The following is a 72,089-nucleotide window of genomic DNA, read 5'->3' as shown; positions in this document are numbered from 1 at the left end:
ACATTTAAAAAAATCACTTGTAAGCTATGCAAAAGCAGCTATCTTTTAGAATTTAGCATTCTAAACTGGCCTAGTTAACAGGATGAGCAACTGTGATACTGAATAGAGATATGTTCACTGATTTCTGTAATTATCTTGGGAAAGTTTCTATCAAGATTCTCATTACATCATCATCATTGCATAGAATAGAGTATTTTGAGGGGATGGCACCTTTTTGTTGATGATCTTTTAAATTAGTGAACCCAGTAGATTAGAATTGTTGACCAATCAGAACTAAACATTTCCCCCACAAGCACACCTTTGGTAAAAACAACAACTAAATCACATTCAGTGCTCTTGATGAAGGAAAACCTTTGACCAGTTTGTCTGTAAAGCTATGCCACTCACTGGGGGTCATTTATCAACATTATTTATTATTGTACACAAATTTGAGTGAGTTGTGTGACAGATTACATCATTAAGCAGTTTTCAGTGATGTAATTTCTGTTACATAACTTATGTGTCTTCTAATAATTAAGGGCATATTTATTATAGTGTGTAAGCCAACATCACTAGCAAAATTGCCCATAGCAAGCAACCAGATCTTTGCTTTTGTTTTCTAACTTGTATGTGACAGTTCAAATCTAACTGCTAATTGGTTGCTATAGCTTACACACTATTCAGCCTTTGGCCTCATGTTTTTATATGGAACTCCTCTGTGACTTCTAATATGCTTATATTTTACAATAGTGCATTATTCACTATATATATATATATATATATAGTGAATAATGCACTATATATATATATCAAAAAAACATTCAAACATTCTGTCAGAGCAAATATGTTGATTGGATAAAGGCAGGTTTGGACTGGGGGGTGCCCATAGCCCACCCATATGGCCCGCGCCCATAGCCTCCCCCCCCGGAGAGGCCCCCCTAACCGCCTCGCAGGGCACCCCACCCGACGTCCTTCCCTGAGCGCATAAGTTTAACGCGTCGGGGCAGGGGGAGTGCTGCAAGGGTCGGGTCTGGGCCGCCGAGGCCCACTAGAGCTGAGGCCCATCAGGATTTTTCCCGGTGTCCCGGTAGCCCAGTCCGACCCTGGATAAAGGTCATCCTACTGTGTTTACAAAGAATTTGCATTACGATATGGGCTGGATATATGGCGTGTTTTCATAAAGGTGTAAATGTTTTCAAGCCAACTATTGTTTTTAGCCCAAATTTTAAATTAAGGTGTCATATATTATTTTTCATGGGCTGAACATAGAAACTATAGTCTCCATTTAATATTGTAATTACTAACAGGAGGATGTGACTAACCCCATAAATATTTGAGTAATATTTCTGTGTTGAGATGTTTTGCCATAATTCTGTATCCCCAGATAGTAATCAATATTTTACTTACTGGCCAGCAATTAATCAGGAAATACATTTAAAAAGAAGAACATTTTTTCTCTCCACCATTAAGTGAAAAAATGGCAAAATGTAATGACTTTTTTTATTCAGTTTCCATCTAGATATTTTCATGCATAATAATAAGAAAAGGAAAATTTCAACAGCAACAATATCTATCATAAGCGTTCAGATGCAATGAAAGAGAATAACAAAACACTGCAAAAGTATGCAAGTTCTAAAAGTGAATATATTTACTCTGTTAAGAAAGCAAATGTTATTTTTGGTAATCTCCTTATGGAACGTAGAGTTCCCTTGTGCATTAGTGAATATTAGTTACACTCTTATCTTCTAATGGGTGCATTATACAGGAAACTGCCATGTCTCCCTCGGCATGCCAGCAGTATTTTTCCTTAATAAGGCGCATAACACACCTATTGTTCTTTGTGTAAATATTTCTCTGCTGTTCAGGATACTGAAAATAAATCTATGCACTAATGAAACTCAAGCTGCTTCCTTTTGTTGTTTTCTGTCACAGATTAATGTGTTAAAATGGGTGGGTGACAATTCCAGGGACAAGCCGAGAAAGAGACACATTTACTAGATGTACAGCTACACCACATCTGGTAAAGGGACACAAATAATCTTCATTTAGAGTAACTTCAGAAATACCAAAGATAAAATGTAGGATGACTGCTTCATTTGGAACAGCAGGGTAACTGGGAAGAGACTGAACTGGATTTTTTATAATAGGTAGAGTACAACACCAAGTATCCAGACACCATCCTGCCCTATATCTCATTCCAAAGACATATCTCTTTGTGGAGAGAGTCTTCTCCTGTCTGTCAGGAAACACAAAATTGCCAAGGGTTTCACTATGCTGTAGCATTAAGGTTTGGTTGCCTCCAGATCCACTTTGGAACTCTGCAGTAAGTGCTTCAAATGAGGATATGCAGTATTTAAAGTGTTTCAGTACCTGGTGGGCCCCATTCTGTGAGTTTGTGTGGGCTGCATCTTCTTGACTATATTTTTCCATTTCACAAACACTTTTGCAGGGCAGAAACTTGACTACTGACTTATTGGAAAGGTGTCATCCCTGTGATAGCACCACTGAAAAAAATAAAGTTAAACCATTAAACACAAGTGCAGATAAGTCTACATGCCAAGCTTCTATCTACAGTATCTATCTATCTACCTATCTATCTCTATCTATCTATCTATCTATCTATCTTTCCATTATCTATCTATCTATCTATCATCTATCTATCTATCTCTATCTATCTATCTATCTATCTATCTCTATCTATCTCTATCTATCTCTATCTATCTATCATCTATCTATCTATCTATATTTCAAAAATGGTCAGCACACACGTTGAAAGTGCAAAAGTATATTGTATAAAGCAATCACATCATGATCTTACAGTACACTTTAAAGACTGCGATGTTTAGAGCCCAGCCTGGCTCCATTTTCAAAATATTAGCAATCACTAGAGAGGAAAATGACATCACTATTTATCATATAAGCTTAATACAGGGTTCAATCCTTGTTAATAATAGAAACATATATAAATATACCACATCGCAGGTGTTCATTAGCACTGTTATATACATAGACTCTCAAGTAAAAATCATAGAAATAAATATAGATTGTAGTCCTTATTAAGCCCACTAGGATGTAGGGAATTTTGTCTCTTAATCCACCATACCTCCCTTTGCTTGAGTCTCAACTCCCGATCCCCTCACCTTTTCAATGGGGGCACCGCTTCCAATACGGTATATCTCAACTGTTCGGGGGTATGTCCCTGTTCCTTATAGTGTTTGGATAATGGTAATATAGTATTCCCTACATTAATCATGGACTTACAGTATGCTCTGAGATTCGAGATTTAACTCTCTGTATAGTCTCTCCCACATACAGTATATCCTCTTGCAGGGGCAAATTATGGCATACACCACATATTGGGACAAACACGGAAAGAGTCACCTGAGTTCAAATGTTTTGCCCGTAGTCGGATGTTGAAATACTTTTCCCCGCAACACATATTTACATTGTTTGCAATCCAAACGGGAGTACACACCATACTGTGAATAGCCAAATAGATTTTTTTTGTACCCTCACACCTCCCTTTAGGGATAGATGAGGTAACTAATTTTGAGCCTATAGTTTTACCTTCCCTGTACGAGACAAGTGGAGGCAAAGAAAATTCTTTCACTTGTGGATATGCATCCCGCAAAATATGCCAATATTTACATAAAATTGTGGTAATTTGTTTGCTATGTGTACCATATTTTGGAAGTAATTTTGGAAGATTTCTTCTTTCTCTCACATGTCTGGGAAATCCGAATAGAGATTCAGAACTCTGGGAAATCAGAATAGAGATTCAGAACTCGAGCTGGATATCCCCTCTTCACAAATTTCTGTCTCATCTGTTCTACCTGTGTTCTCTTTACTTCTGATTCACTAATTAGTGTTTGTACCCTCTTTAATTGACTCATTGGTATAGAGTCTCTTGTATGAACCGGATGATAACTAGAATAATGCAATATCTGATTGTGGTCATTCGGTTTAAAATAGATCTTAGTTTGTAATCCATCCTGTCTATATACTTCCACATCTAAAAAGTGTATATTGTTGTAATCCCTCATACAGGAAAACTTGATAGCACAATGATAATCATTTAGCTGTATGTGGAACCGAGATAGGGAATCAAAGTCACCCCGCCAAAGTACAAAAATATCGTAAATGTACCTCCACCAGGCCACACATTGGTTCCGGTAGAGGTCATTACGATAGACATGGTAATGTTCAAAGCATGCCAAAAAAATATTTGCATATGACGGGGCGACATTGGATCCCATTGTTGTTCCATGTAGCGGCAAGTAAAATACATCCTGAAATGCGAAATAATTCATTCTGAGAATGATAACCAGTAATTCAAGAAAAAAAGTTAATCTGCATCTTACTGTATAGCCCACTAATCCTTAATATCCATGCACAAGCTATTATGCCATCATCATTAGGTATCGAGGTATATAGACTTGATACATCAAATGTAGCTAGGAGAATATCATCCTTATTAATTATCTTTAGGTTATCCTACATTTCCAAAAAGTGACCACTATCTCTCACGTATGAGGGAATTTCTCTAACCAATGGTCCCAAGACCATCAATGCCCGATACTATTGAATGACCAGGAGGTCGGACAGGGTCCTTGTGGATCTTGGGCAGTGTATATATCGTGGGAGTGCGTGGGAACGGGACTGTCAAATACAGTTTTAGCTCAAGTGAAATGTGCTCATTTTGCATCATTCTCACCAATACTTCATAAATCCTGTTTTGTATCAAAGGGAGTGGATCTCTATCTAACACCTGATATACCTCTCTGTCAGATAACTGAGTCAACAACTCCTGTACATAATATGATGTGTCCATAATCAGGATCACACCCCCTTTATCAGAGGGTTTGATTGTGATCCTGGAGTCATCAGATAACATATGCAAGGCTATCTTCTCATCTTTACTCACATTCGGTATCTCACGTGGACCATCCGGGTCCCGTTGAGCCAACATAGCAATATCATGTTGTATATATGTCTCTACAACTGGGTAAGTCCAAATGACTGTGGAGTCATTATTTGCATATCCTGAATTCCCAGGTCTGTGTTGCCAACCTGTGAAAAATGTACCTTCAACCGTAAAGTGCGAAACAGTTTATACCAGTGCTGCCAACGCGGCACTGTGTGGCCCCCCACCTGTCTGGCTGCTTTGATGGCTTACCTTTGTGTAAGCTTTAAATGGCATCAGTATTGAGATTAACTGGCCCCCTGCATGGTTCTCACCTCAGATTTAGGCTGTATTTCCTCTGTATTGTTTAAGCATGTATTGTTCACACCTTTTAATCCCTGCATTGTTCACACCGCAGGCTCAGGCTGTAATCACCCACATTGTTCACTTCTTCACACCTCAGACAGTAGGAACAGTGCCAGCATTGTGTCACTGTATGTACTGTGTATGGCACACACAGGCAGCATAGGGGCAGACAGAGTAGGGCACACACAGGCAGCTAAGGGCAGGTAGAGTATGGCACATACAGGCAGCATAGGCTAGGCAGAGTATGGCACACACAGGCAGCATAGGGCAGGCAGAGCATGGCACACACAGACAGCTAAGGGCAGGTAGAGTATGGCACATACAGGCAGCATAGGGCAGGCAGAGCATGGCACACACAGCATAGGGTAGAGTATGGCACACACAGGCAGCATAGGACAGGCAGAGTACTGCCTGTGTGTGCCATACACTGACTACCCTATGCTGCCTGTATGCGCCATACTCTACCCGCTCTTAGCTGCCTGTGTGTGCCATGCTCTGTCTGCCCTATGCTGCCTGGGTGTGCCATAATCTACCTGCCATATGTTGCCTGTATGTGCCATACTCTGCCTGCCCTACCCTGCCTATGTGTGCCATACTCTGCCTGCCCTATGCTGCCTGTGTGTGCCATACTCGTCTGCCCTATGCTCCCTGTAGGAGGTGAACCTGGCAGAGGTTTCTTCTGGGAGTTTGTTAGTAGTTGGAAATAGCCATTAAATGGTCCCTAAGGTGTGTAATTATGTGCTGGGGGTTGCTGTGCTTGCCACAGAGGAGGAGTGGGCATATGGATTTGAGGGCGTGTCTTAGTATGACATAATATCATTCTTTTATATATGAATGATGGTTGATATCCCCGCAGTGAGCACCAAGCATTTGTTTTTTTCCTATGCTACCACCATTAATGTGGGCATGGTCTTGTGATAACATGGGTGTGGTTTAAAGCGGGTGCAATTTAAAAAGGGGAGTGGTCAACACTGGCTTCCATCAGCAGCCCTCCACTATATATGCTAGAGAAATTCCGGCCCTCAGCAACACAGAAGTTTATGCATCAGTCAATTGGACTGAAGATATATTGAACACTACTTGTTTACCTTTCAACTGTTTTTTGTTCCTCTGGGGTAAAACATGTTTTCCTGCTTCCTTTGTGTTTCCTGCCCCCTCTATGCCTTTTCTGTATTAAGAAAGCAAAAGTGTTTTCTAGTCCCTGTGCCGATAATGATTGTGTATTATCTCTCCTTTCCATACTACAGGACCTACTGATAGACGTGGGTTAGATCTATAATTTCCATTTGGGTGATTCCATTGGTAAACCCGCCCTTTTTCATAATCAGCAGTATCACAATCAAACTTCTGTCTTTTCTGTTTTTCATTCTCCAATCTATATTTCTCTAACTTAACTATCATGTTTGTGCTCAGCGAGCTCTTGTATAGAAACACTGGTAGATAACTAAGAGTCTCAACAGTCTCCAATTTGGACTCAACTGAGCCCAAGTCATTTTTGATAAATTCAGTTGTAAGCGTCATAATGTCAGAAAATATATATATAAAAGAAATGGCAGTGTTATGTTTATAAGTATTACATTGGTTTAAAAAGCCCTTTACCATTGTATGATGGGGTCAACTGACTAATCTGTCTATACTTAATGTAATCTGACAAGGACATATCGTTACAAAGACTGGAAGCTATTATCCAGTTGTTTATAAAAGAAGACAATACATCCTCTGGGCCCAGAATATTCTTACGCCACACAAAAAACAACCTTAACTTTTTCATTATGACTTACATTTTCCGTATGCAAAAAATTTATAGTAGGTCTTCTTTTTTAATTTTTGTGGTCTTTGAAATATTTACATTTTCGTTCTGCAGCTCTCAGGATTGCAATTCAACTGATTGCTTGGGCTAAAACTGCTCTCCTTACATTAAGTGACCCCTAAAGTCTCTGACCATGGGCCACCACAAATAGTAGCCTAAAAACTGATGGTCTGTCTTTCAAAATGGATTATTACTTGTAGTCTTCTAGAATTAAAAGGTCTGTCTTCCTCCAGTTAAATAACTAGCCTTCTAACCTTAAAGTTCTGTCTCCAATCAGAGAAAATTGCATTTTTCTACAGAACAGACTGTCATCACTCATTCAAAGTACTACATTAGTCATGATCCATTATATTGATTATGTGTTGTGAAATCTCAGGGTGAATTTTCTCTTGTAATTATCAGAAAACTGCATAAGGCTAGTGACACACTTTTACCAAAATGCATTTTTTTTCTGGCCATAAAAAATGTCTTGACAATGCTTTTTTCATTCATACGAAAATATCACAATTGTGTTCCGAAAGTCACAAAATTGTTGGCAGAAAAGTTCGTAATGCCACGAAAACAGTTCTGGCTTTGAAGCCTTCCATTGCTGGCTTTGGAAGCCTTCCATTGCTGGCTTTGGAAGCCTTCCATAGGACTCAATGGCACTCTACAGATCAAACCTGGCGAAAATATAGTCCCGATGAAAGTGTAACCAAAGCGTTAACAAATTCCGAAATGTTCATATTCTTTGTGCAAAATACGATTCTTTTGTGGAAATTTACTGAAAATCATGAAAAACTAAAAATTTTTTCCAAAATTTTCGCATACATTCCAAAATGTTATATAATAAAAAATATGCATTTATCTCAAAATTGTTTAGTAATTGGGCCCATAGTGTGCCAACCTGCAGACATTGCACTGGAACTTCAGAGCATTCATGGGGCAAGAGGACTGATGTGAATAAGGAACAATCTCTGTATGTGTTTTGGAGCCATATAATTAAGATAATTAAAAATCTGCGGAAAGAGTTAGGGTGAAGACACACAGAGCTACTAGTAACAACTACTTGTCATGGCTACAAAAATAGACAATGCTGGCCATTTACTGATAATTGTCTCTACATGCGTTTTAGCAGAGGCAATTCTCAGTATTGTCTATGGCAGGGTATTTTCTGGTGTTTAGTAACTGTGAAAAGTAGCTGCTACTAAGTAGCTCTGTGTGTCTTCACCGTTATAGATCACTATAGGTATATAGTTATATAGGTTTTTTGGAAGGGGTGAACATGGAGTTTTTTCAAACTCAATCAGTGGGTGCAAAGAGTAAAATATCTCTGCTGATGTGATTGTGCAAGTCCCCAGGAGACAGCCAAGGCAATTCCTCACAAAAAACACACAAACACAGGACATAATTAACATTATCAGCTTAATGAAATTTCTGGTCCTTTGAACTTCAGAACTCAGTGTTGAGGATCTACAGGAAGTGTTCCGCTCAAACCTTTGATTTTATTTTTATAAAATATTTCTTAAGGGAATATCTTCATCACAGAAATATTACTATTATAGTTTTTATGGGTTATATTCATCTTATTCACAGCTTTTAGCCAAATTAGTACTAGGAAATGACTGGTTAGGGCCTATCACAGGAAGCTCTTTGTGAGAAGGAAATGCTGTAGAATGATATATATGCCCTTGGAATCTCAAAGATAACTTCAGAGACATCAGTTTCCTACTTCACACACTTTATCTTACAGTGCATCCTGAATTAAAGTGGACCTGTCACCCAGACATAAAAAGCTGTATAAGAAAAGTCCTTTTCAAATTAAACATGAAACCCAAATTCATTTTTATATTAACACATCCAAACCCATTATAAAGCATTTAAAAATCCCAGCTGTCAGTCATATATTGCTTGCCCCGCCTCTATGCCTTAGGCATAGAGGCGGGGCAGACAATAACTTTAGCTTTCCATTCAGCACTTCCTAGAAGTCACTGCACATCTAACTTTTCCCCTCCCACTTCATCATCTAATTGTGTAGCCAGTGCATGGGCATCTGGTCCCCCATTCTGGCACATAAACAAGATTTTGGCATGATATAAAGCTTGCCTTCATAACAGTGTCCACAACATGGCAGCTGCCTGCTTGCTGTGATTGAGTAATTCCAAGATGGAAGGAAACAAGATTTATATTATTTATATAGAGTAAGTAAAATTAATTTTGCTCAACTAACAATATAGAAAATAATTTGGAGTTATTTCTTAGGGTGACAGGTCCCCTTTAAGCACAAAGGCAGGTTAACACCAATAACTTGTCTTGGTCCCTATTACCACCCAGCCCAGCCCACCTTCCCAAAAATACTTGAAGTTCAAAAATATAGGAAAGAAGGTAATAGTGTCACACTGCTGAAGTTTTAGCAGTGGCCATAGTCATGCAATCCTTAAAAAAATGGCCACCTTTAGCCATAATTAAAGGAGAGGGAAAGTTTCAATCACTGGGGTATGCTAAATGTTAGGCCCCCCCCAGCTGTAAGAGGATTGCTTGCACAGAAGTATTCCAGGCCGGGGCAGATTTCTGCTAACAGGAGCACACACCTGGGGTATCACCTAAGTGATTATAATCAACGGGGGGCTGTCTAACATTTGGCATCCCCCAGTGATTGAACCTATCGTTTTTAAATAAGGTTGATGGCGCTACTCATATTAAACCCATTCTGATATATTGATATATACATGCAGAATCACCCTAAATGCATGTTATGAATAAAGTTTTATTATTGATGGCAGAGAAACTTGAGGATATTATCCTCTATCCAACAATTGTGACCTCATATGATGTAGTTCATACAAGGCCTGCTGCAGGCTTGGTGTTATTCAGTCATTATTTTGGCTCAGATTTATAAAGTCACAATTCAAGCTAGTAGTAGTGCGTCTATATGCATGAATTTAGCTATCAACTACGTGAGCCTGGCTGCAACATGTTTTTATTGTGACAGTGGGTTACTGACTTTATATCTATGGATTAGTCAATTCACCCTATGCTAATAAAGATTGAGCATGTTTTCTCCTATACAAAATTTCACCTAAGGAAGGGGTTATCCCCCAAAAGCTTGTGCTATTTGTTTCTGCAATGAATGAGTTAAAGGCATTGCTGGCATAAATTATTTTAGCCAAATACCATAATCAGGCCCATTTAACAAGCTGTGGAAAAATCAGCTTCCTGTTTTTAATACACATCAACAAGTTAAATGCCTTCCAGCTTCCCAAAGTGAATCAAAATAGAACAGCTTAAAGGGCATGTCAACCCCAAAAATAATGTTTTGCATAATGAAAGAAAACATAATTCTAAGCAACTTTCCAATATGAAATAATTAAAAATGTGTAGCGCTTTAAACGTTATTTGTAAATGTAATTGCTATTGAAAGCAGCATTTGCTGAACTCCTGGTTGTTACATTTTAAACAATGTTGCAAAGGTCAGTCTCCTCCAGCAAGGCAGGTCTGTCAGTCTGCTGCCTTGTGTTACATTGTTTCAACAGTCAGAGGCACCAGGGCAGAGAATAGAAAGGACAGGCAAGCACTGCTTCTAATAGCAATTCTAAATACAAATAACTCAAAAACCATTACAAACTTGTAATAAATGTATATTGCAAAGCTGCTTAGAATTTTGGTTTCTTTTATTAGGCAAAAATTATATTTTGAGTTGCCTTGTCCTTTAAAGCTAAAATAGTAAAAAAAAAAAAAAAAGGAGAGCCAGTCCTTAAATATATTTGTATATAAAAGTTTTACAGGTAAAAAAAAAAAATACACTCGCTTGACCGCACCACACATCAAAATTTGAAACAGTTGCACTTTCACTTCAATGCCCACTTGGATGCATTTGTGCAGAAAATGTTTAGTCCAGTTGGCATCAATATCAGCATTTTGTGTAAAAGTGACACGTGTGTCCTATTTCTTAAAGGAACAGTAACACCAAAAAATGAAAGTGTATAAATGTAAAAACAATATAATGTACTGTTGAGCTGCACTGGTACAACTGGTGTGTTTGCCTCAGAAAGACTACTATAGTTTATATAAGTAAGCTGCTGTGTAGCCATGGGGGCAGCCATTCAAAGGAGAAAAGGCACAGGTTACTTAGCAGATAACAGATAAACCCTCATTATATGGGGCTTATCTACTAGTTATCTGCTATGTATCCTGTGCCTTTTTTCCTTTTTCCAGCTTGAATGGCTGCCCCCGTGGCTACACATCAGCTTATTTATATAGTAGCTTTTCTGTAGCAAAAACACCAGTTTTTTTGCAGAGCAACAGCACATTATATTTTAATTACTTTAAAACACTTTAATTTTTTGATGTTACTGTTCCTTTAAAGGAGAACTAAACCCTAAAAATGAATACGGCCAAGAAGACCTTATTATACCATATTAACTTATTGCACCAGCATAAACGTTCAGCATCTCTATGGCAGTAATGATCCAGGCCTCCAAAGTTGTCACAGAAGCTTCCCATCTTGGGCTGGTTTCTGAGCTGCCATGTACAGTACTATTATTCTGTATTATTTACTAATCAGCTTTATATTGTAACATATTCTATATACAGTATATTGTGCATCAGTTTCTTAGCTCAGTAACTGACAGCAGCACAGAGCATGTGAAAAAAAGATTATAGGGAGCTACTGGGGCATCTTTGGAGGCACAGATCTTCACTGCTAAAGGGCTGTATATGTACTTCTTTCTTACAGGTAGTAATTTGGCATTAGTTTCCCCTTGTAAATCCAGTAAAGATTCTAATGAGTTCAGTTAGCATGAAAGTACCTGAAGTAAGAGGACACTCGACAAATATACATTCACTACTTTCATTTTGGTCCAGCATTTTAATGATATCAGAATCACCTGCAATATTTAGCTTCAGTGTTCTCAAGGTTCACTTGGTGCTAAGGGAATTTCCAGGATTTTTGCCCAAGGGCTTTTGAACATGTGCTATAACAGTACAAAAAAATGTCAAAATTGCTTTTATGCTGCAAAAGCAACAACAAAATGGTTGAAAAGTTTGTGTCTATTGTTATGCTCTCTGGTTTCAATATACAAGTTTCCCACTGTGATTTGACCTCACCCTGCTCATTGTATCCCCCTGACCCCAGAAATATTTACATAGAGAGTCCAAAGAGGAAACAGCGCAACAGGAAAACAGATTATACAGTGTTTGAAGAGTTTAGTGTTAACAGACCAAACAATCAGGTCATATCCAGCTAGAAGCAGATTTTCTCTGTTAGTTTATCAAAGTCCCCCCTGTTTCCAATCCCTGTGATATCAATAGTCCACATCATGGCATGATAGATAAAAAAGTTAAATAAACATTAGCATTATATATTAATTCAAAAGTAAATCAACAAATATGAGTGGAACGTATATGAATGGAACATTCATGTGCACAGAGGCCCAAACAGCCCCCCACAGCCCAATAAATAGTGACTGTCTATGGCAGTGCTGTCCAACTTCTGTTGTACCGAGGGATGGAATTTTTCCGACCTACGTAGTGGAGGGCCGATAATGGAAGCCAGTTTTGACCACTCCCCTTTTTGAAACCGCACCCATGTTATCACATGACCATACCCATATTAATGGTTGTAGTACAGCAAAAACCTGCCATACTCTGCCTGCCCTACCCTGCCTGTGTGCCATACTCTGCCTGCCCTACCCTGCCTTTGTGTGTGCCATACTCTGCCTTCCCTACCCTGCCTGTGTGTGCCATACTTTCACTGTGTGTGCCATTCTTGGCTGGTTTGTGCCATACTTGGCCTGTGTGTGCGATACTCTGCCTTCCCTACCCTGCCTGCGTGTGCCATACTTTCACTGTGTGTGCCATTCTTGGCTGGTTTGTGCCAAACTTGGCCTGTGTGTGCCATACTGCCTGCCCTACTCTGCTTGTGTGTGCCATACTATGCCTTCCCTACCCTGCCTGTGTGTGCCATACTCTGCTTGCCCTATGCTGCCTGTGTGTATGGCACACACAGGCAGCCTACAGTGACATAATGCTGGCACTGCTCCTACAGTCTGCACAATAACTATATATTAAAAAACTTTTTAATTGCAGTACCACCTCAGTATATGTTCTTTTTGTAGTATGCAGGGATTATTTGTGGGTTTCTACTGCTCCTGAGGTGTGAACAGGGGAACAATGTGGGTGATTACAGCCTGAGCCTGAGGTGTGAACACTGCAGGGGGTGAACAATGCAGGTATTAAAAGGTGTGAACAGTACAGGGGATTACATATTTAAACAATACAGCCTGATTACAGCCTGAATCTGAGGTGAGAACCATGCAGGGGGGGCAGTTAATCTCAGTACTGATACCATTTAAAGCTTACACAAGAGTAAGCCATCAAAGCAGCCAGACAGGTGGGGGGCCACACAGAGGGGGGTCGCGGGCCGCCAGTTGGACAGCACTGGTCTATGGCATCTTACAGCATCCCCTCTGGCATTTGCCTGAATCCACAGATTACCCAGTCTAAACTTGGCACTGAAGCTCACCGGGCATACAAAATAAGTGACACTTGCAATTAGAAGTTACACTAGACAATCTTTTTTCCAGTCCCATGCAGTTGCAGAATAAATCTGTATTGTCCGCAGTTTTGTTTGTAGGTATAAAGATGGTACAAGCTGTACCTCTACATTGACGTGTTTCCTATACAGCCCTGCTTCCTCAGAAGTTGCTAAACAATTTCCACATGTTTTTGATTTTGGATGAATTCCAATATATTGCACAGTGTGGTCTCTTTTTCCTGGGTATGTGACAGAGTTCAATTGGTCTGTTAGTGGAAATCATTATTTTGGCCTATACAGACTGTGACATGCTGAATGTCTGTACACATAATTTTTGGGGGGAATTAGCTATGGTAGGCAGCTAAGCAGAGGATCAGGAGCATAAGAGATGGGGACACCACATGTGACATCACATTTTTATCTCAAAACATAAGTTTATTTGGGGCACACTCCTCCCAACATAACAGTTCACAGTTCATCAGCAAACATGTTAATCAACAGTTTATGGTTATGATTTGTCCTTTCTTCAGGGCTCTCACCTTCCAGGGCAACTCACACACTGGAACCTTTTTGTGGGGCTTCTCACCATCCCCAATGACCTTCACACATTCACGGTGACTGTCACATTGGTGAAAACTCTGGGCTAGGCACTCAGCCCTGCTGTCTCTCCCCTCCTGGGATACCAGTTCACCAGTTTCTGGCACACTTTGGCTTCTCACCACGATTCGACGTTCTGCCACTCAAACACGTGGTCACGACTCCCTCTGCTCCTTGCAGTGGCAGGCAGCAGCCCCACTGGGAGTTGCCCGCAAAGTCAGGCAACCTTCCTGCCCTGTGCCCTGCTTTGAGAGACCTTTCTCTGTAACATAGTAACATAGTAAGTTGGGTTGAAAAAAGACATACGTCCATCAAGTTCAACCATAATGCCTATATATAACCTGCCTAACTACTAGTTGATCCAGAGGAAGGCAAAAACACCCCATCTGAAGCCTCTCTAATTTGCCACAGAGGGGAAAAAATTCCTTCCTGACTCCAAGATGGCAATCGGACCAGTCCCTGGTTCAACTAGTACTAAGAGCTATCTCCCATAACCCTGTATTCCCTCACTTGCTAAGAATCCATCCAGCCCCTTCTTAAAGTTATATAATGTATCAGCCAGCACGACTGATTCGGGGAGGGAATTCCAGAACCTCACAGCTCTCACTGTAAAAAATCCTTTCCGAATGTTTAAATGGAACCTCCCTTCTTCTAAACGGAGTGGGTGCCCTCGTGTCCGTTGGAAGGACCTACTGGTAAATAAAACATTAGAGAGGTTATTATATGATCCCCTTATATATTTATACATAGCTATCATGTCACCTCTTAAGCGCCTCTTCTCCAGTGTAAACAGACCCAACTTGGCCAGTCTTTCTTCATAACTGAGACTTTCCATACCCTTTACCAGCTTAGTTGCCCTTCTCTGGACCCTCTCTAACTCAGTAATGTCCCGTTTGAGCACTGGAGACCAAAACTGAACAGCATATTCTAGATGGGGCCTTACCAGTGCTCTGTAAAGGGGAAGAATAACCCCCTCCTCCCGTGAATCTATACCCCTTTTAATACAGCTCAAAACCTTGTTTGCCCTTGCAGCTGCTGCTTGGCATTGCTTGCTACAGCCAAGTTTATTATCTACAAGGACTCCAAGGTCCTTCTCCATTATGGATTTGCCTAGTGCAGTCCCATTAAGGGTATACGGGGCTTGCATGTTTTTACATCCCAGGTGCATGACCTTACATTTATCCACATTAAATCTCATCTGCCACTTAGCTGCCCAGATTGCCAGTTGGTCAAGATCCTGCTGCAGGGATGTCACATCCTGGATAGAATTGACTGGTCTGCAGAGTTTTGTGTCATCTGCAAACACTGATACATTACTCATAATACCCTCCCCTAAGTCATTTATGAACAAATTAAACAAAAGTGGACCCAGTACAGAACCCTGAGGGACCCCACTGAGGACCTTATTCCAAGTAGAGAATGTACCATTAACAACCACCCTCTGTACCCGATCCTGTAGCCAGTTTTCTATCCATGTGCAAACGACTTCACTAAGACCAATAGACCTTAGCTTAGAAAGCAGTCGTTTGTGGGGAACGGTATCAAATGCTTTGGCAAAATCCAAATAGATGATATCTACTGCATCCCCACTGTCCAGCTTCTTACTTACCTCATCATAAAAAGCAATTAAATTGGTCTGACATGACCTGTCCTTCATAAAGCCATGCTGATTACTGCTCATAATGGCATTCTCCACTACATAATTTTGAATGTGATCCCTTAACAAGCCTTCAAATAACTTGCCCACCACGGATGTCAAACTTACAGGCCTATAATTGCCAGGCTGAGATCTTACTCCCTTTTTAAATATGGGAATGACATTCGCCTTCTTCCAATCCCTAGGTACCATACCTGATGAAAGAGAGTCTGAGAATATCAGAAACAAGGGCCACTGCAATTCTGCCCCTAGCTCTCTCAGTACCCGAGGGTGTATTCCATCTGGCCCAGGTGCCTTGTTTACATTTATCGTGTGTAACCCTTTAAGCACCATATCCTGTGCCAACCACTGTGTAGTTGGAGCTGAGGCAACAGTGCAGCTATTGGGTGGGACTTGTCCCACTGGCTCCTCTACTGTATACACAGAAGAAAAGAACTGGTTAAGCACATCTGCCTTTTCTGTATCCGCTGTAACCATATTGTTATTATAACTCAATGGGGCCACACCCTCAACCTGCATCTTTTTACTATTAATATACTTAAAAAACTTTTTGGGGTTAGTCTTGGCCTCGGCCGCGATGCGCTCCTCATTTTCTATCTTTGCCTTCCGGATTGCTGTTTTACAACACTTGTTATAGTTTTTATAATCATTAAACGCAGCTACTGTCCCCTCTGACTTATATTTCTTAAAAGCTTTCCTTTTTCTCCCTATTAACTTCTTTACCTCAGAGTTAAGCCACATAGGGTGATTCTTAACACTTCTATTTTTTCTTATTAATGGAATAAATTGAGAACAGTAATGATTTAATATCATTTTAAATGACAACCATTTCTGCTCTGTATTTTTATCAGAAAACATAATGCCCCAATCTATGCCCTGAAGCGCTGCCCTTAACCTTTTTAGTGCCATAGGACGTAGATTCTACGTCCTAGGTACCAAGGGACCAAAGTGCCATAGAACGTAGAATCTACGTCCTACAGCACTAATGGGTTTACAAGCGCTGCGCTCGCTTTTAAAGCAGCACAGCGCTTGTAAAGCCTGCACAACCCCCTAGGCAACGAGCAAGAGAGGACATACTCACCGATCCGGGTCCCCCAGCGCCGCCGATCCGGGTCCTCAGCCAATGACAGCAGTGGACACGCATTGATGACGTGTCCACTGCTGTCCCTTTAATTGTCGCCGCCCCCGCCGTCGCCTCTTCACTCTGCTGCCACGTGAGACTGCTGGAGCCCCCCTGCTGCCTTCCTGCTGCCTTCCTGCCAGATTGGTCGCCCTGATCGCCTGCCTGCATTGTGTAAGCTGAACTACAACTCTCTAACCACTGTTTATTTTGCTTATTTCTATCTCAACTGTCTAAAATTTTTTTTTTTTTTTTTTTTCCATTTCTTCTTCTATCTTTGTCATTATTACACTTTTACACACATACACACTTATTTACAACTTTCCCAAGCACACACAGACACTTACACACACACTTACACTTACACTTTTTTTTTTTTTTTTTTTTTTTTTTCTTTCTTTCTTTTCTTTTCTTTCTTTCTTTGCTTTCTCTGGCAGTCTTTTTTTTTTACTAAAACTTTATTTCTGATCTTGCTCTATAATTATCTGATTTATTTGGTTGCATTTTAGTGTTTTTTTTGCATTTTCATAATTGATTTCTGTTTTTGAATTATTCTATTGCACTATAACTTTTGTATTGCTATTGGGTGCTGAATTTGCAGTGACATTGGTGGATCCAGGGCTCTGACCACCGATTTCATTGCAATAATTGTTCTTCTGTTGGTTTTTATTTGAATTTACTGATTTTATGGTGTTTTATCTTTGCATTGTTCTTTATTGTGTATTTAGTGCCCCAAAAAGGTTGCTTTTGCAGTGACATTGGTGGATCCAGGGCTCTGACCACCGATTTCATTGCAATTATTGTTCTTTGATTGCTTTTAGTGGTTTTATTCCATTTTAACTTCATTTGATTTCAGTTGTTCTAGAAAGGTCCAGAGGTGCTAAGATTGTTCTGGTAGTTTCTATTGCCAAGGGTTAGGCTGATGCCACACATGGCGTAGGGCTGATTTTTTCAGCAAGTGGAAAAACGCTTGCCGAAAATTCAGCCCTACGCCTGCTACTTGTGCCTGCACCCGAATGAATGGAATACGCTCGGGTGCAGGCACATGTAGCCGATATACGCATGAAAACGCGAGACTTTGCATTCTCACGCGTTTTCATGCGTATATCGGCTACATGTGCCTGCACCCGAGCGTATTCCATTCATTCGGGTGCAGGCAAAAAAAAAGGGGTGCATAGAGTGCAGCCCCAATATTATGCATTTTCAGGTTTGGCGGCCATGTACTTATGTGCACCCATACATATGGGGTATCGTTTTATTCAGGGGAACTTGCAGATTTATGGTTAGTAAGTTTTTGGTAGTTGCCATGGAGATTTTGGGGAGAAATCTAGGTTTGTATCTGGTTTTTCCTTGATTTCTGACCAAAGCGTGACTTCTGCAAGGGACTGCGGCCACAATTTTCCATGTAGAAAGAGAAGAGTGGTGTCTTTGAATAGCTGAAGCTGTGCACTTTTCATAAATATATAGTTTGCGGGGGTTATTTCACAGGTAGGGGGGTGTTTAGACTAAATAACTGCAGGTAGAGCACATAGAGCACAGACCCCCCTTATGCATTGCCCCTGTTTGGGGGCATTTGGTGGCCACGTTTTTATGTGCACCCATACATATGGGGTATCGTTTTATTCAGGGGAACTTGCAAATTGAGGTTTAGTAAGTTTTTGGTAGTTGCCATGGAGATTTTGGGGAGAAATCTAGGTTTGTATCTGGTTTTTCCTTGATTTCTGACCAAAATCTAGGTTTGTATCTGGTTTTTCCTTGATTTCTGACCAAAGCGCTGACTTCTGCAAGGGACTGCGGCCACAATTTTCCATGTAGAAAGAGAAGAGTGGTGTCTCTGAATAGCTGAAGGTGTGCACTTTTCGTAAATATATAGATTGTGGGGGTTATTTCACAGGTAGGGGGGGTTAACACTGAAAAACTGCAGGTAGTGCACATAGAGCGCAGCCCCCAAAATTTCAACTGAAATTGCCCTTATGCATTGCCCCAGTTTTGGGGCATTTGGTGGCCACGTCTTTATGTGCACCCATACATATGGGGTATCGTTTTATTCAGGGGAACTTGCAAATTGAGGTTTAGTAAGTTTTTGGTAGTTGCCATGGAGATTTTGGGGAGAAATCTAGGTTTGTATCTGGTTTTTCCTTGATTTCTGACCAATGCGCTGACTTCTGCAAGGGACTGCGGCCACAATTTTCCATGTAGAAAGAGGACAGTGGTGTCTCTGAATAGCTGAAGGTGTACACTTTTCAGAAATATATAGTTTGTGGGGGTTATTTTACAGGTAGGGGGAGTTAACACTGAAAAACTGCAGGAAGTGCACATAGAGCGCAGCCCCCAAAATTTCAACTGAAATTGCCCTTATGCATTGCCCCTGTTTTGGGGCATTTGGTGGCCACGTCTTTATGTGTACCCATACATATGGGGTATTGTTTTATTCAGGGGAACTTGCAGATTGATGTTTAGTAAGTTTTTGGTAGTTGCCATGGAGATTTTGGGGAGAAATCTAGGTTTTTTATCAGTTTTTTCCTCGATTTCTGACCAAAGCGCTGACTTCTGCAAGGGACTGCGGCCACAATTTTCTATGTAGAAAGAGAAGAGTGGTGTCTCTGAATAGCTGAAGGTGTGCACTTTTCAGAAATATATAGTTTGTGGGGGTTATTTCACAAGTAGGGGGGGTTAACACTGAAAAACTGCAGGTAGTGCACAAAGAGCACAGCACCCACATTTTTAGCTGTAATTGCCCTTGTGCATTGCCCCTGCTTTGGAGTGTTTGGTGGCCATGTCTTTATGTGCACCCATACATATGGGGCATCATTTTATTCAGTAGAAATTTGTCTTTCAAATTTGCCTTTGTTAGAAAATTTTTATGAGATTTTTTTTTTGTCAAATCCACATTTGATCATGCGTCCAAGTTTACGTTTTAGAAAAAAAAAAAAATGTCAAAAAAACTTCCAAATTTCACAATGCACTGACAAAAGGTATTTGGCTTTTGAGTGAAAACTACATTGCACCTAGAAACCTGAAGGTCTGTAGTTTCTAAAGATACCAAACATGAGGGGATATTTTAGGTTTACATATAAGTTATGCTGCATCAACTGTTACAAGCGCTTTTCCGCTTTGTTCTGGTGTGATATTGTACAAAGTATTTCTTTCGTTTGGGGGTTACTTCTGGACAGGAACTGTGGGGTACCACCACATATTTGGTATCGTTGGACTTGGGAGTATCAGGGCTTTTACAAACAACAAAAAAAAGTGTGTAAAATTAACTTTTCTATGGAAAAAAAACTCAAAATATACAGAAATTTTTCATAATTTTATTTTTTTTTTACATAATTCACCCAAAATACACATCATATCTCCAGAAAAGTTATAAAATTTGGTATGTATGTCGAAGCCCAATTAGTGACGAAAAAAACGATATATAATTTCCCTAGTTTCATGGAGGTTTTCCTACCAAAAAACATTGTTAAAGCGAATGAGTACAAAATGCTTAAAAAACGTCTGGCACTGGGGGGAACCGAAATGACGAATTCGGCTGGCACTTAAAGGGTTAAGGAGCTAAAATTTGCCTTCCTAAAATTCATTGTCTTTGTTGCCCCCATGTAAATTTGTTTCCTGCACCAAACATCAAATGAAATAACATAATGGTCACTATTACCCAGGGGTTCAACCACTTGCACATTTGCTATACGTTCTGGGTCATTAGAGATCACTAGATCCAGTATAGCATGGTTCCTGGTTGGCTCCTCAACAACTTGTGACATAAAGTTGTCATGCAGCAAGTTTATAAACTTGTTCCCATTTACTGTCCTGGCAGTACTATTGCCCCAGTCAATATCAGGGTAATTAAAATCCCCCATTATTATCACTTGCCCCAAACTAGCAGCCTTTTCTATTTGCAACAGGAGCTGGGCCTCCTCCTCTTCGCTTACATTAGGGGGTCTATAGCATACCCCTACAATTAGTTTGGTAGATTCCTTACTATCTGTGAGAAGCTCAACCCATAAGGATTCAGCTCCCTCTGTTAACCCCATCACTTCCTCCCTAATATTTGTTCAACACTTCTCTGGGTGGCTCCTCACTCGGTTACTGCTTTCTCCGCTCCTTGCAGTGGCTCCTTTGGGAGTTCCTAAGACAGGCAGGCAGCCTTCCTGTCCTGTGCCCCTTGCAGAGAGTGAACCTCTCTCTCCCCAATCACCAATGCTGGGTAATCCCATAGCTCTTTTATTGGCTGCTCACCTGAAGCCTAATCAGGCAGCTACCTACAGCTGGCCAAATTAAAATACTAAATTGGAGTATGGAATGGACGACCTATCCTACAAATCCTCCATTTACTCCAGGGCTCACCTATCCGGCTTTTCCTAAGCCGCTTCCATGATTAAAGGAACAGTAACACCAAAAAATGAAAGTGTATAAAAATAATATATTATATACTATTGCTCTGCACTGGTAAAAGTTGTGTGTTTTCTTCATAAACACTACTGCAGTTATATAAATACCCTGCTGTGTAGCCATGGGGGCAGCCATTTAAATTGAAAAAAGGAGAAAAGGCACAGGTTACTAATCAGATAACAGATAAGTAGCAGATTCCCATTGTATTCTACACAGTTTATCTGGTATCTTCTTATGTAACCTGTGCCTTTTCTCCCTTTTTCAATTTAAATGGCTGCCCCCATGGCTACACAGCAGCTATTTCTATTAACTACAGTAGTCTTTCTGAAGCAAACACGCAACTTTTACTAGTGCAGGGCAACAGTACATTATATTTTAATTATTTTAAAACATTTTTATTTTTTAGTGTTACTGTTCCTTTAACAGCATTAGCTGCTGCACAACCAGGCATTTTACCTGGTGCTAACTTTATCCCATTTTTAACAATGGTGGAAAATACACCAAACAATGTTCTTACTGCTTGTATCTCTCACAAGACCCATAAAGGTCAGTTTAACTTAATAAACTTAATTGTATGAGTCTCTTCCCCCTCATTACTCCTTCTCTGGATGATTAGGCATTGATTAAGATTGATACAGAGGAAAAGCAAGTTAGGCTTACCAGATCACTTGAAAATTCATTGACATATATAATAAATGCTTTTTGCAAGGCATTTAAATTCACATTTAAATTAAAGGAACAGTAATGCCAAAAAATGGAAGAAAAACAAATCTGTTCGCTTCATAAACACAGTTTAAATAAACAAGCTGCCATGTAGCAATGGAGACAACTGAATTAGGGCTAAATAGCAGATATGCTCTGTAGGGCACCACTATATTCTACAGCGCTTATCTGCTATGTAACCTGAGCAAGTTATAGATCTTAAAGGAACAGCAACACCAAAAAATGAATGTTTTAAAGTAATCAATATATAAATGTACTGTTGACCTGCAATAGTAAATTTTGTGTGTTGCTTTACAAATACTGCTATAGTTTATATACACAAGCTGATGTATAGCCATTTAGTCTGAAATAGGATCTGGTTAAAAAGCAGATATATAATGATGTTCTACAGAGCTTATCTGTTATCTGCTATTTTCCTGTGCCATTTTGCCATTTTAGAACTGCCTCTATGGCTATGGAGCAGGTTGTTTATATGTACTATATACTATATCTGTATTATAGTAGTATTTAAAACATTTTAATTTTTTGATGTTACTGTTTCTTTAAGAATGCAAGAGCGATACTAATTTAAAGGGTGTGTGCTCATGCAGAGACAGTGATTTTTACAGACATCTTTTAAAAACTCTACAATATATGACCAAAGCACAAAAAACGAGCCAGCAAAACTTCTGCTATTGCAAATAAGTGCGTTTAATGCAGGTTAAAGTCTTCATCTTATGACTGCATCAGCAAAAAAATGTTCAGCTGCAACTTGACAAAGCAGAAGGCAGATGGCAGAAAGCAGAAGGGTCACTTCCCAATACAGAAGTCTCGAAATATAATATCCAGGATCCCCTCCACTCCCACCCTTCCTGTAATGGCACCCAATTCCCTGTAGCTGATGCGTAGCTCTTCAGCAGCTAACACCAAATCTTGTTCCCGGTATATAGTGTACTGTTCAAGGGCTTCCAAACACTTATTAAGATGCAGACGGTGACGGGTCTGGGTTAGGCTAGGAGCTCCATGCAGAGGGTCACCACAACTGCAAAACAATGTAGAAAAGGGTTAGGAAAGTATTGTGATATACTTTCTGAACTGTTTTAAGGTATATAAGATTTGTATTGTACTTCCTGGAACTGTGACAGTAGCCCTTAATAAATCCGAAGTTAACTAAACAAAGCTTCTCTAAACAAAAAGCTGCTCTACATACAGAGCGCTCTGTTTCCACCTGCATTTCCCAACAGTGCCAGACCTGGAGGCAGGAACCTTATCAGGTATATATTTCTGATACAGAAACCAACAAATATAGTTACATAGTTAACTTTAAAAGTAACCTTTTCATATATCTTTCATATATATACAGAAACAGAAAGGAGCACACCCATCAGGCAAATAAATGCCCTCGGTGCTGGTCAAAAAAATTTAATAAGCAAACAGAGTACCGCACACATAGGGACTTTATGAAAAAACAAAAAAGGTTTATTGAAAGAGATCCCCCAGCATCAGTGACCAGCAATAATGAAAAATAAAACAAAAAAATGCAAGGTACAGTTCAGAATTCCACAAACAAAGGCATAATTAACCTTTGGTATAATGTAGATAGTTTTGCAATTGGTTTTCATTTTTTGTGGTTTACAAGTTATGTAGCTTTTTGTTCATCAGCCCTCCAGTTTGGAATTTCAGCACTATCGGGATGCTAGGGTCCTATTTACCTGAGCAATCAGGTAGTGGAGTGAATGAGAGACTGGAAGATGAAAGAGAGAGAGGGCCTCAACAGAAAGATAAGGAATAAAAAGCAACATTAGCAATAAAATTGTGGCCTCACAGAGCAATGACCTCTATATGAAAGCTGGAAAGAGGCAAAAGAGAAAGTCAATTGTAAAACTGTAAAAATGCAAAAGTTGCTAATAATAGAACATTCTATAACATACTACAAGTTACCTAAAAAGCAAACAACCACTTTAAAAACAACTCTTCAGATAATTTTCCATAATATCATATATATATTTTCATAAATATAATTAGTACTGAGTGACCAGTACTAACTGGGTCTCACATTTTTTCCAGTTTTTGCTTGAGAATATAAATGAAGTCACCCACTCCTTGGCCGGTTTGACAAGACAAAAAGCATGCTGTGGGAAGCTCAGGGTCCTTGCACAACTCTTGCACTTTGGCATGGCCTGGTGGGTCTAGCAAGTCTGACTTGTTCAGAACTAGCAAAACTTCCCGGAGCTTGCCCTCTGATGATGGAAAACTCAGGAGGCTCTTCAGGTGCGCAAGTATGGAAATTCTCGTTATTGGAACTTTGCTTGCATCTACTACTGCTATAAGGATATCAGCGTTATCCAGCCTAGAAAGCAAAGCAAAAAAAAAAAAAAAGAGTGAATATATGTTTCAATCACCTACAAACTGATTTGTCTTTGGGCTTCAACGTATAGTATGCAAAAACTCATTTTAAAGATCTGTTGATATTCAAAACAAACATATATAATGTACACAGAAAAAGCAAAATATATCAGCTATAATGTAGTAGTATTGGTAGAAATTAATTTACATGTGGATATGGCTGAACAATGTCTCCCAGATGCAAGTTAAGTTTGAACCTCCATGGTGGGGTCTCCTTAAAGGAAAAATAAAGTCAAAGTCACTTGGGGGTGCCAAAATGTTAGGCACCCCCAAGTGACTTTGACCGCCTACCTTTTACCCCGGGCTGGTGCCCCTGTGAGGAAGGAACAGCACCAGCCCGGGGTAGCTGCCGGCGCTTCCTTGCTGCTGATCCGCTGCACGCGCATGCGCAGTAGAGTGAAAAGCCGAACTTAAATGTTAAAGTCGGCTTTTCACTCTACTGCGCATGCGCCCACCGCTGGCACTCAGGAAAAGGAAGCGAGGAAGACGGAAGCGCTGCGCTCCAGGTGCCCCGGGCTGGTGCTGTTTTCTCCTAACAGGGGCACCAGCCCGGGGTACGAGGTAAGCGGTTAAAGTCACTTGGGGGTGCCTAACATTTTGGCACCCCCAAGTGACTTTGACTTTCGTTTCCCTTTAAAACACCTTTCTTTACTGACCTCAAATTTATTTATACTTCTATTAAAAACCCTTCACAATGCATACAGCAAGCCTGAAGTAAGAACTAATAAACATAAATTGGAAAACAAGCATACATTCATTTTCTATTTTTAGGGGGTATTAGAGTTTTTGAGATACCTGCATTTTTAGACTTTTAATAGAAGGTTTGTGGCTCAATTGAGAATCAGCATCCCTAGGGTTAACTGAATGTAGGTGTCTAGAAAATGCATAGCAGTTAGGGTCACTGAAACTCTTAGCCAGCTGTTGAGCTGAAGCCTGCCTAGCAAGGTATAACTCTAAAAATGCTAATATCTCAAAAACCATTACAAACAGAAAATTAATGTAAACTGAAAAAGTACTCAGAGGACCACTCTAAGTTACACAAATTCATTCCCCATATAAAGTATGACAAAAATGTTTCTAGACAACACACCACCCTCCATTAAATCCCTTCAGGTGAACAATAAAATTTAATGATATAACACAGACATTAAAAATTCTAATGCCTGAGAGAAATAACCAGTGACCAAGACAGTTGCACTAGCATCAAGACGGAAAGCCAGCAAAAAGTATATTTCACTTAAGCACCATAGGAAGCTCTTATCTTTACTGCCACAAGGAAGAGCTAAGAAGCTGCAGAAAAGTGATCATCCTAAGTGCCCCAGGGGAGCTTTTATCCTGAGCAACACAGGGAAACACTTATGAATGCCACAGAGGTGGGCTTACCCAAAGAATTACAGGGACAGATTATCTTTAGCAGTATGCCATGAAGCATTTGTCATGAGTGCCTATAGGAAGGGCTTATACTATGCAGGTAATTTCATCATGAGTGGCACAAAGAAGCACTCAGGGCCACAGTTGGGCATTTATCCTGTGCATCTATATTGAGTGCAAGGGGGGAAAAAGCCACCCTCAAGCAGGTTGTAAAAATGCACTACAAGCTTTTTTTTCTTACATACCCCTAGATTCCTAGAGATAAATAAATGTATTATTATTAACTTGTATTTATAAAGAGCCAACATATTCCGCAACTCTGTACAATAACTGTGGGAAACTCAAGGACAATGGCACATGGTCAATTAACAACATTTTACTCTCATTTCTGGTAGTCCAAAACTGACAAAATGTATCTGCCTTTGTCTCATAAGATGGCCACATGCATTAAGATTGGCTTGTTTTGCAAGGTCTGTGATCAGTGGCAGGCCAAGTTAGAATGGCAACCAAGGCCCTTGATCACACCACTCCTCCCCACCCCGTGATGACCGCACACTGTGCAAACTGTCAGAGCCACCACTGTGCCCTAGGCATGTGCCTCCTCTGCCTATGCCTATCTGTCCTGTTTGTGTTGGGAGAGGTGCCCTTTAATACCACTGGTTATTTGCTAGCGTAAGGGGCACAAGTAATAAAAAACAGAGTAAAAAACATTTTAAATTGTTAAAGGGGAACTATCATGAAAATGAAAATGTAATAAAAGCTTTATCTCACTAAAATAAGAAATTTTCTAAATGTAATAGATTTAAAATTATGTACCATTTCTGAAATAATCAAGTTATTCTTTACTATCCCCTTCCTGGCATCTATCTCTATTCATTCTCTCTTCATGCAGGAGTCGGGATTTTGAATGACACATCCAATATATCATTTAGGGGAGTTTCTTTAGCCTAAAAGATGTATTTAAGCTCACACTTTTAAAATCACCAGAAATCCTGCCTCTGTCTACATGCAGGATTTGTGCCAAAGTCAGTTATTTTGATAGATTTTGATTGCACTGTCGTTTGCTTGGTGCTATTTGAGTTTGCCCTAATACATCTACTAGGGATCTTGATCTAACTGTCAATCAAAATCTGAAACCCAGCTCCTGCATGAAGAAAGAAACAGAGGCTGAAAGGGGGGTGGTGAAGATACACATGATTATTTCAGAAATGGTACAGTTTTGAATGTATTATATTTAGAAAGTTTCTAAAGCTTATATTAAATTGTGATTTTCGTGATAGTTCCCCTTTAAGAAAAGCACACATACAAAAACGCAAGATAAATTGCAAAGCTATCACAATCATCTCAAAATGGTTACATTTTAAATTATCATTAATACAGGATATATTTCTAATGTTATTTACCGTGAATGTAGGATGCAATGCACAGGAGCTGTATCACTGGCGTGCTTGCTAGTGTTTCTCAAAATATATTTGTACCTTTCTACAGAAAACCTTGTTCTAACAAATATGCATAATATTACTCTTAAACACACAATCTTTATAATATTGTAAAGCTTGTTTTTCAAGGTTGCCTAAAAAGCAGTAGCTGGTACAAAAGGCATCCCAAATACACACCAAAATGCTATTTTATTGCACAAAAGTTGTGCCAGAGACTAGACATTTGAAGGTAGCACAGGCGGGTGTGGCAGGATGGGACCAAACATAGCTGGGCATTGTTTTAGTGATACTGACACAATTCCTGTGCCTATCACAGCAAAACGCTTCTAAATCTATTTCTAGAAACAGTTCACAAGATTAAAGGCTGAATGTGCTGTGCAGGATGGGTCTCCTATGATATGCTTTTATGAAATTTTGAAGCAAATAAATCTCACTTGTTCAACTAGATTGTTCAATGAAATTTGCCAATTTGTTTTATTTTATTTTTTTTACCTGTAAGTGGATAGAACAAACATTTTGTGGCCTCCCTTAGTCAATAACAATGACAGTAAAATTGCAGTATTACAGAGCAAAAAAAATATATATTTTTTTGGCTGCCCCTAATTTGAAAGCAAAAGGGGAACGCATATAGTTAAAACTATAAAGAATAAAATATGAAGACCAATTAAAAACTTACTAAGTGTAAGACATTTTATAACATTTTAAACGTAATTATTAATGGAAGAAAAATGAAACCCCCTAAAGAATGTGTATTGAAAAAGTAGCCCTTTGGGTTTTTCTAGGAACTCTTTTTCTGTTCTCTAGGAATTGCTGTTATTGGAAATGACCTTATGGCAGCCAAAAAAGCGGGAAGGAGTTGGACGGCCTTACATTATTGTTTGTTCTCATGATGTCTGCTCAATTAGTGCCTGTTTAAGGGACAAGTTAGAACAGGCTGTCCTAGAGCAGCATGCTAGTATTGAAGTTTGAATCTTCGTGTGCCTGGCCTTGGATGACGTAAAAGAGCAGAGAGAAAGTTTTATATCTGGTAATTGTCCATGCTAATAACTAGCACAATACTGAAGGTAAGCAAGCACAATAAAAGGAAGTATTTCCTATCATCTGGCAAAGTAAGATGGAGATATGGCTTTACTCCAGTGACGCTTGCTTCATTTTATGTAAAAGTCAAGGACTTAGTAGTCCTTGTAGTTTTGTTTAATGCAGAATCCTATAAAATAAGACAAAATGGAAAATAAAACATACATGAATAAGGAACAAAGAATATAGAATTGAATATAAGGTCTGGTACTTTACAATGCCCAAAATACCTGAGCCCAAAATACCTGAGCCCAAATTACACCTTTTTTAATGTAAATAAACCCCACCAGTTTGCCGGATATTGCCTATATATTTAACCTATTCTATGGTAAATGTCTATGTATGTCTACATTTATGTCCATTCTTGACAGCTATGTTGTTTTATCAGCAACCTGAATATGATTCAGGCGATATGTATTAAATTAGTTGGTTACAGGGGTTGCACCCACCGTTCTTTTGCTCTTCTTACACCTTCCTTTTCAACTGGATCTTCAGAGTCTCGGAGTCCTGCAGTATCGCTCATAATAACAGGGTACCCCCCAATATTCAGTACTGTCTCAACAACATCACGAGTAGTGCCAGGGATGGGGGAGACAATGGCAGCAGGTTTCTGACCTGTGAAATAGATATCCACACAGTATTAAACTATATAAAATGCATAAAGAATGTGATGGCACTAAGCTGACAATTTCTATTTCACATTGGAGATCCATGACTTAAATAATTGCACTCCACATGCACCCGCATAGTCATGGAGGTCCTTGGTAGTACCCTTATATTTTACAATATGGGTTGACTTTGTTCCCTATATAAAGTGAGTTGTTGCAGACTTCCAACACTGGGCAACCATCTGAATTTGCTGTGAGAATGCATCCTCACTTCCAATTGGAACTGCAGGGTGTGGCTATCACAGGGAATAATTTATCATCAACATTCGTAAATGCAATGGTATGCTTGTAGTGCTCATATGACCACGAGGCTGCCTGTGTCAATTAAGATACTAGTATATGCCATACAATTTTTCCCTAAGTACTGCAATCATGCACCTAACTTGAGTGAGAAAGTATTGGTATAATGCCAGGTTTATTGCAGTGGCTCAGCTGTAGATAAACAAAGTTCAAATGATTTGTGTTGGTGTTTTCAGTTTAAACAAACACCAAAAAATGTACCGATGTAGCCCTGGCATGAAAACTCAAGTGCTTTGCAACAACAAGTTTTTGTCGTCTATGACAGAACAGTACATGTCATGTATAATAATACAAAAAAAAAACTCTGCTTAGAAAACAAAAAAAAAAACTCTATACAACATTTTTCAAATGTATATAAACTTTCTTTTTAGCACTTTTTGCTTACTGTACATGATGGCCCTTACTCAATTACATCATTTTTGTTAGTGGTGTACCTCCACTGGAAATATGACCACATCCAGACTCCAAAATGAAAAAGAATTTTCTCTTCTCATGAACAAAAGTCCAACATTTGCCGTCATTATTCTTTTCATCTGTTTTATGCAAGGCTACTTTGAGGAGAAACTATTTGCGCATATTGTTGTCCCTATGTATAGCTGAGGAATATGCTTTATATATAAATGTATATATATAAATGTGTTAATAATAATAATAAGGAAAAAATAGTACGGAAAAGGTGCATATTTTTTTTCTTTTGCAGGGATAAGGAGAGGGCAATATTTCCTTTTCCTATATTGCACTTAGTTGGTAAACCGTTAAATTGTATAATTAATACTAATACACTGTAGGCTAAAAATATAGAGGTAAGGATCTGACCCCATTAATCACTACATGGCAATGAAAATATTCACATCCTACAATGCAAAACATAGCTTAACAATGGGGAGCACTTGAAGGGGAAGGAAATTAAATGAGACTGTAACTGATGCTACCTGGAACTCATTAACCTCTGCAACAGGGCAAGACCTATCAGGGACTGAAGGAAAAAATACAGGCTGCAATACATCACACCACTAAACCTAACATACAAAGCCTTAACTAGAACTGTTACATTCTACACACCTGCATTTCACCACTCTCACTACAACCACTTCTTACAATATCACCAACTCTTAATACCAGCAATAAAAGCTCTTTTAAGCAACTTCTTTCTTAATAACATCTGATTCTCCACTACCATCGGCCACCCATCTAAAAAAGTAATGCTAACCAGTATATATTTAATACTTTTTGCAAACTGCTTTACTCCTAATTCTAATCACCTATGTGTGACCCACGCCTATCATTGTGAAGGAGTATCTCTAGGCTAGGCACAGAAGGACTCACTGCATATTTAAAATCCACTAGAATATGTTCCATACAAGCATCAATAACCTTCTGTGTTGCCAGATGCATGGGTAAGATGATAACCATAAAGGCTAACAGCCACCTTACTGATATTTAATACTAAAAATGGTACAATTTCCACAGATTGGACTGCCAGATAGAGCAATTTAAGGGTCTTGTATCAGCCAATGGGCATAAATCTGTTTACATGGAGGTAAGGAGCAATCTCTATCATACTGCGTATAAGCTATTGTGAGCAGTGTAGTATAATATGAATTCTAGGAAAATCCCCAGAGTCTAGGGACAGGAAAGCTCACGAAGCAGTCCTGGCAGAGAGGTGAACATGCCTGAGGACAAGAGGTCCACTTCCAAACTATTCTTTCAGACAGGAAACAAAGAAATGGGAAATCCCATGTAACTGGTGTATAGTCAGTGCATATTGGGGTCAACAGGATCCACCGACACCTGCCTGCATTCGTTTTCCATTTTCTGTAACAGAAAATCTGAACTTGTCAAACTTTTTGGGTTTGAACGCACTCTTTGCGGCACTAATTTTGTACCCGCTCAGTTTAAATCACAGATAAAGATATGAAAATCATAGCTGCAAAATACAGTGATGTGGCATGAATTTTAATCCAAGAGAGGTCATGCAAAACTAAATTTTGTTGATACACTGCTGTGGGACAAAGATCCCACAGCAAAGAAATGTACTAGTCTTACACACTGCTATTGTACCATATAGGACTATATGCATAGAGTCTAGCACTAAAATTCACTTGAGCCTTTCTAAATTTGAATCCGCCTCATGTGTGCTGAGTGATGCCATTCAAAATCAAAGGAATGGATGGTAAACGTCTGATATTCATCTTTGTTTTAGTTATAGAAGAAAGAATCTTAGCCATAAGACAAACAAATTCAGGTCTGAATGCTAAAGTACTTACCTACTGGTAACATAAGCTAAAGTCACAGATTTGCCTTTTTTTTTAAAAAAAACTTTGGGGCAAATGAAAAAAAATCTGTAAAAAGGGTGGTACTCTTCATTGTTACATAACTACTCTTTACTAAGTAAAGCAGCATATTAAAGCCTGTGTATTTAGTAAGCTGGGGGAGCTGCATAGTTCAGATTTAAAATGCACAGAAACCAGGTAGAAGTCTAGTAAATTTACATAGAACTAGTGTAGCTAGCAAACTTTTGTGTAAATACCTTAAACCTTGAGCAATTTTACCAACACCACGATCTCTGCAAGTTCTTTCTATACACTTCAACAGACTTTGTCCAATTAAGTATATCATTTTGGTGTAAATTAGAGCATGAAGGTATGTACTTTTATAAATAATGCACACAGGACCTTTACATAGGACCTAGCACCAGTTTTCATAAGCCCAAATGTAATTTTACACATTTTTTGGAAGTATGAAATTAAAAACACTTTCATAAACCTGCTCCTTTCTGATGTACAGCAAATCTCTTTTGTTACAGTTATCTGTAGCACCATCTTGTGGCAATATGCATAAACTGAAGAGCGACATTACCCACGGCTCCCCACAAAACAGGGCAAATGTTACTTAAACACTTAAAGCAACAGAGTTAAAACAGTTGAATATATAACTACATGCTTGAAGTCATGACTGGTAATCTGGATATTCCGGTAAATGCCAGAGGAGATGTTGTAATAAGTCAACAAGCATGTTTTATTGGACCTTGGAGGGGATTCTGGCCTCAGTGTACTTTAAATGCCAGGATGTATTTTGAATCTCAGTCCGGAAAAGCACTGAACAGAGATCTGTATTACATGTAGCAACTTCTTTAATGAATAACGAGAGAATGCATACAATTATCTGAATAGCCAGGTGTACTCAGACTTTCCATAATAAAGATAAAGTAATATGTCTGGTTTCATATATATTTCACCAAGTAGAGAAAACTCAGCTATGTGACAAAATCGATTGTAGATAGAGAAATATGTAAAATCTGTATAATGTAGAGAGAATGTATGGGTTACAGGGAGTCATAGACAATGTTACAGGCAGACATAACATATACGAAGAATAAAAAGTACACATGACAGCATTTTAAAGGAGAGATAATGTACATGGCAGAAAGCATTTTTGGCATGGGAAAATGACAAGTTCCTTTTTAATTTAATTGAATGTTTGTTAATATTAGACCTGAAACAAGGCATAGCAGGTCTGCCAGTGAATCGTGTCACATTTCCGTTCTCCATTCCTGGTGAGGAACAGTGTGTATTTAAAGTTCCTGATAACACAAAAGCAAAATGAGAATCAGATAAACATGAACTTTTTTTTCCAATGACACTGGGACCAGTTTCACTAAACATCTGAAGAGCCAAAAGCATGGTATTACAGTAACTATTCAGTCCTTTTAGGAAGGTGTGTGGGGTGGGGGGGGGGGGGACTGTGGTGCAGCTAAGAACTGCTTGTTTGTAGTTCAGGTAAAGTAGAGTGAATGCAGGGGCAATGGACATAGTCTGAGAAAATGGGAGAGGTGTCTGCTGCTCAGAAATAGCAGGCAAGGTGCTGAATATAGCTACGTGTAAAATGTTCTGCAGTAAATTCAGGGAGAGAGTGTGTAGAGCCATTAGGCCATTTAAGAATAACAGAAAGATGCAGGAAAATAATGTATGTAGTGCAAGCAGAGACCTAATTATTTGTTATCAGTTCTGGAATAACAGGTAATGTGCATAAAGAGAAGTTAATGCTTTGTTGAGCTGTATGCAACCCAGAAATAACACAGTGCATGCAGATAACAGAATAACAGTAAAACTGCAGTAACAGCATGGAACGAATGGAAATTTGGAGAAAAAAATGGTTCTGCAGGGACTAAATCTGCTTTACTGCAAACAATTCAGAAATAGAAGAGTATGTGTAAGTAATGTTCTGGGAGAGAAAACTGAATGTCTGCAGACAGCTCAGGGAAATCAGTGATGGGGCATGTAAGGACAGTATAGAAGAGAAAGATATGCTGGTCTAATCAGTCCTAAGAAAAGGTCTAAAAATTGGTACAAAGTCAGCGCAGAAAAAGCAAATATGTTGTAGGAGAGAAAGTGGGGGCATTACATTGGATTGCTGTAACTGATTTAGGAAATAAAGAGAATTCAGTTATACATTGTAGCACAGCCAAATGTGAATAAGAGGGAGAGTTCAGGTAAGGAGATTTTACATGTGTATAGCAAACATGTCATAGGACCGGCTCTGTAAGACAATGATTAATAGGTGCTAACAGGAATGGGAACGCTTATTCGAAAACCATTTCAGGCTCGGACTGGTAATCTGTAGATTCTAGCAAATGCCAGAGGGGCTGCTGTAAGATGCCATAGACAGTCACTATTTAGTGGGCCATCTTCCATTGAGTCAATTTTAAGTAAAAACTTTTTAAAATGTCTCCTTTTTCCTCTGCAATAATAAGACAGTACCTTGTACTTGATGCAAACTAAGCTGCATTAATCCATATTGGTGTCAAAACAATCCTATACCCCTGAAAATAAAGTTGCAAGGCAAGCATTATAAAGGTTAAGTAGCAATGCTAAGGCTGTAGAGCATAATGTAGATGTAATGAAGCAGTGCAGTGCAGGCCATCAGTTGAGGGTGCCCAAGGCAAGCTGACATCCGCCCGTCCCACACCACGTATTCCACTCCCACGGAAACTTGCACAATTCAAAACTTACAGATGCCAACCAGTACAAAACCAACAATACCAACATGCAGGCCTGATGATAGGAAGGCAGGAGAGGTACATTTCTAGGGTCCTAGCTCCTACCTGATTGTTGCGCCCAAGGCATGCCTACCCCTATTTCTGACCCTGCTACAAGAACTTATGAACATTATCAGCAAGAAAGCATGGTTTAGCACCTGTGGCAGTGATGTAACTATGTTACCAGGCCCACAGCAGATTCAATTTAGGACCCCCAAAACATTGGTAAGTTCACTTATACAAAGATATACTGAATTTGCTCATTAAAAGGGTTGTTCACCTTTCTTTGTACAACATTTGCAAATCTTTTCCATATACATATTTAACAAAAAATGTGCAGATAAAGAGATATTCACGTTAGAATCATCCCTCTGCTGATCCTTCAGTTCTGCACAGACCCTGTGCTGGGGGGATTCAGTGACCCCTATAAACACTACAGTTGCTTTTTTACTTCTTTCTATCATGCGACACACGTTACTGGCAGCAGGATTAACTCCTATTGGCTGTGTCTCCTAACTGTCTGACATTGATTCCTGTGCTGAAAATCTAATATAACCTTTTGCCTATGACATTGCAAGGAAGAAATTAATCAAAACCTTTCAATTTATGGAACTTGTTAGAGTGTACAAACAACCAATTAATTTGTCCAGTAGCAAAAGTGATGATGTAAGCATATAAGAAATTCTGTTATAGTGTGCCAGGCACAAAATAGGCCATTGCCATCTCATAAAAAGTAATTATGGATTTTCTGACACGCTGAGAGCATTGTTGGTGGTTTAACAAGATTTGGTCTTTCAAGGTGAACAACCCCTTTAATTATGGCCCTAACTGGGCTCTCTAACCTGGGCCCTCTTACAGCTACTTGCCCTGTAGTTACGCCCCTAACCAGTGGTCAGTCTAGAGCAGTAATTCCAAACCAGTGGCTTTCGAGCAACATGTTGCTCACCACCCCTTTAATGTTGCTCCCAATGGCCTCAAAGTAGGTGCCCATTTTTAATTTGTGGCTTGTAGGAAAATTTTGAAAGCACAGAAACACATAATACCAAAACACCAAATAGCCCATCACAGCCCTTATTTGACATCCCCAAAGAACTTTTTTATGCTTGTGTGGCTCACCAACACTTTTAACATCTGAATGTGGTTCAAGAGTAAAAAAGGTTGGGGATCCCTGGTCTAGATACTGAAAAATTATATAACGAGAACATTTCCTGAAATATAAGTAGAGTTAATCATTCAGAAAATTAATGCTTTTTGCGGCTATACATTTTACAGGTATTTTTCAATTAAACCATTGGTGCTTATGGTATATTCCTTGTTAAAATCAGGCCACCACTTTTAATATTATTATTACTACACAATAAAACAGAGAAACGTACTAGTCAAATTAAGCAGGCTGCTTTTCCCAGCATTGGTGGCTCCAGCTAAAACCAAATGAAGCCCATCTCTCAACCTCTCCCCTCGTCGACTGTCTTTAAGATGGTCCTCCAACTCTTCCTGAAGATTTTTTACCTCTGAGTCCACTGCCAATGAAAAAATAAAAATGCTTGAGAACATACCACATTCCCACAACTCACCCTCTTATTACAGAGTAGCAATATTGTTATGTAATTGTTAGCTGAAATAGATGTTTCTTCTATAATCTTAGTGAAGTGGTATAAAGGAACCAAATGCTTATTTACAAACACATGTGCTAAATAGTGCTTTGCTGCATTTGCTTAAAGAGAAAATATACCCCTAAAAACTCTGCTTCCATTTTTTCAAATAAGGCAACCGGAGCGATATTCGCTCTGCACAATTCAACAAGCGACGCTCCATATCTCCTCCTAGCCCAACTCCTGCCAAAAACAGAAATCAATTGTTCCCCTGTACAGAAGATTTTTAGCCTACCTTTTAATAGTTCTCTGTCTATATTCCTTCAGCTTAGGTTGCGAGAGAGGGAGCGTGTGGACATCGTTACCTCAGTGTTAGTTCTTCTGTGTAATTTATTTCTGTAAGAGCTGCAAGCAGCGAAGTGCATGCGTAAATTATACCAAAGAACTAACACTATCCACATGCTCCCTCTCTCGCAACCAAAGCTGAAACTATTAGTTTCAAATGCAACAATTGGAGTTGTAATGCTGACATTTTTGTGAAGTTATATAGCACTCAGTCTTAGCCCAAACTTAGCTTACAATCTAAGTCCCTATCACACACACACTAGTCAATTTTCTCAGGAGCCAATTAACCAGTTTTCCTGCCTGTATATTTTTGGAGCACTTTAAGGCAGAAAATTCCAGTGCAGTGGCTGGAATCTAGCACAGGACCCTAGTGTTACAAGGTAGCAATGCAAACCACTGTACAACCATACTGCCCAATGAGTAGTGTTGCAAATATTTACAATAAGGAAAGTTCTACTACTACTACACAGCATAGAAATCTACATGTAATGAAAGTAAAGCTGGAAATGCATTATAAAATCAGCTTGTTTGGCAACAGGATGTGCCAAACCAGTCCTCGAACTGCCAGAAAATCAAACCTGCCCGATCGACATTGGTCGAGTAAGCCCATCAAAGGGCCCCATACACTGGCAGATGAACTGCTGAATTAGTCTGAAGGTGCCGAAACGGCAGCTTAAATCTGCCCATATATGGCCACATTCACATTACTAACTCATGCGTTTCAAGCAATTATTGCAAGCTCTTGCTTCACAATTCACACTATATGTTGGTACTTTGTTATTCTGATCCACTAGATGGCATACTAATAAAATGAAAAAGAGAAATCATGCCATATAGAAAGTATTTTTTGTCTGATGTTACATTGCATGATTTTCCATGACAAAAGGGGAAACTGTATCTTCTAACATTAAGCTGTGGATTTTTTGTGCCCCTTCAATTAGGTGGAAGAATACAAAATTCAGTAATTGTGGTATTTCTAAATTATAATTTAATGTGGAGCATCCACACCAACAAGATTCAGCTGTATCTGCAATATAAAGTGAAACTATTATTTTTTTTTTTCTTATGGTGACTGCTTTCAAGATGTTACCTGAAGTCAAGACGTTTTCTTCGACATTGTCATCCTCACTGAAATCTATGAATGCTTCTACATGGGCCAGTGCCTGCAAATGACATGGGGACAAGTTTAGTTTAAAACACACATAGTAATGAAGGTTGAAAAAAGGCAAACATCCACTGAGTTAATTCTTTTATGTCTGTATAAAACCTGCCTAACTGCTAGTTGATCCGGAGGAATGCAAAAACCCCCTTTGAAGCCTCTTGAATCAGACCACTACTAAGAGCTATTTTCAATAACCTTGTATTTCCTCAATTGCTAAAAACACATCCAACCCCTTCTTGAAGCTATCTAATATATCTGCCAGTATCTGTCAGTGAGAGAATTCCACAACTTCACAGTACTCACTGTGATAAAAACCTTTGTGAGTATTAACATGGAACCTCTGCTGTATAGACATGTTGTGGGTGTCACCAGCATGGCTCTAGGTAGCCCATTATTTACCGCCTGCCTACCGCAGGAAACAGTACTGCACAACAGATCCTATGAGTGCCCCGTGGTTGGATGCAAAACCGCTCCCATGAGGCTTTCAACAGTTTTGCCCATGGGATTAGTACATTAAACAATTAAACTGCATCTAAGCAAAATAGTGTGAAGAGGGAAGTAAGTGGGGAAATAGCTTTTAACATATCATAGCACCAACACTTTTTACCTGGCCAGGGGAGGCTGATTAGACCTCAGTGTACAAAGATGTAAGCATGTATTTTGAATCTCAGTCTAGGAACACTGATCTCCATATAAAATGCAGAAGCATCACTAGCCACAGGTTGCAAAAACTAGCTGTAGTGTACTAAGAATGTAATGAAAGTAATAAAATAAATATAAATCTATATCACTAGGCTGCTTTTAACATCAGCTATTTCAAGGAAAGAGCTATACCCAGAGTAAAGACAGGTGAAATTATGTTAAGAATATACAGACTTCTTTAAGAGATTCCTAATCTCCTAATGATCTAACCGTAACTAGCCTGTGGCTCCACTTTTGATACAGCTGTCCAAGTTCTCCGGACATCTGGCGTAAAGCCTGCCTCCTCTGGATCTCTGTCTCTGCATGTATAAGGTCGCCCAGTCCCTCTGCTTCTGTCAGATCTAACTTTCCATTCTGAAAGGCTCGTTTAGTGAATTCTCCAGGTTCTGCTGGACGCAACATTTGCACAGTACCTAGAGATTTAAATAAAAAAAAAGAAGTTAAAAGGTTTGGCTGCCATTGTTTATTAAAATGGGATCTTTTTCTTTCTTCCTTCTCTCTTTTTTTCCATTCTCTCAGGATATGTCATTTATTATGAAAATGCTTTACCTTGATATCCGCTCTGTAAAAGTTAAAAAGCAAATAAAAACTATTGAAAGAAAAAAAAAGGTTTGGCTGCAATTAGGAAACATTAGTAATTGAACCCAAAGGTTCCCACCTCTTCTACAATATAGGCTTCAATACATTTTTTTATTAAATGTCCTGGTAATAAATTATATTAATATTTCATAAAATGTATCCTATGGAGTGCAAGGGCACAAAGGCATTTCATTCCTAAGAAAATTAAAATCTAATTTGCAGATGGTTAAAGAGAACAACTTACCAAGTGCCTGCAACACTCCCATGACTACAGCTGGACCTCCATGCACATGGTATTCACAACAATCCTCTCCCGTAAAACTTTTAGGGCCTACAAAAAAAATCACTTCTGTCATCTCAGAGAGTATGCGGGGTCAGCATAGGTAATAATTAGTCTGTGATTTGCCAAGAGAAACAATTTCCAAAATAATAAATAGAGGGAATGACAAGTTTAAGAAGTTTAAGAATCCTGCAAGTTTATATAAATAAATATATATTAACGTTATATAGTTTATATAAAGTTAAGAAATATTTTATGGTTACAGTGAAAGTGGTTCCTATATAATAATTAGAGAAGATTTAGCAATGAGCTGGTAACTTTAAATCCCCAGTTTTCAACTTGTCCCTAAAAAGAAGTATTAAAGGGTTCTCCCTAAAGTAGATACAAAGAGCATGAAAACACACCAAAGTAGGCTAGAAGCACAAAGATAAAAGGGAACAAAAGCTGAAAACAGCTGAACAAGAAATTTGATACTATTTTTGGCACACTAGATCAGAAAAACCAAGCCTATCTGTATTACTGTAGGTCTACCAAAACGGTTGCCATTTTAAATTCCAGTCTCCGAGAAATTCCAGGGCAGCATTATGTCATCCATACAGAAAGCATGCAGGACCTAATACCTTCTTCAGTATCTCAAAAGTTAAGAAACTGCATTACTTTTACTGAGGATTTCATGAGAATTCTCACGTAAATCCTTGCTGTGCAATGGCTGATTAACATGGCAAAACTGACCTTGTTTCCAAGTAGCTAAAGTAGTTGTCATGAACATACACACAATTTATAGGCCAGGCAGCACATAGATCTAGTAATGCTTAGGTGTCCTTGAAGTCTAGGTCTATGAAAAAAATCTCCGAGTTTGCTATCACACCAAATCATCCACCTCAACACATTGCATTTCAGCAAGGGTTTCAGGTGAGCTGTAGCCTTGTGACACACCTTTACTAGGTGCACCCTGGTATATTTATATTGGACGGGGCATGCCACGGAACCACTATTGCTCACTTCCCTGGCTGATGCCGACAATTTATAAGAGTGAAGAAAAATGAAGGGTATTTACTGACAAAAGTAGGGGCCTAGGGCGGTCCATTATGAACACGAGAGGCAGTGTTTGGTGGTTAAAGGTTAAAAGATTCTTGAAAGTGTTATCATTGTTAAATGACATGAGAATACATAGAATACAAAAATGAAAATCTACATTAAGTGCAATTTAGCATTCACAGGTAAGCTGGTTAGCCTGCATCAAACAATGGCTCAGAAGCTGGGCTGACCTACACATTTTTCATTGATGGAACTGGCATGTATTACAAATTGCTCCAGACTGAGAATGCTAAGGTGCAGGGCGCATGCCTTTGCAGCCAGAAGCAAGTAACCACCTTATATGGAATGACAGATGCACACTCTGAAGTGGTTTCAGTGAACCACAAATAAATTGTACTACAAGACATCTGGAGATGTAAAATATATTTATGACTTGTTAAGACTACTTTGGAGCGTGTCTTAGGAAAGCAATTTACGTCTTCCTGTGCTGCAGAATGGTAAACTCAATTAGCATCCACACAATGAAGAATATGAATGAAGTTCCTTTTATCTACTGTCAGCAAGTTTTGGTACATCCAATGCAGACTCAGCAAGACATTTTCATGTGATGCTGAATTTAAACACATTTTTTTGGAGCTACATTTGTACTATTTCTTTGGTTTTATTGGATAAAACCAATATTTTGCAGTGTCCATTCAGTTGTATGTTCCCCTGCTTCTGGCTTGTTTTGTCAAATTGCACATAAAGAAACACGGGAATATATGTATGCACAACAGAGCTCAGGGGTGTAACTATAGAGGAAGCAAAACCTGCAGTTGCAAGGGGGGGGGGGGGGGGGGGGCTGGATTGTATGGGGGCTACAAGAGCCCTAAATAAATTAGCAATTTCAATATATCTTGGTAGAACAGTTCAATTTTCTAATGTTTTCAGGGCCATAAATTGAATTTGCCCAGTAACATCTAGTTATGCCACTGACAGAGCTGTAATTGAACATTACCCAATTGTCAGACCAGGGTTGGACAATGGAAATCACACCATGGTACGCCAGGTACCAGGTACACTATACACAACTGCTTACCTGACTTGCAGAAGAATATTTGTCAAGGCAGTGTCACAAACAAATTTGGTTATATGAAATAAATATATGAAGTAAATGTATTTACAGTAAATGTATTTTCTTCTCTCTGGTACAATAGCAGCAGAAAGGTATCAGTTATAACCAGCTTAAGAGAAGGGAGGGAGATGCAACAGAGCAATAATATCTCCAGAAATGCTGAGTATGCAGCTTTTTAGCAATTGATAGCCTATTACAGGGAAGACAGACTTTAGTTCCTACAAAAGCAAAATGTAAATATGCAAACCACTGCAGAATTCTATGATGTGGGATGCTTTAGCAAAAAAACAGATTAAGAACACATACCACAATGAAATGTGACTTGCTTACATACACATATGCATATATTATATATGTGATTATTACATCAGGTAGGTCACACTTGCAGTCAACTGGCAATTGCAAACTACAACTATGAAGCACCTCTATAATACTAAACCAATAATTTACGGCAGAGTTTTTCTTTTTTCTGGACACAGCTGGTTTTGATAAGTAAAATCCAGATATCTTGTATATAACTGCCTGTCATTACAGCAGGAAAACAAAAGATGGCTAAAGAAACATATATAGTTTCTTGGCAAATTCAAACGATAACATAAATCAGCTAAAACATCTGTATTGTATCATACCTTCCATCTGTTAAACTCAGCTTATTTCACAACTGAATGAGCATAGTCTGACATATACTTCAAAAGTATCTGGTGAATTGAAGACAAGACTATCAATATGTCAGGAAAGAAAAATGTCTCCTTGTTGCTGAGATCATCACAATGATGGCAAGTTTGGCTTAGAAATTAAATGATTCTACAACACTTGTTGGTTCCACAGGTCCACATTATGTTGCAGTGGAATAAAAATTTTGAATACTTCTCTGAAAAAAATTCTTACTTTTCACTAAAAATATTTACTTTTTACCTTGAGTAAAAAATACCATAGTATAACCATAACCATAGTTAATATTTAATTCTACTTCTGTGCTGTAATTTGGAAACAAATTAATAGTATGTGACATAAAAATCAAAATAATATTTATTTAATGGCAGAGGTTGTATAACAACAGTATCATACACAAAAGATCATGGGTTGCTTATTGTCACAGTCAATGGGAATGGTGCATAGGCACAAATAGTATTCAAAAACATAGGCATTTTTATTTAAGTGTTTACAATAGTAAGTGGTCAGAGACAATACTATCTGAATTTTGCTTGAAATAGTTTACATAAGCAGTATTACAGCTTTTATTTTATTATAATAAAGACAAAACCACCCCAGCACCATTGCATTTAACAAAAATCAACAAATGACTTAAATCATTCTTATCTTTGTAAAACCACTATAATACTGCCATTTTATTAGTTAGGGTAAGAAAAGTTACCTTAAAAAAGGAACACATTTTTTTTATTAAAGATGATGACCCACTAGTCTAAAATATTGTGCTGAGTTTTACATTATATTTCTATTTTTGGAGTCCTTTTCAGCAGAACAGTACAAACACAATGAGGGGAAGAAAAGTACTCAAAGCCATAAAAGAGAGGAGGGGTAAAAAAACCTCTCTCTTCCTCACAGTATTTAAACAGTCCCTCTGGTATTTTAACATTCATTTCCTCTTCATATTTTTAACTACCGATTTGATCTGTCCTCTCATCATTATATTTTAAGCCCATTCTTTTGCAGTGTTGGCAACAATAGGTGAGGCGGTCTGTTTAGATTTGGTAAAAATGCCAGTTAAGAAAACTCCAATTCAGCCCTCCTCCTCACCATTTGTGTACACACTGATTTCTTTATGCAGCACAAAGACCTGCAGTATTCTTGAAAGTGCAGTTTGCATTCATTTTTGTCACTTTGTTTCCCGAACAGTGCTTTGTAAATGAAGCCTATAGTGTTGTTCTATGTTAGAATTTGGTGAATGCAAACAAATATTTAAGCTTTTATTTGTTTTCAGAGCCAAAATTATTGTTGCTGGAAACCAGCAAGGTTTTATAACTAGAGTTCGTGTATTTATCAGACTATATACTATATACTTTATAACTACAAAAAAATAGTGTAGTAGGGATTTAGAATACATTAAGATAATTAAAAGAAGGAAGCCAAACATAAGTCTGCTCGTTAATAGATTATATATTATAACACACGCATTATTGGCACATATTTACAAAATACACACAGAATGAACAAGAAAACTTACAGAAAAGATTCAGGAAATAGAAGTTAGATGTTAGCAAAAAAACATTTTTAAAGTTTAAAACTTGTTGGGTCCTTATAGCAAGTGGGGGTCACATGGTTTATGGCTACTAAACAAAATCACCAAGCATGTGACACCCATAAGGAGACATTATCCCAACTCCCTAGCTGTTCTACTATTCTGATCACTTTCTGTAAACATTTGTCACCCCCAAGTGATTTTTAACCTTTAATGGGAAATCCCCAGGTCCCAAGCATTCTGGATAACAGGTTCCATACCCATCTTTGAAATCTTATTAGCATTTTGGGTTTATGAGGGAACATGGGCAAAGTTTCATTATTTGTAACTCATAATATCTACTTTCTGGTTTTGTTTAAATGCTCTATTTTTTTTATTAATAGATCACTGAATATTGAACATTTTTCTGAACAGCCTTTAAGAAATGTAGTCAATAACTAGTTGTTTCAGAAGAGTACTGCTTGACAGCTGTCAGATTCCAGTTACTGATAATGCCTTCTTAACATAAAGGAGATTATATAAAACCTATAGAAATTGATCTTGCACAACAGCTGCCAACTCTCCAACAAAGCATAAATCTGACGATGGCATATCTAAATGAAGAAGCATGACATCTGCCACAGTTATCCTGTACAGCAGTGCTGTCCAACTTCTGCGGTGCCGAGGGCAGGAATTTCTCTAGCATACATGGTGGAGGGCCGCTAATGGAAGCCATTTTGACCACTCCCCTTTTTTAAACCACACCCACTTTAAACCACACCCATTTTATCACAATGGTGGTAGCACAGCAAAATCCCAAATGCTTGGTCCTTACTGCAGGGATATCAACCGTCATTCATATGTGAAAGAATTATATTATGTCATATAAAGATATACCCTTAAATCCATATGCCTCCTCCTCCTTTGTGGATAGTACAGAAACCCCCAGCACATAATTACACACCTTAGGGACCATTTAATGGCTATTTCCAACTGCTAACAAACCCACAACAAACCCCTGCCAGGTTCACCTCCCACAGGCAGCATAGGGCAGGCAGAGTATGGCACACACAGGCCGCACTCTGCCTGCCCTATGCTGCCTGTGTGACCATACTCTGCCTGTCCTATGCTGCCGGTTTGTGCCATACTCTGCCTGCCCTACCCTGCCTATTGTGCCATACTCTGCCTGTCCTATGCTGCCTGTGTGTGCCATACTCTGCCTGTCCTATGCTGCCTGTGTGTGCCATACTCTGCCTGCCCTACCCTGCCTGTGTGTGTCATACTCTGCCTGCACTATGCTGCCTGTTTGTGTCATACTCTGCCTGTCCTACCCAGCCTGTGTGTGCTATATTCTGCCTGACCTATGCTTCCTGTGTGTGCCATACTCTGCCTGGCCTATGCTGCCTGTGTGTGCCATACTCTGCCTGCCCTATGCTGCCTGTGTGTGCCATACTCTGCCTGCCCTATGCTGCCTGTGTGTGCCATACTCTGCCTGCCCTACCTGTTTGTTCCATACCTTCCCTGCCCTATGCTGTCTATGTGCCATAATCTGCCTACCCTATGCTCCCTGTGTGTGCCATACACACAGGCAGCATAGTCCAGGCAATACCTACAATGTCTAAGGTGTGAACAAGTGAACAATGGGGGTGATTACAGCCTGAGCCTGGGGTGTGAACACTGCAGGGGGTAAACAATGTGGGAATTAAAAGGTGTGAACAACACAGGGGATTACATGTTTAAACAATACAGGGAAATAACAGCCTGAATCTGAGGTGTGAGCAATGCAGGGGGCCAGTTAATCACAGCACTGATACCATTTAAAGCTTACACAAAGGTAAGCCATCAAAGCAGCCAGACAGGCGGGGGCCACACAGAGGGGGGTCGTGGGCCGCCAGTTGTACAGCACTGCTGTACAGTTTTTCTTTATTTGTGCATAACCATTATTATAAAAGTCTTTTATAAGTTAATGGACAAGAGAGAAAAAGCAGAAGATCTTTATCAAAAGCCAAAGAACAAGAGGCCACCCCTTTAGAACTGAAGAACAGAAATTTCTTCTCTGTTAAAGTGGTTAGTGTGCAATGACCTGCCAGATGATACAGTGATGGAACATGCCTTAATGCCTTTAAGAGGGGCCTTTATTTTTAATGATTCCAACACTTGGGAGCATAGGCGGAGGCTAAATATGGGCCGTACACAGACTGACCTACAGTTAATGTGAGACTTAGTGGATTCGCTGCTGGTGTAAAAAATTAACCTCCCAACTACCTCTTGCTGTTCCCACTGACTCCCAGGGATACTGTGCAAAAGTGCAGGTGGGGGTGCTTTTTTTTTAACCCTAAAATGCTTAGGATGTAAAAGCATTCATACGTGCACTTCTGTTAGGGGTTCTCTATACATTTGTGTTTGTGATAATTTAGCTTCAAGGGGTAGTTAACCTTTAAATTAACTTTTAATATGATGTAGACATTGATATCCTGAGACAAGTTGCAATAGGTCCTCTTTTATTTTTAATGGTTTTTCGGTTATTTAGCTTATTGTTCAGCAGCTATCTGGTTGCTAGGGTCTTATTTACCAGGTAGTGGTTTAAACAAGAGATGGGAATATGAATAATTAAGGGGCCTGCATGGAAAAATAAAACTGTAGCTTCACAGAGCAATACTTTTTGGTCAGTGACCCTCATTTGAAAGCTGGAAAGAGGCAGAAGCGAAAGGCAAATTATTCAAAAACTATAAAAAATTAGGAACTAGGAAGACCAATTGCAAAGTTGCTAGAAATAGGCCATGCTATAACATACTACAAGTTAACTTAAAAGTGAACCTCCCCTTTAGATGTGTTTAAGTTAGCTTTATAGAGAGAGAGGCAGCAGATACTGACATCACACGCAAGTTATATAAAGTGAGACGCAGTCTTTATATACAAAACCAGCACATTATATGCAGTGAGACGCAGTCTTTATATACAAAACCAGCACATTATATGCAGCGAGAGGCAGTCTTTATATACAAAACCAGCACATTATATGCAGTGAGAGGCAGTCTTTATATACAAAACCAGCACATTATATGCAGTGAGACTCAGTCTTTATATACAAAACCAGCACATTATATGCAGTGAGAGGCAGTCTTTATATACAAAACCAGCACATTATATGCAGTCTTTATATACAAAACCAGCACATTATCTGCAGTGAGAGGCAGTCTTTATATACAAAACCAGCACATTATATGCAGTGAGAGGCAGTCTTTATATACAAAACCAGCACATTATATGCAGTGAGAGGCAGTCTTTATATACAAAACCAGCACATTATATGCAGTGAGAGGCAGTCTTTATATACAAAACCAGCACATTATATGCAGTGAGAGGCAGTCTTTATATACAAAACCAGCACATTATATGCCGTGAGACGCAGTCTTTATATACAAAACCAGCACATTATATGCCATGAGGAGCAGTGGGTACTGATGGCAGATATTCAGGCCCTGGTACTATAACACTGGCACGGAAACACAGTATTGGCTCCACTGTAACTAACTAGAAATGAAAAAAACAATGACAAAAGTAAAAGAAAAATAGAAAGTGCAAAAAACCATAACAAATATATAAAAGCACAATGAGCTTTGTCAGGGAGAAAAGTTAACTTACCCTCCATCTGTTAGGGTAGGGGATAGGGATATTATAGATATCAGGTGACAAAAAACAATTTAATTTCAGCTAGTGGGTCAGTCTTTAGAACATATAAAGTATAGTACTTGTGTATAGTACCTGTGTATAGTGCCTGTGGGATTAAAACTGCAGCAAAAGTTCAAAGTTGGTTCTTGGGTAAAGTTTACAGCCTGCAGATTCTTCTTTTTTTTGTCTTCAATGCACTGCCTCCAGTTTGCAAAATCTTCCGATCCCTGTCTGCATCTGCGCCTTGATTGGTCAATTTTACTGCCTGTCAAGAAAGCTGTGCTCTGATTGGAGAATCCACAAGAAGATCCAATCAGAGTACAGCTGATTTCTGCAGAACCCGGAGAAGATTTGCAGGACAGTGCAGAAATGGAGCCAGGTTTTAAGGTGCCAAAGCAGGATTGGGGAGGCTTAGCCTCCCAAGCCTTATTGAAAATCCGCCTATGTTTGGGAGTTTGTCTTAACCAGAGATAGGGTTTTTTTTTTTTCCCTAGTGCAAATCTGTGTTGCTGGGATACACAGACCGCTTGAATTTAATTGACCTTTGTAATTTTTTTTTCAACCCAAATTAACTAGTCTTACTTAGTTTACAAAACTTGTAACTAACCATAGCGATCACGTGGAGCCATCTTGTGGTGCACCTGGTAAATACACTGTAGAAAGAATAAAGCCCTCTATTCATTTACTTCTGCCAAAGGAAATTCAGCTGAATTTGAATTCCCTGTTTTTCATACTTTATTTATACAAAACCTGCTTTCATGAAAATGGTCACATTTATCATACTGTCAATGTTACTCTTTTTAATCAGAATTTAAAGTCTATTTTTAATGAAATTCCACCCAGACACTGAAAAATTAATAAGCTCATATAGAAGAATTAATAACTGATTTTGGAAAAATAAAAGGAAAAAATTGTTTTGTGCTCAGAAAAAGGTTTTATATATTTATACATTTAAAGAACATGCAATTCACACATTTAACATCCATGTTTTATAACACTGATAATACACACTTAATACAGATGAAACTAAAATTATTAGGCATTATCAACACACAAATAGATATACACTATATATTATATGGAAATATACTAAATATTATTTTTCTGATCTCTATATAGGTCACTGCAAGCTTTATCTTACGGCACATTTGTCTGAAGCCAGATATTCAACAGGTACATACTTAAGAACACTCACCTGAAAACCATAGAACCAGTCCTCTGTCTAAGAGCTCTCCAGTTGTAGGGCACAGCAGGGACGTGAGAGTGACTCTTCTGGGTGGAGGAAGCTGCTTCCAACCTGTAAGAAGCTGCAAAGCATCACCACTGGCAGGCCCACTTGTCCGGATCACTGACACGCCACATTTCCCATGACCAGACGATAAGGCAAATATAGTATCTCTGACAACACTATGGTGTCTTCGCTTGAACAAACTGCAAAACAAAAATCAGTGTAGATGCTGTATACTGATAGCATATATAATATATTTTACAGTGTCTGTAGTTACTCTTCCTCCTATGAAATATTTAGTATTATCCGCCGATAACAGAAACAGCAATAGTCCAATTTGATTATAATAATACAGTAATAATAATAATAGTCAATTCATTACACCTTCATGAATTGTCACTGTAGCTTCATTTAACATGATTTCTGGTTGGCACCCTAGTTTTGCTTGGCAACGAATGCTCAAAATGACATAACATGCACAAATTTCAGAAAGAAGGTGCTTTGTATTTATGGGTATGAATGTTATGGTCTCAATTTATGCCGTTTAACTGTGGCACAAAGAATGTTTTGCCCTTTGCACCCTGCCCCACACTTAGGGCCCATAGGTGCAGGTGTTTGCACTCCAAAATGGAGCATGCAGGAGGACCCACTACCTTGTGTCAATATACAATAAAATTGCAGACTATATAATAATTTATGTCCCCATACATGTTCCAGTTGCGGGGGACAAGGTTTGGTTCAACATTCTAAAATTTTTGTCATTACACTAAGAAATACACTGGTGGGAAAGATTTTTAATTGCCGACGTTGATAAACCAGCACCTGATATGGGAATGATTAACATTTTTACACAGATAACTGTGTGCATGGAAAAACACAGCCTCACTCATAATCCAGAGAACATAAAGTTCTCCTGTACAATAAATTTTGCCCTCAGATGACAGAATTTCCACCATAAGCAAAGCTGTTGAGTAAAGCACAAATTCACTAGATTGTTTAACTATATTATAACATATATAAAATACAGTTTCTGTTTTGTTTAAAAAGTGGAGCATTAAACAAATTCATACACATGGTCCAACTTCTATTTAAGCACCCAAGGGTTACAATCTGTATCAATTCCCTCAATACCTCTGCATTTTCGCTGTCTAGAGACACAAGACAGGGATGCCCCCTTCTCTTTGCCTTAGCGATAGAACCCGTTGTCCAGGCGGTCAGACTCCACCCTCAGATCAGGGGTTTTGAGCAAAATGGTCTTACTGAGAAAATACAACTCTATACTGACGATACATTAATGTACCATGGGGACAGGGCCTCACTTAAAATATTGATTGAACTTACCCAGCTATTTAACAACAACCAGACAAATCACTCTTGTCATGTCCACTGCAGATAGCTACAAAATGTACCTATCTGGGAATACAGATAGCCCTCCCAATCTCACAATTTTATAAACTCAATATTGAGAACCTCATCCAATGGGTTCAAAACAAATTTAAAGTTTGGGAATCGATTAAATTGATCAAAATGTTTATACTACCAAAGTTGCTATATGCCCTGTGACACTCCCCCATACTCATACCAAAAAAAACTGGTGAACTCACAATCTAGTAATTTCATCTGGGGTCCCTCTAGACCACCAAGCTCACTTGTTATTACATGACAAGCTGACAAAAGGGTTTTGCTATTGTATTGATCAGGTACTATGGCATGCAATTTTAAAGACAGAGTTTCCAAAAATCCCTATCATTTACACCAGGCAACCCTATCATTTCAGCTGAAGGCTCCATATTTCAGCCACGTACTTCAATCAATTTTACAGAATATGGACACAAGGTGAGCATACGTTTCATCTTTAATGAAGGGTTTCCACCCAGTGTTGTGCTGCTTCTATTGATGCTGGGACCCTATACGTCATTATTCCACAATCACTGTGCGACACCCATTGGGTGATTGATTTGTCTTTGTGACATAATTACTTTATGTTTGAGTAAAAAGTTATATGTCCAGATAGCTGGCACTGCCAGGAGTTTTGGTGTTGCATCATCATTACGTATATGAGGTACTATGAGCAATTGTATAAACATTTTTAAAGCTTAACAGTCACCAATATAGTATTTATCCATAATAATCTATTTCCTTTTGTATATTGGAACCCCGGCTTCCAAACCAAAATTTGTTAAAGAGCCCCACAAAACACAGAGACCCTTTTACTTTCACTGTAATCTGTTCCTTAAAAACTATGAATAGATATTAGTTATATTCTGATTCCAGCTGCAAAATAGTTCTCCCCTTTCTGCATCATTTGAAATCTTGGCAGGAGAGGAGGAACTAGCTGCTGGGTTCTTACAATTGTATCTGTATTTTTCACTATCTCCTTTTGGAGTCATTTTTTGGGGGGGAAGGTTTTTGTAAAGCTGTCCGATTAAGCAACAATGATGTGTTCTTGGCAAGCCTCACTTACAGCCCTTTTTCTGTCCAAAGTAAGATAACATAGCCTGCGTTCCATTACAGGATATTTTTGTTGCAACATTTACTGTAGCTTTAACAAAGGTCACCATTGGGGAAAACAGAACTTAAAAAAACAAATCTTGATCAAATCACAAAAATATTTTGATTGTAAATCATAACAACTAAGTTCATGACACCCTCTCAAAAAATCTTCAGGAAATGTTAATGAAGTGAAGGTCAGAGATTAGGCATAATTCTAAGTCAATGAAAGGAAATCCTTTGATTACTTAAAAAGTAAGATTTTTCACTTAAATGTCTTCGGTCTCAAAAAAGAAACTGAGAACAATCATATGTGTGTTTAGTTAAAAAATGCTTACGTACTAGAAATGCGTCTTCCAGCTAACCCATGTAATGTACTATTACAGGTATAGGACCAGTTATCAAGAATGATTGGGACCTGGGGATTTCCAGATAAGGGGATCTTTCCATAATTTAGATCTCCACACCTTTAGTCTTACAAAAATAATTTAAACATCAAATAAACCAAGGATCGTTTTGCCTCCAATAAGGATTAATTATATCTTAGTTGGGATCAAGTACAAAGTACTGTTTTGCTACAGCAGAGAAAAAGGAAATCAATTTTAAAAATGTGAATTATTTGATTAAAATAGAGTCTATGAGAGATGGCCTTTCTGTAGTTCTGAGTTTTCTGGATAACGGATCTCATACCTCGTACCTAGTGTTTATATAATGTTTATGTTTTACATATAAATAAAATGATCAAATATTTTTGCAATGAAAAGTTAAGACTTAAGTAAAAACAATACAGATCATTTCCAATTGTCAAATTTTCCAGGGTACTACAGATGCGTAACAGACAAGATTTGTAACATTTTAACATCTATGTAACATCATAAATTTGTACTGTGTTAAAATTGTATAAAAATGGACTGAAATGCTTAAAGCAGTCTAGCTACCACTTTGTAAAAAGTTAGTTCTCAGAATGGTGCTCAGGTGCACTTATTTGACGCTACTGCCACCACAAAACTCTCCCTCATTGCTACAATTACACTGAAATTATGGGGGGAAATTTTTACATTCTAGGTAAAAAATTGTGTCCAAAATTACTTAATATTAAGGGATAAAAAAAATTAAGGTTTTATCTATATGCTGAATCTAGAACCCTAATGAATTTATAAAATGCAGATATATACCAAAGTGTTTTAAAAAGATTACACATTATTTTCATCAGTCTCTACCCCCGTGGAGCTAACAATGCCTACAATATTTACATACATCATGGTCAAATCTGTTTTACCTGCCAGCATATTTTTGGCATATTTCTGGAGGAAGCCAAAGTACCTAAAGAAAACGCAAGAAAGCCCTGTGATTACATACATTGCTGTATTAGGTGAGTGCTATTTGGATAATTCATTGGACTTCTACATGTGATTATACTTTGGGACACATTCATTAAAGTACGATTGAATCCGAATACAAAAAAATTATATTTTTTCTAAGTTTTCGTACTGTGCGTATATTTTGTAACTTTTTCGTTACTTTGTGCGACTTTTTCGTACCTTGCGACAATTTGCGCAACAAAATTGTATTTGTCGTGCCGAGTACGAAAGTTTCGGATTCATTAAAGCCAATACAATATTATCGTGACTATTACAATTTTTTCGTAAGCATTTTCGATCATCAGAAATTATTGTATCTAATCCGAATTTTACCCATTTCGGGATTCAAACTCTTACTTTGATGAATGTGCTCCTATAAGTACTAAATAGAGCACCGCACAAAAATTGACTACTATTTTGCTCCATACACTGTTTTTGTTTTTTTTCTGAGGGCGAACAACCTCAAGCCTCTTACATTTCAGTTTTGCTTTTTTTTTTTTTTTTTTTTTTTTTTTTTTTTTTTTACAGCCTAAAGGACATATAAACCCACACACAAAAATGTAATCAGTGAACAGCCTCTTTATCTTAATCTTTTAGTACCTGCCACTCTAGTTGTCCAGAGATTAATAGTAAGGCTGCAACATCTCCTTAATCACTTAGATTTCCTTCTCCTTCTGTAACCCACTCAGACCCCTCCCTCAGGAATTTCCTTTGGCTGTTGGCTCCTGGGCATGCTCAGATGTTCTAAGCTCTACTACTACTAAGCTCTAAGCTTTAGACTACTAAACACACCCTCTAGTCTAGCAGCCAATATAGAGATGGCATTGCCGATTCCCATAGAAACTCGGCTCATAACCCCCTGGTTAACCATTACAGTGCTCAAACAAAGTATGTTTGAGCCTCATCCTTGATTAAATTTATGCTGAATAAGGGTCTGTGTGTGTGTATACGGTTTGCAGATTTAAATGTAAGTGATGATGTGTCAGAGGAAAAATGGCTGCTGGGTGAAAGCTGCTATTTGCTTTAGGAAAATGTAATAGTGCTGGTAAACGAAGGGGATATATGCAGTACAAATGATGCCATTTGGGTGGCGGAGACCTGACCAACTGATAAACATTGTAGGAAAAAGTAGGGTTTACATGTCTTTTAACCTCCATGTGTAATTGATTCTGTTACACTTTATGCTCATGATTTAAAGGAGAAGCAAAGTAAAAACGAAGTAAGGTTTATCAGTAAAGTCTATGTAAATACAACCATAAGCACTCACAGAAATGCTGCACTGAGCCCTCTATCAAAAGAAACAGAATTCCGTTTCTCTGTAATATTCCTGTGCCAGAGTCTGCGCAGCTCTCTCCTGCTCCCACCTCCCTCAAGCATGCTAAGAACTCCCCCCCCCCTTAGGAATGTGGATCTGAGCCAATCAGCAGGAAGTTTCCTCATAGCCTTACAAACTGCGCATGTAAAGGGGTCTTAGTCTTGGTGCAGGAGTGAGGCATTATGGGAATTTTGTTTACAGAACTCAGCGTTTCTTCTTCCTATGAGGCTTCTGATCATCTAAACTGGCAAAATATAGGGAGACTTAAGGATACTATTGACAGAGCTGAAGGCATGCCTGTAGCTTGAGATTACCACTTTATTAGGCTTTCCTTCTCCTTTAAGTAGAACTTTTTTTTTTTGCAATTGTTAATTATAAAAAAAATAAAAATCCTGGTACATTAAATGTGGATAAATGTATATTTAAAAAATGCAGTTACAAAAATGTAATTGCAACAAACAATATAGACTGCAAAAAAATTATTTTTGCTACGATTTACAAGAAAAAAACATGAAAATTAATCTGATCGTATTGTGATGACTTTCCTAATACTTTAAAAGTATACGAAAAAATAATAAGATAGAAGACACAGAGGAGAATAAAACTAGGCATTCGTTTAAGAGCCTTATACAATGGTGAAATTCTTCACTCGCAATTTTGCGAGAAACGGGGCACTAATGCCACAGGTGGAAGCAAAGACATTGACAATGCCACCAAAACCAAAAAAGTCCGCCTCGGCTGACCTCCGCCACATATTTCAACACAGCCAGAAAGACCAAGATGGCGCCCAACCCAGGGAACAAATAGACGGTGAAGAGGCTGACCCTATTACAAAGCACGATCTCCAGCTGCTATTTTCCAATATCGAGAAAATGGTAAAAGCTGAACACACAAAAACCACTAAAGAGCTAACTACAGAAATCACCTCACTGGGAGCGAGAGTCGGAGACCTTGAGAAACGCCTGGATGACATTACCGACTACACATACCAGGTAGATAAAGATATAACGACCCTCTACTCACAAATGGAACAGATCCAATATGCCCAGGAAGACGCTGAAAACCGGTCCCGTAGAAATAACATCAGACTACGCGGCATCCTGGAAACAGCTACAGACCTTGAACCTTTGCTAACAGACATGTTCCAAGGACTGCTACCAGATGCACCTCCAGAGAGGCTAGAAATGGACAGAGCCCACAGAGCCCTAAGACCCAAGCCTAGCCCGGAGGAAAAGCCGAGGGATGTGATTGTACGTATGCACTTCTGCAAAGTAAAAGCGGCAAATATGGAAGAAGTTAGGCCTACAGGAGAGGTGGAAGTAGAAGGCCACAAGATTGCACTGTATCCAGACATCGCACCGTCCACCCTGGCACGCCATAGAGAGTTCAAGCCACTAATGGAACTCCTCCGCCAACACAAGATTACCTACAGATGGGGTTACCCATTCTCACTCCAAGTCTCCCATCAAAACCGCACGCTCACCATACGAAACCTAAAAGACAGAGAAAAACTTCTCCGCACCCTCCACCTCCCAACCGACCTACCAGCGGAACCAAGCTCAAGTCGCCTGAAACCGCCAAGAAACCGCAGAGAGGAAACCTGAACCAGCAACAGCAAAAAACAATGCCTAATCCCCGGATATACCAACGGTGCTTGGCCTCCACTTGTCCGGAAAGTCTCCGAGATACCATCTCCCCCCTGAACAAGGTATAACATTGGTCACACAATAGTGACACTATATACCACTATTGACTCACCTTTCGACGAACTGACATTAGAGGGAGTAATATATTTGTTATTGTTTGATTGTTACTATCAAAGTTATATTGTTTACTCTTCCCCCCCATATACTCTGATACTTTTCCTATGTCTATTCACCATCAATGACCACACCAATATTACCACCCCTTCCCCTTCCTTCCTTAATAGAACTCCTGTCCGACACTAAAATTATTCCATGCTCCTGGTCGGACCACGAAATAATGCTGTCTGCCTTCACGCTACATACCATCAGACCCAGAGGTGAATGGCAACTGAACGAATGGCTGCTAAATTTCAACCCAGTGATCCAGGAAGTGACTCAAAGCATCCCCCAATACTTCTCAGATAACCTAAACGGAGAGGTATCAGAGGAAATAGTATGGGCGGCCCACAAACCAGTCATAAAAGGCATATTAATTAAACACGCTACACACATCCGCAAGCAACAACTCACCAAAATCAAGAACTTAACAGCTGAGATCTTATCACTAGAGACATCACATAAACTCAATCACGATTCAAACACCCTAACTTCCTTAATAAACAAAAAAGGGGAACTCAAACAAATCCTAATAGAAAAAGCAGAAAAATAGTAATAGACTTTTCTACGAAAAAGGAAATAAAGCAGACACCCTATTAGCAAAACTACTGACAAATAAAAATCATTCCCAAATGATTCAAGAATTTAAAACACCTACAGGTACAACAACCTACAAACCCAAAGAAATATTGAACCAATTCGCGCAGTACTATGCGACTCTATACAACAGAAATAAAACACCTCCAATCCCAATAGCATTAACGATACTGAAAGAATATTTAGAAAACTGCAGACTACCCAAAATCTCCCCAGCAGACTCCCAAAAACTACAAACAGAAATCACAGGTGAAGAAATTGCAACAGTCATTAAAAACTTAAAGCCCAAAGAAGCCCCAGGCCCCGACGGATTCTCTATGCTATACTATAAAAAATTTACCAAGGAACTACTCCCACATATGCAATCTCTATTTAATAATCTCCTTCACAATAAATGCAAGATAACTCCAGATATGCTACGAGCAAATATAACAGTCATCCCTAAACCACCAAAAGACCCTATGTAATGCCAAAATTATCGCCCCATATCACTAATCAATAACGATTTCAAAATCTACGCAAAAATTTTAGCAGATAGACTAGCCAAAATTATGCCACAACTTATACACCCGGATCAGGTAGGGTTTATCATAGGTAGAGATGCCACTGACAATATTAGAAGGATTGCACATCTACTCCACCATGTCGAGGACCTTTCCATACCTAGTATCTTCTTATCGCTGGACGCAGAAAAGGCCTTCGACGTGGTGGACTGGCAATTCATAAAAGCTGTGCTAGAAAATACAGGATGCAACTCCAATTTTAGCAATGCAATTATGGCCCTATACAACCACCCAACGGCCAGAGTCTACTCATCAGGCTACTACTCAGACCCATTTAATATCCACAACGGTGCCCTCTGTCCCCCTTTTATTTGCACTATGTATCGAACCCTTAGCACAGAAAATAAGACTGAACCCAAATATCACAGGCATAAGCATTGGAAAAGACACATTTAAAATAGCACTATTTGCAGACGACACACTCCTCACCCTCACGCACCCACAAACATCTTTGCCAAACTTATTTAACGAGATAACCAACTATGCAAAACTATCCGGATTCCGGATTGAGTCAATAACTCAAAATCAGAGGCCATAGCAATGTCTCTCCAAACCCATAACCAAAAACTCTTGGAGATGAACTTTGAATTTAAATGGCGTAAAGATACCATGAAGTATCTAGGGATTAACTTAACCCCAAAATTTAAAGAGCTGTACAACAAAAACTACCCCCCATTGATTCAAAGCTTGATCTCATGGGAAAAGCAACACATCTCTTGGCTAGGAAGATTACACACCCTGAAAATGATGATAGTTCCCAAAATATTGTACCTCTTCCGCACTCTCCCCATCCCAATCAATGTAACAGATCTAGAAAAGCTACAGAAAAAGATGCTTACTTTTCTCTGGGATAACAAACCCCATAGAGTAAACAAAAGAGTTATTATGAGATCAACATCACAAGGGGGACTGAACTTTCCTAACTTACTTAACTACTGGAAAGCAGCGCAATTAGCCCAGATGGTCAAAATGCATTGTATACCTACAGATGTCAGATGGGTCGCCTTAGAAACACAACTGCTGGCTCCCCAATCCCCGAGATCCATACTCTGGTTCGCACGAAGCGCTAGACCGCAAATCACCCTGACCAACCCAATACTTAGGCACACAATCAGACTCTGGGATAAACTGCTAGCAAAACATAAACCTTGGATAAGCTCAGACCCCTCCCCCTTTGTCCCAATTGTAAATAATCCTGACTTTCCCCCAGGTACAGATTCTCAAGCGTTCCGATGGTGGACAACAAATCAATATATAGACATTGGCAGCCTTACCCCACTAGGCAGCCTCCTGACATGGGACGACCTAAAGCAAAAAAAAAGCAATCCCTAACAGAGAATTCTTCCGATATGCACAGATCAAGCATTTTATCCAATCAAAGTTGGAAAGTTGAACAGACAAAAAACAATCTTTGAATGACTAAGCTACCACCCACACCACAAACAACAAATAACATGGCTCTACCACAAACTTAACTCCCACAAAGTACCAGACAAAACAAAACACATGGTACGTTGGGAACAAAGACTAAACGTGACCATAGACGACGATCAATGGCAGTCAATTCTAGAGAACATCAAAAAAGCTTCTATCAACACCATAATTAAAGAAAACGCCTACAAAATACTGTATGACTGGTACCTCACACCACTGAAACTAAACAAAATATACAAGTCAGACCCCACTTGCTATAGAGGATGCAGAGAAACAGGAGATGAGCTACATATTTGGTGGACATGCCCCCAAATTACAATTCTCTGGAAGGAGGTCTTCAGATTCATAAGCCAACTACTACAGAAAGAAATCCAACCAAACCCTCAACTAGCTCTTTTACTCAACAAACCAGATCACCTGACCAGGTCTGAATTCAAATTATGCTCCCAAATATGCCTAGCGACTAGGTGTGGAATAGCAAAAAAATGGAAATCGATACCACCACAACTCCCTGAAATAATAGCTAAAATCTGGTGGATATCCACAATGGAAAAACTGACTGCACTCATCCACCACAAAATGGACATGTATGAAAAAATATGGACACCATGGACCGAAAACCAAAACAACCAACCAACTAACCAGATCTAAAAATGGACAATACTAAGGAAAAATCCCAGACACCAACTTGAGAACTAAATAAGGGGGGGGGGGGGGAGAAAAAAAAAACAACTACCCAGATGAAAACAACTAGGCGAGAGTCCAACCCCCCCCCCCTCTATCCCTAACCCTCTATCCAACCCCTACTCCACTTTCTTTAACCCCCCTTGTTTCACATATTTTGTATGCATACTACTTTGTTGTAAAACAACCAATAAAAACAAAGTTTAAAAAAAAAATAAAGCTTTCTGCAGAATAAATATAGTGTTATAGGTGGCACTAATGTGGCTAATCTGTTGCCAAAATGACTATCCTTCTCCTTTAAGTAAACCCCTAAAATAAGTAAATGTAACATTGAAGAAAGTGCTATTCTAGGCACTTTTGTAATATGTATGTATTATTATTTGTTTTCAAGATTCCAATATATTAAGGGATATATATATGTACTATATATGCACTGTTAATATGAATGAATTTTAATAAAACAGCACCACCTGCTGGTCAGTTTCTCCCTTTGATCTAGTCGAGGAACTTACCAAAAAAAGAGAGTTGATCTGATGATCTCATCATTAAATAAATTAAGTCTAAAGAAATCAAGATGAAGTGACTTTTATTTGAAAGACTAGCATCAGTAAGCGGAATTGTGTTCAATAAAAATTACTAAAAGCATTGAACACTTGAAAGCACAGCCATCTGTAAGATAAAGCACCGCTACAAAATGTGTCATTCCTAAATATATTTTTATGTAACTATTTTATTACATACCAGATTCTATTCTGTGGGCTTCTAAGTTTCTCATTGTAGTCTATGTATATGTTCCGGAAATTATTCAAAAATAACATGGTACAGATATGGGAAGGCCAAATAATTCTAATTTTTTTAAATTATTTCCTTTTTCTCTGTAATTATAAAACAGTACCTTGTACTTGATCCTAAGATATAATTAATTTTTATTGGAGGCAAAACAAGCCTATTGGGTTTTATTCAATATTTAAATTATATTTAGCAGACTTAAGTTATGGAGATCCAAATTATGGAAAGATCCCTTATCCGAAAAACCCTGGGCCCCGAGCATTCTGGATAATGGGTCCCATACCTGTATAAATAAATAAAAAACAAGTAACAATAATTAAAAGCAATGTTCCCTCTAATTCCTTTTTAGCTATTTGTGCAAAAAAATTCTTTTGTTGGCATATTTTAAACATGTGCCCACATTTTTAAAAACTATGTGCTCAGATCAGAATAAATACAAAATTTGTGTATGCGCTGGCCTCAAAATTTGTGTGGGCATGCACAAGAGCATAGCTTAGAGGGAACACTGATCAAAAGCTATTACAATGATTTATTTAGAGGTAAATAAAAATCACTATACAGGTATGGGATCCCTTATCCGGAAACCCATTATCCAGAAAGTTCTAAATTGCGGAAAGGCCATCTCCCATAGACTCCATTATAAGCAAATAATTCTATTTTTTTTAAATGATTTCCTTTTTCCCTGTAATAATAAAACAGTACCTTGTTTAAAAAAAAAATATTTTAGATTAAGAACAGAAAGTACAAATTGGAATTGAAAGGGTTACTAAACACAGACTATACAGAAGGCTTTCACTGCAAAACAGTTACACATTCAAATGCTTATCTGTGTCCTTAATGAAAGAGATTTTTTTTACCCTCTACTAAAAACATCATTTCCTTAATCCAAACCCTTCATCCAACCACAAAATGTTAAGAAGATTAGCACTGAAAAACTGTATTTCTTCCTTGCTGATGGGCAAATGTCTCATGCAAGTACTTCACCCTGTTTCACACCAAAATGTGAAATAATAAAATATAATATAAATTATACTTCCGATATTCTACTTTTGAAAGATCTTTTTCTTACATGGCAAAATACAGACCTAATTCAGATGGAATTTATTACGTTTATGAATCACAAATAATAGTACAGTAATAAAAACCCTATAAAATGAAGGCTTGACCAGAATGGTTTACACCTTTTTTTTCATTTTGTATGATATAGGGCAGTGCTGTCCAACTTTTGTGGTACCGAGGGCCCGAATTTTTCTGGCCTCCGTGGTGGAGGGCCGATAATGTAAACTAGTTTTGACCACTCCCCTTTTTAAACCACACCCACTTGAAACCACACCCATGTTATCGCATGACTATAGCCATATTAATGGTGGTAGTACAGCAAAAACCTGCCATAATCTGCCTTCCCTACCCTGCCTGTGTGTGCCATACTCTGCCTGCCCTACCCTGCCTGTGTGTGCCATACTCAGCCTGCCCTACCCTGCCTGTGTGCCATACTCAGCCTGCCCTACCCTGCCTGTGTGCCATACTCAGCCTGCCCTACCCTGCCTGTGTGTGCCATACTCAGCCTGCCCTACCCTGCCTGTGTGTGCCATACTCAGCCTGCCCTACCCTGCCTGTGTGTGCCATACTCTGCCTGTGTGTGCCATACTCTGCCTGCCCTACCCTGCCTGTGTGTGCCATACTCAGCCTGCCCTACCCTGCCTGTGTGCCATACTCAGCCTGCCCTACCCTGCCTGTGTGTGCCATACCCTGCCTGTGTGTGACATACCCTGCCTGTGTGTGCCACACTCTACCTTCCCATAGCCATATTAATGGTGGTAGTACAGCAAAAACCTGCTATACTCTGCCTTCCCTACCCTGCCTGTGGTGCCATATTCTGCCTGCCCTACCCTGCCTGTGTGTGTGTGCCATACTCTGCCTGCCCTACCCTGCCTGTGTGTGCCATACTCTGCCTGCCCTACCCTGCCTGTGTGTGCCATACTCAGCCTGCCCTACCCTGCCTGTGTGTGCCATACTCTGCCTTCCCTACCCTGCCTGTGTGCCATACTCTGCCTGTCTTATGCTGCCTGTGTGTATGGCACATACAGGCAGAATAGGGCAGGCAGAGTATGGCACACACAGGCAGCATACAGTGACACAATGCTGGCACTGCTGCTACAGTCTGCACAATAACTATATATTAAAAAACTTTTTAATTGCAGTACCACCACTGTATATGTTCTTTTTGTAGTGTGCATGGTTTATTTGTGGGTTTCTGAGGTGTGAAGAGGTGAACAATGTGGGTGATTACAGCCTGAGCCTGAGGTGTGAACACTGCAGTGGGTGAACAATGCAAGGATTAAAAAGTGTGAACAACACAGGGGATTACATATTTAAACAATACAGGGGGATTACAGGCTGAATATGAGGTGAGAACCATGCAGGGGGCCAGTACTGATACCATTTAAAGCTTACACAAAGGTAAGCCATCAAAGGAGCCAGACAGGTGGGGGGGCCACACAGAGGGGGGTCACGGGCCGCATGCGGCCCGCGGGCCGCCAGTTGGACAGCACTGATATAGGGTAATAACAAAAGAAAATTAATCTTCAAACACCCTTAAACTGGCATCAGTGACAAAAATTCACATGATTTTAATGATTCAGATTCAGTTCAGCCAGACAAGTTGATTCAGCCAAATCCAAATCCTGCTGAAAAAGGCAGAATCTATATATATATACTGTCATATAAAACAGGGCACTCACAGGACTTACAGTTTATTTGTTATATTATATATATATATATATATATATATATATATATATATATATATATATATATAGTCTCCTTCAGGGTTTGTCCTCGAAACGTTGGAGTTTTTTCAATAAACTTTTTTTCTTTTGCACCAAGTCCCTGAGTATGCGGTACTCTCTCTCTATATGTAAGTAAACCATTTTTTTTCTATTTGTAAAATGCCTCTATATAGTGCCCAAAATAACATACCTTTCTCCCTGCATTCAGTCTCAGCAAAACAATTTTTACAAATATAGTGCAATTTTCACTTCAGATATCTCGTGTCCCAGGTCAAATACAGTTCAATAAAATACTCCAAAGTGCCCTCTTCTGCTTTAGACTTAGCGATAAGGTCTTATGAGGGAAAAAAAAAAAAAATATATATATATATATATTTATATATAGTGTAATACTGTTATTGCTTCACAATGTGCACTCTCATGTGCTTTTTATACCAGTGATGACATTTACTTATATCACCCTTTTGTGCCCAGTTGTGATATCCCTTTCCGATTGCCAATCTACTTACAGACCCCCTTGGGTTTATATGGCATCCAATTGGTTCGCTTGTAGCTCACGACTTTCTGCTTTCCCACCTCTTAATTTCAGGCAGTATTAGGAACCACTTCACATAGGTAAATTTCCAACTTTAGCAACTTTAGGTAAATTCCACAACTTTTCAATTTCCCTTCCCCTTCTGTGCACTTACTGGGATTACACTATACACTATATTTTTTTTTCTTTTCCTCATAAGACCTCACGCTAAGTCTAAAGCAGAAGAGGGCACTTTGGAGCATTTTATTGAACCATTCAGTCTCAGGTAGATTCTGTATTACAATCAGCTCAACTGCAGCTCTCTCAACTACTTCCTAGACTAGCATGAAGACCCACTCCCTTTTCTTTGCTACGCTCTCATTTTCTCCTCTTCGGGACTTCTTCGACCATCTTGGCAGTCAGAGAGAGACAAAGGGAGAGCACTGCAAACAATAAGGGGGTAGAGCTTCATGCTAAACTAGGAAATAGCGCAGAAAGCTGAAGTTGGGCTACTTGTGAAGCAGAAGCTGCACAAGACTAAGTGCTGGGAGAAAGGTATGTTATTCTGGGGGCTGTCTAAAATCTTTTTGGGGCTTCTATAATAAAAGCCATTCTTATCCTTATATATATATATCTAATTACACTATTCCAGTCTTTCTTCTAAAATTGTAGTTGAAGTTAAAGAATATTCACTACCAATTAGCATTATTTAAGGGATATGCCTTTGAAACAAGAAACATAAAAATTCCTGTATTGTGTGGCAAGTAATTAGCAATTCATTAAAGAAAAGTATGCAGCAGCTTATGTTGGTCTCTATGCAGTCATTCCGAGTGTATTAAGTTAATTGTTAATTAGATGATGAGCATTTAATACTAGTAATGAATTTCCTCTGAGAGTACTGCCAATGTAACTATGATACACATATAGAGTGTAAGTCATAACTAATGTGTCATCACAGCCCAAAGGGTGGCCACTTTAATGGGCCACCACTATAACCCGAGCGGATCGCTAATCTGTCGAGCGGATCGCTTCAACCGGACAGTTTGCTGTCTTCCTGGTGCCAGGGTTCGGCATGTGGTTGATCGGGTTGACACATTATTGGGAGGGGCTGGGCATGACCCGGCTGTCTTGGTACATATCGGTACTAACGACAAAATGAACGGTAGGTGGGGGACTTTAAAGAGTGAGTTCAGGGATCTAGGCTTTAAGATTAGGCAAAGGTCCTCCAATGTAATTTTTTCGGAAATTTTGCCGGTGCCGCGTGCAAGTTTAGGGAGACAGCGGGAGCTTAGGGAGCTAAATGCGTGGCTAAAGTCTTGGTGTAGGAAGGAAGGGTTTGGGTTCCTAGAGCACTGGGCTGACTTTTCCTTGGGGTACAATCTATACAGCCCTGACGGATTGCACCTCAATGGAAGGGGGTCTGCTGTGCTAGGGGAGAGAATGGTTAAGAGGTTGGAGGAGTGTTTAAACTAGACAAGGGGGGGGGTGGGTGAGCTAGAATTCCATGGGAAAATTAGTGTAGACGGGGTAGGGGGACTAGCAAAGGGTTGTGGGGGAGGAGTGAGGGGGGCATATAGTTTATCAGATAAGGAGCTTCCGTTACAAGGAAAGCAGTCTCATAATTGCCTTAGCTCTAATTCTCCCTTAGCTAATGTAAACATCAGAGGGAGAAGTAATCATCTCCGCTGCATGCTGGCTAATGCGCGTAGCTTGTCGGGTAAATTAGGGGAGCTGCAAGCTATTGCATGTATTGAAAATTATGATTTAATAGGTATCACTGAGACCTGGTGGGATGATAAATGCGACTGGGCTGCGAATTTAAATGGTTATACACTTTTTAGGAGGGACAGAGAGATTAAAAAGGGTGGAGGAGTTTGTCTTTACATAAAGTCAGACTTAAAGCCATGTAATAAAGACATTACCAATGAAAACGTTGAATCTCTTTGGGTAGAAATTTCAGTAGGGCTGAAGGTCACAAAGAAAATGATCATTGGTGTATGCTATAAACCACCCCGTATAGATGAGGGGGATGAGGCCCAGCTATTGTTGCAAATGGAGGAGGCTTCAAAACTGGGTCAAGTTGTTGTTATGGGGGACTTTAATTATCCGGACATTGACTGGAGTAATGGGGTGGCTAAGTCAGAAAAAGCTAGTAGGTTTGTAAATATGCTAAATGACAACTTTTTATTTCAGGCGGTTCAAGAACCCACTAGGAATGACGCTATTTTGGACCTGGTGATTTCTAATAATAATGAACTCATCTCTAACATTTGTGTGGGTGAGCATTTGGGGGAACAGTGATCACAACATGGTCTCCTTTGAGATAATGCTGCAGAGACAGCGCTATAAGGGAGTAACTAATACGCTTAATTTTAGACGTGCAGACTTTGCCAGTATAAGGGCATCTCTGCAATGTGTCAACTGGGAAAGGCTTTTCATGGGGTTAGACACAGAAGGAAAATGGAACATCTTTAAAACATTGCTTTGTAGGTATACACAACAGTATATCCCCCTTGTAAGCAAGGAGAGGCATCGCAAAGCAAAACCTTTATGGCTGAATAAAAGTGTTATTGTAGAGGTTGGTAAGAAAAAGCGTGCTTTTAGGGCATTCAAGTTAGCTGGGACAGCAGAAACTTTCATCAGGTACAAGGAAGCAAATAAAGCATGCAAAAAAGCTATCAAGCAAGCTGAAATAGAAATGGAAAGGGATATTGCTGCTAGGAGTAAAAAGAATCCTAAATTATTTTTTAATTATGTGAATAGTAAAAAAATGAAGCAAGAAGGGGTGGGAACTTTATTATCACGGGGGGGTAAGTTGGTTGATGAGAACGGGGAAAAAGCTGACATTTTGAACTCTTATTTTTCATCTGTCTATACATCTGAGGAGCCAGATAATGAAGGCTTCCCTTGTAATATGCCCAGTTCTAGTAATTTAGCTACTGGCGCATGGGTCACTCGGGAGGAAATTCAAAAGAGACTTGAACATGTAAAGGTAAACAAAGGTCCAGGGCCGGATGGGATTCATCCCAGGGTATTATATGAGCTGAGCGCTGTGATTGCCAAACCTCTTCACATAATTTTTCAGGATTCATTGAGGTCTGGCATGGTGCCAAGAGACTGGCGGATTGCTAATGTGGTGCCGTTATTTAAAAAGGGATCCCGTTCTCAGCCTGAAAACTATAGGCCTGTTAGTCTGACATCAGTAGTAGGAAAACTTTTGGAAGGGGTAATAAGGGATAGGGTACTTGAATACATTGCAGTTCACAATACTATTAGTTTGTGCCAGCATGGTTTTATGCGTAACAGATCTTGCCAGACTAATTTAGTCGCCTTTTATGAGGAGATGAGCAGGAACCTTGATGCTGGAATGGCAGTTGATGTCATCTACTTGGACTTTGCTAAAGCGTTTGATACAGTACCTCACAGAAGGTTAATGATCAAATTAAGGAATACTGGCCTAGAACATAATATTTGTAATTGGATAGAGAACTGGCTGAAGGATAGAGTACAAAGAGTGGTTGTAAATGGAACATTTTCTAATTGGACCAGTGTGGTTAGTGGAGTACCGCAGGGGTCAGTCCTTGGGCCTTTGCTTTTTAACTTGTTTATTAATGACCTGGAGGTGGGCATAGACAGTACTGTTTCTATTTTTGCTGATGACACTAAATTGTGCAAAACTATAAGTTCCATGCAGGATGCTGCCGCTTTGCAGAGCGATTTGACAAAATTAGATAACTGGGCAGCAAACTGGAAAATGAGGTTCAATGTTGATAAGTGCAAAGTTATGCACTTTGGTAGAAATAATATAAACGCAAACTATCTACTGAATGGTAGTGTGTTGGGGGTTTCCTTAATGGAGAAGGATCTAGGGGTTTTTGTTGATAACAAGTTGTCTAATGCCAGGCAGTGTCATTCTGTGGCTACTAAAGCAAATAAAGTGCTGTCTTGTATAAAAAAGGGCATTGACTGAAGGGATGAGAACATAATTTTGCCCCTTTATAGGTCCCTGGTAAGGCCTCACCTTGAGTATGCAGTGCAGTTTTGGGCTCCAGTCCTTAAGAAGGATATTAATGAGCTGGAGAAAGTGCAGAGACGTGCAACTAAACTGGTTAAGGGGATGGAAGATTTAAGCTATGAGGTGAGACTGTCGAGGTTGGGGTTGTTTTCTCTGGAAAAGAGGCGCTTGCGAGGGGACATGATTACTCTGTACAAGTACATTAGAGGGGATTATAGGCAGTTGGGGGATGTTCTTTTTTCCCATAAAAACAATCAACGCACCAGAGGTCACCACTTTAGATTAGAGGAAAGGAGCTTCCATTTGAAGCAGCGTAGGTGGTTTTTCACGGTGAGGGCAGTGAGGTTGTGGAATGCCCTTCCTAGTGATGTGGTAATGGCAGATTCTGTTAATGCCTTTAAGAGGGGTCTGGATGAGTTCTTGATCAATCAGAATATCCAAGGCTATTGTGATACTAATATCTACAGTTAGTACTAGTGGTTGTATTTATAGTTTATGTATGTGAGTGTATAGATTGGTAGGTGTGGGTTGGGTGTGCTGGGTTTACTTGGATGGGTTGAACTTGATGGACACTGGTCTTTTTTCAACCCTATGTAACTATGTAACCCAAACTCCTTAAATTCCAATCCATAAATGCAGAGTGTTAAATGACAAAAGAGTGTGAATGCTTCATATTTTATTTAAATGTGGCCAGCATCTAACCTTCCGATGTAAACAAGCCAAGCTATTGTGTGCTATGATTGAAAAATAATCATTCAGGACTGCTTATAGCATTGATCCCCAACCAGTGGCTTGGGGGCAACATGTTGCTCACCAACCCCTTGGATGTTGCTCTCAGTGCCCCCAAACCAGGTAGTTATTTTTGAATGCATGACTTGGGGGCTTTAGTTACATAAAAACAAGATTTACTACCAAATAAAGCCTCCCGTAAGCGGATAGTGTGCATAGAGGCTACCTAATAGCCAATCTTAGCCCTTATTTGGCACCCCATGAACTTTTATGATGCTTGTGTTGCTCCCCAAGTCTGTGGCTCACGACTAAGAAAGGTTGGGGACCCCTGGCTTATAGTTTAACACGAGAAAAACATATGCTCATAAGGAATAAATTTGTTGAAATCTCATCCGTAGTATAGATGGGCCCAGGTGCTCATGCCCCAGACCTTCAGCTTAAGGGAGCCATCATGGGAAATCCACAGTATTAAAAAAAGGCAGGCACTCCGGTTTAAAGTGAAGAAATAAAAAGCAGTAGTTCAGGAAAAAATGGAGTAAAATCACAAAAAGTTTATTGTACTAACACATGTTATTAGCCTTACGCGTTTCGTACCACGCGGTACTTAATCATAGGCTCAAACTACTCAAACTAGAACTACTGCTATTTATTTCTTCACCTTAAACCGGAGTGCCTGTCTTTTTTTCAATACTGTGTATTACCCCTGGCTTATAGGCCTGCCACAGCACAGTGATGCCAAGGCTGAAAGGAAGGCATCTGTTAGAAGGCTGGGGTCTAACAGCTTTCTCTGATAAAAAAAAAAAGGAGAGAGAGAAAGAGAGGGTATGCAGGCAACTGACACACAGAGCAGGTTTCATGCATGTTGCCTTCTAAATTTTCAGGTGTAGCAAAACTCCCTTTGTGGTCTCCCCACTGTGAATGAAGGCATAGATGTCAGGTTCCCGGGTGGGCCTAAAGAAACCCTTGCAGTGTGCACTGCTCATACACTTAAACATAGCTAGTTCATAGTGATAAATAGCGGACTTAATTCCAATTAATAGTCAAATTTTTTTTTACCTCGACTATTTTAGTGATCACTTTTTTTGTTTTTGTTTACTCAAATAGTCAAGATTTTAGGCTACAAAAAACCTTAAATGGAAAATCTTACAACCTAAAATCTGCTGCAATGCCAAAGAAGTGTATGCATTGAAGCAAGCTGATCTTTCTGTCCGTCAAGATTTTTTTTGCCTTCCTGAAAATGAATAGAAAAATGGAATTTGTGATTTTGAATGATCAGATTTAGTTGCAATATTTTTTTCTGTGACAGCGTCAAAATAAACCCCTAAATGTCAGTCATAACATTATATGTAACAACTGGTTGCCTCATAGCAAGTAAAAATATTGCTTAATTGCAATATAATCAACAGTGAAAAGAAGCTAGAAAGCCAAAAGGATAGTATCTTTCCTCACACTTATGAAGGATTAAAAACTTTCTGGCAAACAGAGAATATATGGGGCTGTGTAAAGACCACCTGAAGCCAAGCTGAACCTATAACAGAAATATATAATTACCTGTTTTTTACTGACCTCAAAGAAACAGAAGTCAGACATGTCCTGGCAAATACCATTTCAGCCTACAAAAGACTTTCCTTATTATTAGTTTCACCGCCTTCGCTTATTAACATCATAGTCTGAAAAAACAAATAGAAATCATTACTATTCAGTATGGATGTTATGAAGCATATATATATATATATATATATATATATATAGCATGAAATATTTTTTTTCCTTTTTATCCTTGATAAAGGTCCTAATGAGGACCGAAACGTTGGTTTTTAAACAATGAGTTTTCAATAAAAAATTTTTTTGAATTTTAAGGGTGTGCCGGCCATGTATTATTTCATGCTAAATACTCAGATTTTGGCTGTGCACCCCACAGAATACTAAAAGCCTTGGAGTGCAGACACCATCAGGACTGATATATATATATATATATATATATATATATATATATATATATATATATATATTATAAATAAATAAAGAATGTCGGCACTCACAGGATTTCCACGATAAAACTCACAGGCAATAAGTCATGTTTTAGGATGCAATCAGGTGTGGTTTATTGGTCCAACGTTTCAGTTCCCTACTGGAACTTTCGTCAGGGAAGGGAACTGAAACGTTGGACCAATAAATCACACCTGATTGCATCCTAAAACATGACTTATTACCTGTGAGTTTTATCGTGGAAATCCTGTGAGTGCCGACATTCTTTATTTTTATTCTGTGCTTGCTGCTCTGGCACCCAGGTATCGCATTTAAAAGTTTGGTGTGCTCTTCATCCTGTATTTTTTATATATCTATATCTATATATATATATATATACTCATGCCACCAATTCACCTATTAAGGGTGCCTGGTCTCACACACATGCAGACAAGAAGCAGTTTGTACACAATTGCTTTGTGTTCCACTCTTCTCCACCCCTAAGTGCCATTGACTCTCAGGCATTAGCTTCAGAAATCACTAAATAAGAGATATATGGAGCACCTATGGACTGAAGACCTAGTTAATTGCTAAATGACTAGTGCCAGTTAGGGCCCCTATCCTGCATACATGTAGCATCAGTGTCAAGCAACCTGTATATATAGACAGATGTAACAATACCGGTAAGTAATATTTACCTTAAGATTAGTCCACTACTTTTCTCATGATACTCCATAATGACTTTGTTTAGTAAAAGTGTTTGCTGTTGTTGTCCATATCTTTTTTTAAACTAAATGGTTAGTTCACCTTAATATAAACTTTTAATATATATTAGTTATATAGTGGTTAGTTCACCTTAATATAAACTTTTAGTATATACAATGGTATACTGAGATAACTGGGAGTTATCTTTGTTTTAGGGTAGACCTAAGGGTAGGGTAGGCCATTGTATGGGCCCAAATGTATTAATAAATATCCTATAAATTACATCCTTAAAAATTGTGATTAGTGATGTCATTGGTAATAACTGGTGCTTAGTGAGGTAAGTGTCACAGGACTCACTAAACTTGTGTATTGTAAAAATAAGTATGTATGTATCCTCACAAGTTATGAGGACATGAGATTTGTACACTGTACAACAGCACTAGGTTTGCAGCCTTGTTCCTTTATGTGATCAAAAAGTTTAACTTCACTTAGGGGCAGATTTACTAATCCACAAATCCGAATCCTGAAAGGGAAAAAATCGTACTGGAACAAATTTTTTGCGACTTTTTCGTCGCTGTCGCGATTTTTCGTATCTTTATCGTATTTTGCACAACTATTTCGTCACCATCGCGAATTTATTGTATCGAGCGATAGTAAACGGCGGAAAAACAAATCCGATTTTTTTTCGCGACGGCGACGAAAAGTTGCGGAAAATATACGAAGAAGTCGCGACAGCAACGAAAAAATCGTGGGACATACGAAAAAGACGCAAAAATACCGATCATTACGAAAAACCGCCTTCGGACGCCTTCGGACCGTTCGTGGATTAGTAAATCTCCCCCTTAGTGCCAGCCATGGCCTTAAACAGCATCAGAAGGCTACCACTGCGTAGGGCCTCAATTTTGCAAGAGGCCAGCACTGCTTGTTTTTTTTATTTTTTTTTTTTATTATTATTAGTTAATCTTCAGTTTCTTCATTAGAGTGATCCAATCTAGCAGAATAAGTGTGCAATTCAACATGTGTGCTTTGTGCATTTGCACTGATCTGCAAAAAAAAAAGGGTGACAGCACATAATAAAGGCTGCACAAAATACTTTGATCGGATACATTGGTCTACTGTGGAAAATCGAGCATCTTTCTGGTAAAACAGTAAAAATGTTTGGTTGATGTGCAGGGTACGTCACGTTTAGCATTCCAGCAAAAAATAAAAGCAGTGTCCCAAAGGCACCTTTATTATGGGAGCACAGCTCCAAAGTCACCTTTAGAACGAGAAAAGAGTCCCGAAGGCAACTTAAGCGTTAGATAATTGCCCCAAAGGCAGCTTAGTCGGAAAACATTGAAAAGGGTATACACATCGCGGAGCATCTCTTCCAATATGTATTTGTCATACAAATATGACACGAACATATACACATTCATAATAATAATCATAGCTCACCTTGTAAATCACCAGTCTACCCAACCCCTTCTCAATCTGGCACCCCTGCCACACTATCAAACGCTGTTACTACCCACGATCAGTGTTTGCAAGTTCCCTTAGCCATGCTGCATACACAAACATGGGATTTACAACAAAGCTTCTTCCGTGTTCTGACACTCCATATATGGGGAACAATCCCAGGATGCTTTGCGAATTTAAAGCCACACGGTTGATATTTCTCTATACTAACTAAGGGAATGCTGTCATTTAACAAAAGTTAACTATACAAAAACTCAAATGATGAACTTACAGTGGAATACAGCATCTGCAACCTTATTCATATGGTGCTAGGGTGTCAAAAACTGAAATAAAAACAACTGTCTCTCTGTAGGATTTTTCTATCCCAATCATCACCTATTTGAATTGGGGCTGGAACTAGGGATAAGCAGGGTAGGCATATACCTAGGGGCACATTTACTAATCCACGAACGTCCGAAAAGCGTCCGAATGCGTTTTTTCTCGTAATGATCGGTATTTTGCGATTTTTCCGTAAATTGTCGCGACTTTTTCATAGCCGTTACGACTTTTTCGTAAATTGTCACGACTTTTTCGTAGCGTTACGACTTGCGCGAATTGTCGCGACTTTTTTGTAGCCGTCGCACCGAGTACGAAAGTTTCGGATTCATTC

The 72,089-nt window shown here is 39.1% G+C and overlaps 1 protein-coding gene across 3 annotated transcripts; it reads right to left on the bottom strand.

The window, feature by feature from the left end:
* Nucleotides 1-22,090: 22,090 nt before the first annotated feature.
* On the bottom strand, nucleotides 22,091-71,578 carry gtpbp3 (GTP binding protein 3, mitochondrial). Of its 3 annotated transcripts, none has more exons than XM_004911019.4 (10): nucleotides 71,420-71,578; nucleotides 68,861-68,979; nucleotides 48,195-48,430; nucleotides 38,961-39,047; nucleotides 38,348-38,550; nucleotides 37,364-37,436; nucleotides 35,713-35,856; nucleotides 28,780-28,945; nucleotides 24,094-24,387; nucleotides 22,091-23,079 (listed from the first exon to the last, which is right to left on the bottom strand). In XM_004911019.4, the coding sequence occupies exons 2-10, from the start codon at nucleotides 68,914-68,916 to the stop codon at nucleotides 22,848-22,850; spliced, it is 1,491 nt and encodes a 496-aa protein (XP_004911076.1). In that variant the 5' UTR covers nucleotides 68,917-68,979; nucleotides 71,420-71,578; the 3' UTR covers nucleotides 22,091-22,847. The 3 variants fall into 3 exon arrangements, with proteins under 3 accessions (XP_004911076.1, XP_002936375.1, XP_031746132.1); XM_002936329.5 differs by having other exon boundaries at nucleotides 68,876-68,979; XM_031890272.1 differs by lacking the exon at nucleotides 35,713-35,856.
* Nucleotides 71,579-72,089: the final 511 nt, after the last annotated feature.

Source organism: Xenopus tropicalis, chromosome 1, assembly GCF_000004195.4.
Source record: "Xenopus tropicalis strain Nigerian chromosome 1, UCB_Xtro_10.0, whole genome shotgun sequence".
NCBI lineage: Eukaryota > Metazoa > Chordata > Amphibia > Anura > Pipidae > Xenopus > Xenopus tropicalis.
The sequence above is the reverse complement of the archived record's forward strand: the minus strand, read 5'-3'. Positions and strand labels throughout refer to the sequence as shown.

Bases quoted from the DNA above. Each gene is read 5' to 3' on its own strand.
- gtpbp3 (XM_004911019.4), bottom strand. From the start codon at position 68,916: ATGGTATTTGCCAGGACATGTCTGACTTCTGTTTCTTTGAGGTCAGTA. The intron at 24,388-28,779 runs GTGGGTGCAACC...TTTGCTTTCTAG, and splicing joins GTAAGAAGAGCAAAAGAACG to GCTGGATAACGCTGATATCC. The intron at 23,080-24,093 runs GTGAGACCCAGT...ATTGTTTTGCAG, and splicing joins AAGCAAAAACTGGAAAAAAT to TTGTGGTGACCCTCTGCATG.